This window comes from Cavia porcellus, unplaced genomic scaffold (assembly GCF_034190915.1).
Source record: "Cavia porcellus strain 051 isolate PalLab524CR breed Dunkin Hartley unplaced genomic scaffold, mCavPor4.1 scaffold_9, whole genome shotgun sequence".
NCBI lineage: Eukaryota > Metazoa > Chordata > Mammalia > Rodentia > Caviidae > Cavia > Cavia porcellus.
The window spans coordinates 10,475,996-10,547,478 of NW_026947492.1; the positions used below are offsets into that span (position 1 = coordinate 10,475,996).

At 40.6% G+C, this 71,483-nt stretch overlaps 2 protein-coding genes and 1 long non-coding RNA gene across 3 annotated transcripts; all 3 read left to right on the plus strand.

Annotated features, from left to right (window-relative positions):
- The first annotated feature begins 18,892 nt into the window (after window positions 1–18,892).
- Ube4a (ubiquitination factor E4A) lies at window positions 18,893–55,742 on the plus strand. Its single transcript, XM_003472798.5, has 20 exons — window positions 18,893–19,049; window positions 24,978–25,138; window positions 28,645–28,818; window positions 29,414–29,526; window positions 31,446–31,598; window positions 32,096–32,255; window positions 32,653–32,855; window positions 33,057–33,248; window positions 34,229–34,562; window positions 36,317–36,437; window positions 38,102–38,406; window positions 40,499–40,631; window positions 41,511–41,698; window positions 43,408–43,508; window positions 43,591–43,704; window positions 45,064–45,238; window positions 48,999–49,179; window positions 49,572–49,719; window positions 51,452–51,609; window positions 52,563–55,742. The coding sequence occupies exons 2-20, from the start codon at window positions 25,018–25,020 to the stop codon at window positions 52,687–52,689; spliced, it is 3,201 nt and encodes a 1,066-aa protein (XP_003472846.1). The 5' UTR covers window positions 18,893–19,049; window positions 24,978–25,017; the 3' UTR covers window positions 52,690–55,742.
- Window positions 55,743–57,725: 1,983 nt separating this feature from the next.
- Window positions 57,726–66,993, plus strand: Atp5mg (ATP synthase membrane subunit g). Its single transcript, XM_003472797.5, has 3 exons — window positions 57,726–57,921; window positions 64,586–64,746; window positions 66,835–66,993. The coding sequence occupies exons 1-3, from the start codon at window positions 57,870–57,872 to the stop codon at window positions 66,931–66,933; spliced, it is 312 nt and encodes a 103-aa protein (XP_003472845.1). The 5' UTR covers window positions 57,726–57,869; the 3' UTR covers window positions 66,934–66,993.
- LOC106028279 (uncharacterized) lies at window positions 57,928–63,556 on the plus strand. Its single transcript, XR_001201895.2, has 2 exons — window positions 57,928–58,461; window positions 63,363–63,556. It is a non-coding gene; the product is annotated as an uncharacterized LOC106028279 (long non-coding RNA).
- Window positions 66,994–71,483: the final 4,490 nt, after the last annotated feature.

Here is a 71,483-nt window from a genome sequence, read left to right on the forward strand (position 1 = left end):
CAAATCTTTCTCTTCAGTGAACTCAAAGAAATTAGTAGTATAACTATCTTAACTATTTTTATTATATGTGTATGTGTATATATATATATGTGTATATGTATATGTGTATATATACATACACATATACATATGTTGTTACTTTTGGATGGTCACATTAGTGAGACTATACAATATTTACATGTGTGTCATTTATTTCACTAATGAGTATGGTCTCAAGTTGCATCCATTTACCTATAAAAGTCTTCAGTTTATCTTTCCTTATAGCTGAGTAGTACTCACTGTATAGAAATATCACATCTTTTTTATCCATTCAAAAGTTGATAGGCATTTGGGTTGCTTCCAAGGTTTTGCTATGACAAATTGTGTACTATAAACATGGGTGCACATATATCTCTATCATATAATGTTTTCAATTCTTCTGGGAAAATACCCAAAAGGGGAACATCTGGGTCGAATGGGACTTCCAAACTTATTTTTTTGTTTGTTTGTTTTGTTTTGTTGTTTTTCTTTTTGTACCGAGAAACAAACTCACGACTTCACATTTGCCAAGCAGGCACTTACACCACTGACCTAAATCCCTGACCCAAAACCTAGTTTTTTGAGAAATCTCCACACTGAGTTCTACAGTGATTGTACCAGTCTACACTCCCACCAACAGTAGGAAAGAGTTTTTCCCCATAAACCCGCCAGCATTTGTTATTGGTTGATTTCTTGATGATAGCCATTTTTTCTGGGGTGAGATGGAATCTCAGTGTTGTTTTAATTTGCATCGCTCAGATGACCAGTGATGTTGAATATTTCTTCATGTATTTATTTCCCATTTGTATTTCTTCATCTGAGAAGTATGTGTTCATCTCAGATGCCTATTTTTGGATTCAGTCTTTGAATTTGGGGAGTGTCCAATTTTTTCAGTTCTTTGTATGTCTAGATAGAAGTCTTTTATCTGAAGGACAGTTGGCTAAAATTTTCCCATTCTGTGAACTGTCTTTTCACCCTGTGGGTGATTTCTTTCAATGTACAAAAACTTTTTAATGAGCTCCTTGTTGCTTATTCTTTGAAATATTTCTGTACAGTTTGGGTCTTGTCCAGGAACTCTCTACTTACCCCAACGTCTCCAAGACTTCTACCTACCTTGTCTTCCGGTAGATTTAGTGTTCCTGTTTTAATATTTAGATCTTTGATCCATTTTGACTTTATTTTAGTGCATGGTGACTGATGTGTCTAATTTTAGTCTTTGGCATGTGGAAATGCAATTTTTCCCAAGACCACTTATTAAAGAGGTTATCTTTTTTTTTTCAGTGAACATGTTTGGCTCTTTTGTCAAAGATAAGGTAGATGAATGTCTTTGTAGCTGTGTCTGAATCTTCTAATCTGTTCCACTGATCCTCAGGTCTGGTTTTTTGGGGTTTTTTGTTTGTTTGTTTTTGCCGGTACCATGCTGATTTTATTACAGTATCTTTGTAATATAATTTTAAGTCAGGGATTGTGATGAGACTCCTGCCTTGCCTTTGTTGTCCAGGATTTCCTTTGCTATTCTGTCTCTTCTGTTTCCAAATGAATTTTAGGAATGTTTTTGATAGATCTCTGAGGTGTCCTAAAGGTATTTTGACTGTGAATGCATTAAACCTGTATAACACTTTTGGGAGTATGGCCACTTTCACAATTTTGGTTCTTCCTATCCATGAGCAAGGGATATCTTTCCATTTTCTGATATCTTCTACCTCTTTTCTTAGAGTTCTGTAATTTTCAATGTATAGTTTTTTATATCCTTCATAACATTGATTTCATCACTTTTTGGATGCTATTGTGAAGGGTGTAATTTCCCTAATTTTTTTCAGTGAGCTTGTTGCTTGTGTTCAGGAATGCTATTGATTTTTTGAGTATTGACTTTGTATCCAGCTATGCTATTGAAATTGCTTATTAATTATTAATTTGGTGCGTTTGTGGGGTCTTCTATGTAGAGTATTATGTCATTTGCAACTAATGATAATTTAACTTTTTCCTTTCCTATTCTTATTCTTTTTTTCCCATCCTTATTTTGTTTTATTTCTCTTCCTTGTCTAATTATGCTGGCTAATGTTTCCAGAACTATATTGAAAAGGAGTGATAACAGTAGATATTCTTGTCTTGTTCTTGATTTTAGATTGAAAGCTTCCAGTTTTTGTCCATGTAGTATTACGTTGGCTGTTGGTTTGTCATAGATGTCATAGATGTCAATAGATATCAAGACCATCTATTCTGATTTTCTGTAGGGCTTTTATCATGAATGAGTGCTGGACTTTATCAAAAGCTCTTTCTGCATCTATTGAGATGATCAGGTGGTTTTTGTCTTTGGCTCTGTTTATATAATATATTATGTTTATTGATTTGCATATGATGAACCTTCCCTGCATTCGTGGGATGAATCCCACTTGGTCATGGTATATAATCTTCTTGATGATTTGCTGCATTCTGTTGAGGATTTTTGTGGTGATGTTCATTAGGGAGACTGGCCTGTAGTTCCCTTTTTTGGTTGGATCTTTGTCTGGTTTTGGTATCACTGTAAAACTCATCTCTAGGAATGAGTTAGGGAGACTTGCTTCCCTTTCAATTTTGTTAAAAAGTTTGAGGAGCATTGGTGTTAATTCTTCTCTAAATTTCTTATAGAATTCAGTCATGAATCCTGTATAGAATATCTTTTAGTACCCTTTGTAGTGTTGAATTTGTGGTCATGAATTTCTTTGTCACGGAAGTATCTTATTTCTCCATTAATTTTAAAAGATAGTTTTGCAGGGTACATCGATCTGGGTTGGAAATTGTTTTCTTTCAGAACTTGAAATGCTTCACTCCAAGATCTTCTTGCTTTGAGAGTTTTGTTGAGAAGTCTGCTCTGATTCTGACGGCTTTCCCTTATAGATGATTTGTTTCTTTTCTTAACAGCTTTTAGTATTCTGTCCTTGTGCTAAATTTCTGGGATCTTGATTATTATATTTCTAGGCATAGATTTATTTTGGTTATGTCTAATTGGGGTTCTATATTCCTCAGTTATCTATATGTCAGATTCTTTTTCCATGCTTAGGAAATTTTATTATTTCTGCAAATAGTTTTTTTTTTTAATTGTTAGTATTGGTTCCTGGTTGTTCATTGGCACCAATTATTCTTATATTTCTTTGCATCAACTTGTAGCTTAGAATTGGTGTCTCCTGATACTTTGTTATTTTCAAGAGTTTTTTGGGGTTGTTTGTTTGTTTGTTTTGTTTTGAGACAGGATCTCACTATCCAGTTCAGGCTGACCTTGAGCTCACTTTGTAGCCCAGGCTGGTCTCGAATTCACAAGGATCCTCCTGCCTCAGCCTCCTGCGTGCTGGGATTACAGGCATGAGCCACCACGCCCGGCTGCCATTTCTTTTTCAACCTGAGAAATTATTTCTGATCTGATTTCCTCTATAGCCTCATGGATTTATTTCTTTACTTCAGTTGCTATCATTTCAGAAATTTTAGGTTTGTGTCCTCCATTTTGTCCTCTTTCAGTGACTGCTGGACTTTTGCTGGGTGGGTTAGAGGTCTGAGGTTGCATTTTGCTTGGTTTTGTCATTTTCTGGGCTCCTGCTATGGTAGCAATCTCATTGTTGTTGTTTGGTTTTATTGGCAGGGGTTGTTGTTTTTTTTTTTGTTTTTTTTTTTTTTGTTTTTTTTTTTTGGTACCAGGATCACACTCATGACTTTGCGCTTGCCAGGCAGGCACTTACAACACTGAGCTCATTTTTGTGTTGATAGCCCCAAGTAAATGTTTCTTCTAGAAGGATAGACTATTAAAAGGTCACTTTAGCTGTTTCCAAGGGGCATACACAGGCCAGGTTTGGGTGCAGTAAAAAACTAGGCAGCACCCTTAGGAGCTCAGTGTGAATTTAAAACAGTGAGGGAAGAAAAACTGTCACGGCCTGAATCTGCTTTGCTGCACGAGCCTGACAGTTTTCACTTCGCCTGTGAATCGTGGGCCATACTTGCCATAGGCCTTCCTCATCTGAGAACAGTGGCCGGCCTGGCAAGATGTTTTGGAGAGAAATCATGACGGGAGAGCCAGTCCTCTGGGGGCTGGGGGTATGTCTATTTTCAAATATTGTTCTCATTTAAAACTGCTATTAAATGCTTAAGGTTCCAGGGAATGCTTTGGTCTATCAGTGAACTTATCTGTGTTATACAATCAGTCTATCTTGTGCTAGCAAAACCAGTCAGCGTCCTTCTTAAGGAGAGAGAGAAGAGTTCATCTCCAGCTCTGCCTAAGGACTAAAAGGCAGACAAAATGGGTCTGGGCCTTAGCTCAGGCACAAGCCCCTGCCTGGCAGGCATGAGGGCATGAGTTTGATCCCTAGTACCAAAAATAAATAAATAACTAAAAGGTAGCTAAAGTCAGACTAAAGCTTGTACATTTATTCTTTGAGAGTTTCAAGATTAAATCTAGACAAGTTTTTAAACATGATCCAGTGAACATCAGTTTCACTCTGGAAGGATCCCAGGGAGGAGGAACTCACCATTCAGGAAACCTGGTCCTGAAATTGATCACCACAGAGGAGAGAATTGTCTTAGACCAAACACTGTTGTAAACTATGTTATTTCTCAGGGGCAGGGCCCCGGAGAAGGGTGGAGAAGGGACTCCAAGTATGGCACACGAACTAAACCCTAACCATCTCATGGCAGAAAGACAATTAAGACCTTTTCCAGAGTGGAGCACTAATCCTTTTGTAAAACAGGCTCCAAAGACAAAAGCCATGATTGACTCCAACTGCACTGTCGAACAGAAAACTAAACTAATAATCAAAAGCCTGAATGTCTGCTTTAACCTTTCGAAAGACAGTAAGAGAGAAATCTAAGTGTTTTAACTATATTGTTTAGGGATTACTTTCTAATAAATGACTCTCAATCAAAAGTTCTAAAATCCTAGCCTACAAGACATTTGTCTCTTACAGCAACAGGTATTAGTCCAAAAGAAATCCCAGCCCCAGGACAGACAGTTTTTTCAAAACACTTTTGGCTCTCTATCTAGTCAGGTAGGTAACTTGCCTCCATCGCAGTGCTGAGAAGACTGTTTAAACCTTCTCTGGGCTGGGGATTTAGCTCAGCAGCATAAGCACCTGCCTGGCAGGCACAAGGTCACAAGTTCGGTCCCTGGTACCAAAAAAAATAATAAATAAATAAAATAAGCCCACTCTGAAAATATGTATCTCCAGGTATCTGTAAGATACTTAATAAACTCACAGATTAAATTTGGTACACACTGTCTCTTATTAGAAGTCAGTGCTTGGTTTAAATATAACATTATATCTTCCCAGTCTATTTCATAGATCTGAGTGAGTCCTTTAAAGACCTCAATGTACTCATTAGGGTCATCTGAAAACTTTTCTAGCTCTTGCCTGATCTATTTTAGGCCACTAAGAGAAAAGGACACAGGAACACAGGCAGCGCTGAACCCTCCGTTTACTTCCTGTAATGGATGTTGTCCTTGAGGGCCTTAAACAGAAGCAGCTAAGGAGGGTTACAGCCTCACGGAGGCTTTAACTATGACTGGCCTAAGCATTACTGCACGATCTAAAGGACAAATCGGGGAAGCCTCTGGCACAGTAAAAGTGGGCAAGGCTTTGATTAAAGTTGTCTTGGAAACCTAGTCCTGAGGTTCCAGATGTGGAGGAAGAGTAGTCTCAGGCTCATTGATACTGGTTGTCTTAAGGGGTACAGGTGTCTGGTTTTCCTGAGGCTCAGATTTACATTTTGAACACAAATAAAGATTATTTCTTACTGCAAAGAAAGTCTGAGCATAGGGCAATTTTGACCATTTTTTCTGCTTTTGAGAGTTCAATTCTAGCTGTGAACAAACATCATAATCAATTCTTCCCTCTGTATACCATGTTGGCTCTCGGGAGTAGGTAAGGCGTGTGCAGGTGCAGAAGAAAATATTAAACTGCTCCTTTTCAGTGTGTGAGGACTGACCATTTTCCAATGCTTAAGAATACATTCCAGGGCTGGGGATTTAGCTCAGCGGCGTAAGTGCCTGCCTTGTAAGCAGGTATTTGTGAGTTCGATCTCTGGTACCAATAAAAAAAAAAAAGAATACATTCCAAAGGAGTAAGAGATTTTGACATTGACTTTTGCTTCTTAAACACAAAAAGAAGGAATTGGGAGCCCCCTTCATTTTATTTGATTTATTATATCCTCAAGGCACCCTTCCAGTAGATTCCAGTCTGGGGCAAGTGTATACCATCTGGAGAAAGACCAGAAAATAAAATTCAACTGATCTGTGCACCTTCAAACTGGCGTATAATTTTATCTTCCAAGGAACTCATGTACTTACTCTCCCATTTTTTTTTTTGTCTTTTTCTTTTTGATCGGTGTCAGGGGTTGAACTCACGACCACACACTTGCAAGGCAGGTCCTTATGCCACTGAGCTAAATCCCCAGCCCCTACTCTCCAATTTTCAAGCACAGTTTACAAATTGATATCAGCTGTAACAACCTACTTTAAAAAGAAAACATTCCTTAGCGTTAAACCATTGGTTTCCAGTTCTTTGAAAGGGAGGGAGGCAAACAGATCAAAGGACATCACGTCTGATTCCACCTAAGAGATCACCTTTAGAGATAGAAGCAAACAAATAGCTTGAAGAAACCCCCAAGATACCTGTGTTACCTACTTAATCACCTGTACAAGCTTCCTTAGCAACAACACGAGGTCATATTTCATTTAAGGTTTAATCTAAAATTTCTGAAAAAAATAAAATGAAATAAAATTTCCTTGTCTCTTAAGTTCACAGGATAAATTTATACTCAGCACCTAGCAACCAAAATTCACATGTTAGTAAAGGTACATTTATAAGTTTCTTACCTGCAGGTGAGGGAAAAGAAAAATTGAGTAAAATCGTTTTCTTACTCTTAGCACATGCAAGGGACAAATGTAAATTCTTTCCCTGATAGCTGTTTTCCTCTGTGAAAGACAATTATTATAAGCTGCCTCTGTCTGGTTTCTGGAAGGTGGGTCAAAGTTAACCCCCCTTGCGCTGTAGGAAAGCTTAGGGGACATTCCCTACGTCCCCTAAGCAGAGAGAAACGTATGGTAAAGTGGAAAGTTTTTTGCTGGCTACCCAGCTAATGTGTCGGGACTCAGTTTCCACTGAGGAACCTTCAAGAAACTGCCAGAAAGTCGCCCTGGCCAAGACCCCTCAGTTGCTTTTTCAGTTTCTATGAGTTCATGCTACCAGAGATCTGTCTCCAGAAAGAAATCCAGATGTCAGCCTGGTCAGCATTCCGTCGGCCATTGGCTTCAGGGGGGATTCACCAGAGTGTGCTGGAGACACTCATCCTCTGCTTTAAGAGTGGTGGCTGCTCTAACAGCATTTAAGTGGCTGGCAGAGTGGCCACTCTTTGTTAAATTCTGTAAGGGACAGATAGAAATCCAAACTGTCTTAAAAACCAAACAATCATTACATAGCATTTTATAAGCTTACAGTAAAAGTTTCAAGGCCCACAACTTATTACCAAAATATTTTCCTCTCTTACGCACATAAATGATGAGAATCAGACCTGGGAGGGGACGGAAAAGGTTGGAGATTCTCCCTTAGGGCAAATGTGTTTTGGTACCCTAAGTATTGTGCTTGGGGGAAACAGCTCTGGTTTCACTCATGTAAGTTCTTTCTGTGGTGTCTCACGTTGAGCCTCCCAAGGAAAATCGTTTCTCCTAACACTAAACGAGGACATGGATTTTATGTGTTTTCTCCTTGACAGGCAAATTTCCAATGTCTCATCTGACCCAGAAAAGGAGGTATAAATCCCTCATCTAAGATGATTTTCCTGTCTTCAGGGTTAGCAAGTGCTTATTTTCTATGGGTTTAACTAAATTGTTGGATAAGAGAAAAAGATTGAAGCAGTTTATACTTCCTCTTTCTTTAAAAGGGAAGTACAAAGTGGTAGGTAAAAAACAAAAGATGGGGCCAGGGGTTGAGCTCAGGGCATAAGTGCCTGTCTGGCAAGCTCAAGATTGTGAGTTTGATCCCTGGTACCAAAAAAAAGAACAAAAAATCCCCTCCTCACCAGCAAAAGATCAGATCAGAAAGAAAACTGAGGCAAACCAGGCTTGACATTTTCTCTTGAGAAGGATCAAACCAGTTTGTCTCAGTGAAACCTGTCCCCCAAGTCTTAAGAACGGCAACTGACTGACCCAGTATCTTTAAACTGGTGGCAGGAGTCCCGCAGTGTATTAATGACATGTATATTTTCTAAAGAAGTACTAGATTTCATAGCAAGACCATTTTATAGCATTTCATATCAAATTCCACCAGGGGGCGCGCTAACACTACGTTTTCTTGGCACTGTGGTCTGTACTAACAAAACCACAACAGTCAAACAAGAAACACTAGTAAATTTAGCGACTAAGTTCACAGGCAACTGAAAATGTCCCATTGAAGAAGCAACATAACCTCCTCCTGTCCTCAACTTAAATTTATCATCATTTTAGCAAAACACTAATCAATGGACATAAAAGCAAAATAAAATTTAAAGCACAAAAATTGTGATCACCTAAGCAAGCCAGGATCTACGAACCAAAGCAAACTCTTACCTCCATCCGATTGTCTTGGTGGGACCTCCAAATGACGGAGGGATGACACTGGACAAAGAATCCAAAGATAATTCCCAACCTGCTACATGTCTGAAATACCAAGCTCCCTTTCTCTAAAATCAATCCATGAAGAAAGGCAGTTAAGAGTAGAAAGAACTTATTGAGAAAAAGAAAGCTTTTGTCTAAGAGAGACAGGAGGGTACCTGAAAGTGGGTTCCCTGCCGCCAACCATTTCTCAGATGAAACCACATCAGGATCTAAGAAGTCTTAGCCAAAACTACAGTCACAAAGACTTTTCCTTACATCTTTCTTTTATTGTTTTTAGCTGTTGTTGTTTGTTTTTAGCTAGCTCTAACAATAAATGTCACTTTGATGATTCTTGTGATATTTTGTAACAAATAAAAATAAATGCATTGTTGAGTCATGATGCATTTGCACTTGTAATTTTATTATATATTGCTAAGCTGCACTTTATAGGAGTTGTTCTAGAACATATTGCCAATAAAAATAAACAAAATTAAATAAATAAAGTTGGTTTTTTTGTGGTACTGGGGATCGAACTCATGACCTCAGGCTTGCCAGGCAGGCACTTATGCAACTGAGCTAAATAGCCAGCCCTATAAAATTTTAATAAATAAATAAAATTTTAAAATACACAAAATTGTCCATTACTCCATATATAGTTCAATAGTATTTTTCAAAAAATTACCCCCTAGGGGCTGGGGGTTTAGCTCAGAGGCATAAACGCCTGCCTTGCAAGTGTGTGGTCCTGAGTTCAATCCCCAGTACCGATAAAAAAAAGAAAAAGACAAAAAATAAATAAAAATTTCCCTCTGGTATTGTTGATATAGGGTATATGATAGAAGGATAAATCAGGACCTCCAAATAATATAAGGGAAATATAGCTCCCAACTATACATCCAAAATGCTGAGTTTATATTCTCTAAAATCAGGGAATGAATTTTAGGAACAATTGAGTTTAAGGAAAAATTTATTGAAAGATAGTATCTGTCTAATACATTCAGAAAGGGGCCCAGAAAGTGGGTTTCCCATCAGCCCACTTCTCGAGGGTATTTTATTGAGCAAAGCCACAGGGTGAGGGGTTCAAGGTGGGACAAAACTATAGTCAGCTAATAAGACTGCAAGTATAGTCACTTCAGCCAGGCGTGGTGGGGATTACTCCTGTAACCCCAGCACTTGGGAGGCTGAGACAGGCGGATTGTGGCAAGTTTGAGACCAGCCTGGGTTACAAAGTGAGCCCAAGACCAGCCTGAATTGCACAGCAAGACCCTGCTTCAAAACAACAAGAAAAAAAATAAGTATAGTCACTTCAGTAATGTTGATACAACGGGAAGTCACCAGGTGGGCATGAGATGGGACAAAACCATGGTGAGCCAATAAAATTACAAGTATGGTCACACAGGAAACATTGATTAAATGGGTATCAAATTGGGAAGCAAGCTCATAGCAACCAGGATTTTCCTGAAAAGAGGTTTTGCTCCTCCACCTACAGTGACTGATGGCTGTCTAGAATATTGATCACTGCTGCTCATCCCAGGGGAAGTGTGGGGTCCAGTCTTTCCTCTTTTCCCTGAATCCTGACCTTCAGTGACTATGCCTCCGGCCACTACTATCTTGTGCTCTGAGGGCCCAGCCCTGTCTGATGGCCCATAATATTTATATCAAACTTAGCTGTATGCAGTACTAGGGATGGGTCCAGGGGCCCACTGCAAGCTCATTTTTATCTTATTTTTAGAGAGGCTGGGTTTGAACTAGTGATCTCTTGCTTCAGTCTCCCAAGTAGTTGGGATTACAGGCAAGTGCCACTTCATTTACTCATGTATTCTTTTTGTTTGTGTTTGATAGGATTATTTCCAAAAGATGAAAAATATTTCCAAAAGATGAGAAGTATAAAACAAAAAGCGGCCTTTATTCTGAGAACACGGAGAGAGATGACCGGCATCCCCCACCGCTGGCATCCGATGATCTCTCTGGTGGACACATGGTGTGGGGGTATGTAAGTAGCCTCAATTTGGGGTGGAACCTAAGGCAGGCATTAGGGATGCACAGGTAGCCCATTGGCCCTAGGTTTTGAACCATAGTTAAATTCCCAGAGGCGGGAAGATGGTGTCACAGGTAAATTCCTAGGGGCAGGGGAGATAGGGGCTTCCTGCTTCCAGTTGAGGCTTTCCTCGCTACAGTGTCCTGTCTGGGCCAAAACCCTTTCATATCCCGTCTTATGATTATTATGAAAAGGGGCGAAGATTTCTCTCTTTAACTACTTCCTGCTGGCAGAGGGCGCTGCACTGGAGCCTAGGGGAGTCGACGGGATGACGGTTGATGCCCAGGTAGACACTGGTGCCAGGTGTTTTAGCCAGGACAACTTCACTGGTGAATGCACGTATGTTAGACTGGAAAAACAAAGAGACAAGATGTTATGAGGAGGCATGGCACTGTCATATTTAAGTACCCAGGTGAGGTAGAGGGAAAGGTGCCTTTGATTTAGACATATTCCACCGTAAGGCAGAATTCTGAAAATTAAACGTGGGGTTAGGAGAAGTGAAGTTATGAGAGGTGATTATTCCCTCATCTGAAAGCAGAAAAGTGAAGAGTTAGGTGTGTAAGGCTTGTCTCTGGTATGCATGCTGTTGGAGTCTGTAAGAGTCCTGCTGTAAAAATGATCATTAATAGAGCTACAAGGCCTTTGTGAGATGGAGACAGGTGGGCAACAGAAGATAGATGATCACTCAGAATGATCATATTTAGGGCTGGGAGGGCACCTGTTAGCCTGAGTGATGTGAAACCAGGATGGCAGTCTAGCAACTTTTTTTTTGTCTTTTTCATTTTTATCAGTACCAAAGATCCAACTCACAACCGCCTGCTTGCAAGGCAGGTGCTTATGCTGCTGAGCTAAATCCCCAGCCCCCAGTCTAGCAACTTTGATTACTGTTGAGGTTGCCAAGAATATCAGGTATGGGTTGCTGTAATATGGTTGTAGTCCTTGGAATGATTTGCTGCAACAGAACTTTAGCAAGTATATCAGCAGTTTCCCTGGTTGTGAGAAAGGCTTTTACATCTCCTGAAAAAGTATAAATAAAGTGAGAAGACAAAATGTATCTGTCAGCCTTGACCAGGGTTGTTTGACAAATTGGTGAATAAGAAAGGAAGGGGTGGTCTTATATCACTGAGGAGAGGTCCACCAGCGACAACAGGTGGAAGCTGTTGAGGCCTCAGTGTCTAAGTGAGCCTGCATAAACACAAGGGAGTGAAAGCATTTTAAGATTTATGACTGGGACCTGCATGAAATAGGCCGTTTGTAAATGGCATAGGTTGACCATCAAGATCCAGTCATAGAGATTGAGGACTTAATATAGCAGCCTGAAAACTCAGGAAGAACTCTGTATATATGGCCTCTATGTCCACAAATATACAGAATTGTCTTACCTGAGACTTTAGTCGAATTGGACTCTGAGACAGACACCTTTAAGGGGGCTGTTGTTGCCCTGAACCCCCTCAGTCTTCAGCAGCAATTTTTATCAGCAATGAATCTGGCAGTGTCAACATTTCCTGTGAGGGCTAGAAGTAAGGATGGCTTACCCACACTCTGGTGGCTAGGACAGCCCAGCAGCCCTGGAGTAAGGTCTCAAAGAATGCCAGGATGGGGCATTCTTGCCCAATGTCTTCTGCTGCATTTGAGCATGGTCCTTGGGGGGCCAGGCAGCTCCACCTTGTGTAGGTTTACCTGCCTCAGAACTCCAAGTGTTACAAGTGTCAAAAATATGAAAAACCATATTAAGATCTCTCTAAGGTTTGAAGGTCAAGTTTTGCCCTTTTGTTTGGGATTTGGACTACAGTAGAATTAAGTAAGTATGCAGGAGTTTAATATTGGCCTTAAGGATCAGAGAGCAGGCTTTATCTGGATGGCATATCACTTTTTTATAGGGTGACACATGGAATTAACAAAAAAAGGCTTTACTCTGTCTAAAAAGGCTTTAATGGAAACATTTTGCAGTAAAGGTTTAGAAATCTTATGAATAAATCTATCAAAACTGATCTAATACTGTCAAATTTTGAACACATTTACTTTTAAAGTTGTTATTTGCAGTAGTATTAACCAAGACAAATAAAACAAAACTTTGAAAAAAACCCTGTCTTGAAATAAAGATAGTAGTTCCCAGCAAAAAAGAATTTATAACCTTAGTTGTTAAACAAGAGATTGGTGAAGGCTTTGATTGATAAACAAGGCTGGTAAAATTATCAGGTGGCCAGTAACCTTGATTAAATGGTTTGAGAATTGTGATAAAAAAAAATAGCATCTCTTGAGCGGAGCCGAATTGTAAAAAAAAGCATAAAAGTATGCCTGAGCGGAGCCGCTGAGCTGCTGTTTTGCGGCACACCAGCAGAGCACGCCCAGCGTGGGGGTGGGGTAAGCGTCGGAACATAGCTCGCAGGGGCAGGCTGGGACTGCCCTGGAAAACGCATAAGGCTGCGGCGATGACAATGGCGCACAGGGGGAGGGAGGAGCTGGGAGGGCGCATGGGGGAGGGGCTGGGAGGTGGCCCAACACAGCGTGCGAAGCTGGAACTGCTCACGGGGCACAAGGATTAGAAAGCCAATTTAGGAACACAGCTGGGTTTTGATTAGCCTCCTGGGTCTGTTTTAAAAGTTTGTTATAGTTAGTATGCTTGTCTTGCTCTGGCACAGCTATGGGCCCAGGGTCATTATCAGCGGTGTTTACCTTATGTCTGTGATCAGCTTCTTCTTGTGCTGCTTGCCACAGCTGATTTTGTTCTTGTGAGCTGAGAGTGGTATTTAGAATCACATAAATATCCTTAAAATGTAAATCATAACAATTAGTAATAAATTTAAATTGCCTGATATAATTCTGTGGGTCGAAAGAGAAGCTACCTAATTTATGGGTAATCTGAGATAGATCAGAAAGGGAAAAAGGCACATGGATGTTAACAAGTCCCTCAGGGCCAGCTTGCTCCCGAAGTGGTAGTAGAGCCTGAGGAGAAGATTCCGGAGCAGAGGGCCATTGGGCAGCCATCCTCCAGTAGACACGTATGAGCAATCATCTGTAGAGGGCCTACAGAGCTGTTGCTGGTCACCCTGGGAAACACAGGGAGATGGCGTCTCACTGTGTGCCTTGCAGTGAGAGGATTGCTGTTGGCAGCACAATGAAGCGTCATGTGCATTGCAACAGGGCAGCTGTTACAGTTCACAAGAGGAGCCACAAGGGGGCGCTGGTTGACAGTGAGGGTCCTGGGAACATGGCAGCACCCTGTCACGTGGCCCCAAACATGGCGGCACCCTGTCATGTGGCCCCAAACATGGCGGCGCCCTGTCACCATGTGACCCTCCTGAACATGGTGGCACCATGCCACGTGGCAGAGTGTTGCAACATGGCGACTATTCCCAGTGCAAGCTGGAACAATCATGTGGTCTGCTAGAAGGACATGGCAACCGAGACCTATTATGGTGGGCAGGTGGTGAGAAAGCTGTAGCAGATAGAGAATTCTCAGGAGAACAAGAAGTTGGAGACTGCGAGGAAGCGCTAACAGAGGGATTAGAGTTGCTGGGAGAGTTATGGGTCCTGGAAGGTGGAGAGGGAGACGATTGCACAGCGGGAGGTATCTGCAATGCATTGGGACCAGGACTGCTGAGAGAATCAGGCATAGGGTGAGGGGAGAGTGGTCCGGCGGGAGGTAACGGCAGAGAACGATTTTGGGGGTAGGCAGGCAGCGGCCGGGAAAACACTGGAGGAACGTCCTCAAGCGAACCCTGAGGGCAGGATGGAAAAGTTTGCAGTGTGGTAGAGTTAGCTAAAAGTATCTCAGCAGGAGCACAAGACTTAATGAGAGACTGGCGTGTTCTCAGAACAAGAAAGGCCTGAATATAAGGGAGTTCTAATAACTTGTCGCTGGCCTGACAGAAATCATACAAATTCCTGAGAATGCAGGGGTCAAATGTTCCTTCTTTAGGCCAACGCTTGCTGATAAGAGGATAGGTTGGCCAGACCTCCTTGCAGTAAAAAGTTAATTGTTTAGTTTTTATGGTACTTTTAATTTTTAGAGTACATAAATTAGAAATTAGGCATTGTAAAGGCATATTTTGGGAGTTAGAAAATACGTTTCCCATGACTGATTCAGGCAAGAAATAAGCCAGTGGTCCAGAACAAGCCGTCACTCGTTTGTGGCACCACACAGCAGCTACGGTTCCAAAAACTCGTACATTCCAGTCGTCACTGAGAGATTTACGAGTGGAGCCCACATGGGGTCAGTAACAGTTTTGCCCGTGAAAGCACGAGGCTTTAAGTGAAGTGAGGCAGTCCTTTCAGTGTGGGCAGTCCAAAAATCTCTGCTTTGGGCTATCCGAACCCAAAGAATGTGAGAGATTTTATAGAGTGCGGACACAGGTTAGCCCAGAAAGAACCCTGCCCTGGGCTGTCCTAAGGACGTGAAAATGCACAGACCCATGCGAACGGGGAGAACAGTCGACTGGAGCTGCCCAGTACCAAAAGTTCCCCAGGGAATGCCCACCTGAAATCTATCTGGCTGATGGTGAGTGCAGGCGGCTGGCAACAAGGACGTCTCGGGAGAGGAAAAAGCACGGAATTAATCCAGGATGTTATCAGCCAGGGACTCAACTGGGTGTGTTCCAGGAGTCAATCACCTGCTGACCGAGTCACTGCACCAAATGATAGGATTATTTCTAAAAGATGAAAAATATTTCCAAAAGATGAGAAGTATCAAACAAAAAGCAGCCTTTATTCTGAGAACACGGAGAGAGATGACCAGCACCCCCACTGCTGGCATCCAGCGAACTCTCTGGCAGACACATGGCATGCGGGTATGTAAGTAGCCTCGGTTTGGGGTGGAACCTAAGGCGGGCATTAGGGATGCACAGGTAGCCCATTGGCCCTAGGTTTTGCACCATAGGTAAATTCCCAGGGGCGGAAAGATGGCGTCACAGGTAAATTCCTAGGGGCGGGGGAGATAGGGGCTTCCTGCTTCCGGTTGAGGCTTTCCTGGCTACAGTGTCCTGTCTGGGCCAAAACCCTTTCAATGTTGTTTTTACTTTGTTTTTAAGACAGAGTCTCACTATAAAGACCCTGGCCTCAAACTCACTGTGGAGTCTCAGCTGTCCTCACCTCAACCTCCCAAATGCTAGGATTACAGGCATGTACCCCCAAGCCCAGGCTGTGTTCTTAAATTTTAAAGCTGAAACAATCTTGGGCTGAGGATTTAGTTTAGTGGTATAAGCACCTGCCTGACAAGCGTGAGGTCATGTGTTTGATCCCTGGTACCAAAATAAAATAAAAATGTTTTTAAATAGAATTTTTAAAAATCTGTACCAATCTATGGGACTGGAGATTTAGCTCAGCGGCATAAGCGCCTGCCTTGCAAGCAGGCAGTCATGAGTTTGATCCCTGGTACCGATAAAAACGAAAAAGACAAAAAAAAATAAGCAAAAAGTCTGTACCAATCTAAGTGGGTGTTTTGTTTTTTCAGTGCCAGGTATCAAACTCATGACCTCATACTCACCATGCAGGTGCTTATGCCACTGAGCTAAATCTCTAGCCCGCCAACCTAAGTTAAAATGGCATCCCAGTGTGTTTTTTATATTTTTCTTTTTAAATCTTGCAGTGGACCATTTGTTTTAGCTTCTCATGAAATGCAGGTATGTTGGGGAATTTGTTTGTTTTGTTTTTCCTTATTGACTTGCTCTAGCCCCTTACATATTTGAGCAACTAGATGTATTTTTCTGATTTTTTTATGTTTGGTTTTTCATTTTGTTCATGGTTGATTTTGCATGCATATTTTTCAAATATATGCCTGTAGCAGAATTTACTGGTCTTATCTGTTTCACATTTAGAAACACCCTCCCTAATTTAAAGATTAATCTCTTTTTAATGATTAATCTTTTTTTAAAAATTTCTCTCATTAACCATTAGCATTCTCTTGATTTCATTTTATACATTTCAGTCTTTGATCTTTCATGAATTAATTTTAATGTAAGGTCTAACAGACTAATTGGGGGGGGAACGGTACTGGGAATTGAACTCGGGACCTCACACTTGCCAAGCAGATGCTGCACCACTGAGCTATATCCCCCACCTTTGACCAGCTTTCTAAACAAGATGGTCTGCTGAGTGTAGCGGTGCACTCCTGTAATCCCAGCACTTGGGAGGCTGAGGCAGGAGAACTGTTTGTAAGTTTGAGACCAGCCTGGGCTACAAAGTGAGCCCAAGGTCAGCATGGACTGCTTAGAGAGATCCTGTCTCAAAAATAAAAATAAAATGAAATAAACAAGATGGTTGCCCAGCTATTCCAGAAATATTTATTGAATGATGTGTGTGTGTGTGTGTGTGTGTGTGTGTGTGTACACGCATGTACACGCACTGAGTACTGAAGCCAGTGTGACAGGCAGCTGAGTTAGTAAGAAATATTACAGGAAGTCAGACTGGGCTGGGACCTCAAAGAGGCCAATACAGAAGGCCAGATATCTTGCAACATTGGAAGAGACAGACACGTCCTGCTGTGGGCCAGGTCTCAAGACAAGATACAAAACAAATGCAACCACACCCTAAAAATAAACATCAGGGATTGATATTCTAAATAGTTATGGATCACCTTGAGGAAGCCAGAAGTCACCATCCCAACGCCCTACAGAAAGCCACTGCTCTTTAAGCATGCCCGCTTGCTAAATGACTGGATTCCCCATTTGTCCCTGATGTGGTCAATTTTACCTGAACAATTAATCATATTGATTGACTATATTTCCGTCCCCCCTCACGCTCACTTGCCTTATGAGTTCCCAGTTTTCCTCACCTTGGACCCATCTCACCTCATGGTTTTGCTCTAATAAAAGTCCCTAGAAAAGACAGAGTCTTTGGCAACCCCCTCAGGACCTCTTCTGTCTCTCTCCCAGACAGAAGCTTTCTTTCTCTCAACAAATATACTCTGTTCCTAAAATTCATTCTTTGATTTTAGGGAACACAAAATTGTACCAGACATGGGGTTGGGAGTTTATCCCATATATCACCAGGACCAAATGCACGTTAGGCAAATTCTCAGCCACCAAGCTACACCCTCAACCACTCTGTTAATCTTCAATGCTGTCATCACTCCACTCTAAACAGATTATGTTTCAGGAAAATTTTATGGTTTGTGTCTAGATGTTTTCCCAAAGCCTCATGAAGTCATAGGGCTTTTTGGAGGTAGCTGGATCTAGAGTGATTGATTCATAGAGCAATTTTGGGATTAAGCACGCTGGGATTAAGGGTGTGGTGAGCGCTACACCTGCCCTAAGGGTGGTAGCCTGCATACAACATAAGGGACAGAAAGGCACTCTTTCTGTGTGTTATCTGTCTCTCTCTTGAGACCTTGTTCAGTGAAATAAATCAGACACACAATTTAAATATTACATGGTTTCTTTCATATGAGAAACCCAGAGTAAAAAGAGAGCAAAATAAAAGATAGGTAATTGGAAGTAGGATGATCATTCTCAAAAAGGAAGAAGACTAAGATGGAAGGAGAAAAAGGGAGGGATAGGGGTTGAAAACAAAGGAATTGGGTCTGTTGTGTACATGCATTGCCTGTACAGAAGGAATGTAAACATTATGTATTGCAAACTACAAAGCAAAGGGAAAGGAATCAAGACAAGGGGACGATGGAGGAGTTAAGATATGTTATGGAAAGGCACCAACTTCCCACAGGAATGTAAACGTGAACTACACATATGTACTGATAAACTAGCACACTGCCTGGCACATAACAGGTACTCAAAACTTTTACTTGTTACCACTGGTTTTGTTACTGCTTAGAAATAGTTTTGTGTGTGTGTTTTGTCTGGTTTTTTTTTTTTTTTTCAGAAATATTTCTTAAAAATCTTATGAAAAGAGGCTGCGTGTAGTGGTACACGCCTGTAATTTCGACACTTGGGAAGCTGAGGCATAATTCAAGGCCAGGTCTACAAAATGATATTCAAGGCCTGCCCACACATTGAAACTGTCTCAAAAAGATGAAAATTTAAAAATAAAATCTATAAAAAGTAACAGAAACAGCTTCAGAAATGGACAGACCTGCAAAAAAGTTAAAACTCAGAAGGCCACAGAGGTCGCTAGCGGAGCTGGGGCTCAAAAAGTTGTACCTCCACTCCAAACATATTTCCAACGTCCAAACCACTCTAGCCTCCCACCCAATCGCCTACCGCTATCTGGATCCCAAAGCCACTTCCGCTCCGCCCCCAGCCGACTGCTGCTAACTTGCGCATGCGCCTTGCCGGTGTTTGCCTGCTATTTGCTCCTCAGGTTGCTCACAGCCTGCTTCCGGCGCAGAGGTGAGAGTCTACCAGCCCTGCCGCTGAGTGATGACGTCAGCTCCGGTTGCCGTGCTGAGTCGGAAGTGGGAACCCTTTGGCCCCTGAGACTGTCGTGTCGTCGCTGCTGGCCCTTCAGGCCCTGGTAAGAGAGGAGGTAGTCTGAGGAAAGAGGATTGTTGAGTCGGAAGTGGGGATTTTTCTCCTAATCGAATGTCAGTCCAGTCCTCTGCACACTTGCCTCCTCCGAATTCGTTCTCCTGTGCTTTCCTGACAGAGACCCTCTCCTTCACGAATTTCGACCCTGCCTGATTTGGAAACCCTTACAAGTACTCCAGTTTCTCGTGTCTACATTTGTCTTCCCCGCTTGCCTGTGTTCCTTCAGAAAAAGGCTAGAATACTGACCTTACCTTTTGACTTCCTTGCTTTTAACTTGAATCGAGGAGGTGCGTCTCCCTCCTTCCCACGGATCCTTATGGAATCTGGGCGCACTGAAATATACAGAGTAGACGACAGGTAGCTAGGTGCCAGGAAGTTAAATTATGCATAGTAATCAAACCAGTTGAGTGTATATGGCAAGATGTTGACATTTCTTGAGCCAAGTAATGGGCTCATCACTCATAACTCTTGGCTGTCTGCATCATGTTCTTAAATTTATAAGACACTTTTAAAATTCAGTGACTGCAATTCAAGAGCTTAAATTTAATGAGTGTTTCCCTAGGGGTCCGTTTCTTGCTCCCAGAGCAAGAGTGTCTGTTGTCACTGACCTTGACCATTTTGATCCCCCAGGGGCACCCATCTGAGATAAAATGAGACACAAGAAAGAATGCTGCCTGCTTTTTTAACTTGATGAAGTCCTAGATGTATTGAAAGGATTTGTTGCTGCCTTTGCATGGCCTGAACGTGTTACTGGGTGAAATATGTTACACTGAAAGCATTTTTAAAATGCCTGTCTTAATTTGATGCATGTATTACCAGGACAGACACCTTATAGAGTGTGATTGAATACAGCTTGGTATACTTTATTTATTTATTTACATGTATGTGTGTGTAATACTGGAGACTGAGCACAAAATCTTACGTGTGCTAGTGCTGTTACTGAGATACGCACAGAGCTTGATTTTAACAATGCCAGTTTTACAGGTTTTCAAAAAAATTTTTTTTTCAGATGGGGTCTTTCTATGTAGTTCAGGCAAGCCATTAACTCAGGCTGGCCTTGAATTTGTTGGCAATCCTGTTGCCTAGGCCTCTTGAGTTCTGGAATCACAGGTGTGCACTACCTCACACAGCTAACATTTCTATCTTAAAACACTGACAGGTCTGATGTTAAAATATTTGCTCGAAAAAGCTGACAGTGGCCTTTAAAAATTAGCAGTATTATTCATAGGCAAAAACTTACATCAGGAAACAATGAGAGAATTTTGTAGGGCCAGATATAGACAGCGCTTTACAGACATTTGCCCTGGCAGTGGGTATACAGTTGTTTTGAAGGAGGACTTTTTTTTTTTAATCCAACCCAAAAAAGTCTTAAGGATTGGTGGTTGTACCATCCCAAAGACTGTTAAAAGGATAGGGTTATATCTGCATTACAGTTGAAATGAAGAAGCTTTTTTGTTTTTTGAGACAAGTTTTCACTATGTAGTTCAGGCTGGCTTTGAACTCACTATGTAGCCCAAACTGGCTTGAAATTGACAATGATCATCTTGCCTGAGTTCCCTGAATGCTGGGATTACAGTTGTGCACTACCACACCCAGCTGAAGAGATTTAAAATAAGACATTGTGCTCTTGCAGTGCACAATCATTTATCTATGTTTGCCAGGGGCCAGGGTTCAGGGTAGGGGAGGGCTTGTTTTATTGACATACAGCACAGCATGCTAATGGGGTACACCACTGACTTCATTTGTACTTAGTTATGTTGGTCAGTATAAGAGGATGCGTTTGGAGTTCACCTTTCTTCAGTGGAATATTGGTTTTAAGTAAAGTTAAATGTTTCATCTGCTAATTGGTTGCCTATGAAATCACATTCAATGTTATTAAAAGCTTTTACCATTTAAAAAAAAAAAAGACATCGTGCTGGACATGGTGGCACATGCCTGTAATCCTAGCTCAAAAGAGGATCACTGCAAGTTCAGGACCATCTGGGCAGCATAGCACATTCAAAGCCAACCTGAATTACATAGTATGGCCCTGTCTCCAAAAAGAAAAAGGAAAAAAAAAAAAAGAACACTGCTAGCCAGGTTTGATGGTTATACCTGTAATTCTAGCATTGCATGTGTGCCTCCATATAATCGTAGCATATGAGTGACTAAGATAGGAATATCGCCTTGAGTTTGAGAACAACATAGGCTATACTAGTGAGTTCAGGGCCAGCCTGACCTACATATCAAAACCCTGGCTTTAAACAAAACAAAACATGTAATCTTAGTACTCTGAGAAGCTGCAACAGGAGAATCACAAGTTCAAGTTCAACATGGACAATTTAGTGAGACCCTGTCTCAGGATTTAAAAAGGACTGGAATTAGCACAGTGCAATGGCCCTGGTTCAGTACTCAGTACTAAAAATAAATAATGAAAAGGACATTGCTGAATACTAAACAAAATATCAAAGTTCCATTTTCTTCTTCTTATTTTGTACCAAGGGATCAGACTCACCACATAGTGTTTGCCAGGCAGGCACTTAAAGCACTGAGCCTGCTTAAACCCTGGCCCCATTTTATTATTTCTTTTAAGAATAGGTGATATCTAGGTACTCTTACTTATATATGTAACTTAATTGAATAAACCTAAGCTGGCATCTCTGTATATGTTCTCATTAAGTGATCAGTCCTCGTATTATTACATAGTTGAGGTTTAGGTTTGTTTGTTTGTTTGAGACAGGGTCTCACTTTGTAGTATAAGCTGTCCTTAAACTCACTTTGTAGCATCAGTTGATCTCAAATTCAGGGCAGTCCTCCTGCCTCAGCCTCCCAAGTACTAGAATTACACAGATGCCTCACCGCACCTGGCCTGAGCCTTTTATTTTTCATGAAGAGTTTGTGTGTGTATTTTTTTTTAATCGGTACCGGGGATCAAACTCACAGTGGCGCACTTACAAGGCAGATGCTTATGCTGCTGAGCTAAATCTCCAGCCACTGTGTATTGAGTTTAGTAAAGTCTTTGTGTTTTTAACAGACATTTGAGATGACAACAGATTGAATTCCATTCTATAGTCAACACACACTTTAGATTCCAAGGAACAGTGGTGTCTCACCTGGTGGTCTTACCTTTAACTACATCCCAAGGCATGTGGGATGTAGCCCCTACCTTCGAGTAAGATCATGGATAATGCTACTGGTTATAAGAGAGGGGTAATATATATATATATATATATATTATAGAAAATTGTAAACCCCAGTAAAAATACAGATAAAATATAATAAGTTAGCTTCTTTGCCTAGTGGTATAATAACAATATTACAGAAGAAAGAAATAATATCACCTATGATAATAAATCTTATGTCTCTTGATAATCTTAAGAGTCTGTCAAGTATACTATATACATGAGTTTCATCTTTCTCTGCGTATGTGGTGCAGGTGATGTATTTCTTGGTAATCATCTGGACTCTTCAGTTGTGTTTTTAAAAATTCAAACTGATTTATGCAATTGAAGGGGGTACTTACTGACTTCTATAACTGAAAAGTCTGAAAGACTTTTTCTATCCCATCTTTCACTCTTTTTTTTTTTCCCCTGTGTGTTAGCTTAGTGTCAAGGTAGACTTTTTCTAGATGGTGCAGAACTCGAGCTTTATAGCTTACCAACCTACCAAACCAATTAGACAAAAAGAATTCCCTTTTCTGTAAGCTCAGCTAAAATCCTGAAGCTAGTGTTCACTGACTCCGGTAGGCCATGCTAGTATCTTGTGTCCAATCTTGAGTTGGCCAGAAAATACTATTTTCTTGCAAAAGACCCGATTCATATGCCTATTCCTGGACCTGGTGGGTGAGCTGAACCCTTTCTGAATACATAGAATTAATTTATGAAACTAATACCCAGAAGAAAAATTGAGCATGTCATGCTGAAAAAAGAGGATGGCATTTTGGAGACAAAAAATAAGAGCTCATTACACTTTTTGCATTCCTCTGGAATTCATGGTACCTCAGGATTAGAGAAATGGTGGTAATCAAGTAACAGACAATTCAGGGTGTCTCCAAATGAATTAGAGATGATGATTAAGCTTGCATAATGATTACAGTCTTCTTAAGGTTCCTCGTCAGTTCCAAAACTAACTCTGATATTTTTTCTGCAATTAAGCTTGACTAAATTAGACATAGCAAAAAATAAAATAGAGCAAGATCTAACAGTTCAGTCTGTTGAAGCCCCTTCCGTGCTGAGAAGGATACCAGGCTTTGTACCTAAGTTGTTACAGTTAATTAGCCCTTAGCTCTTATGCAGAAAAACGGCACACGTGGAGCAGCTGGTGGAGATGCCTGAAAATTATTAAGCATTATAAACTCTTCATGCTGTGAAGATGAACTTTTTTATTAAGGGTAATTTTTTTATTTGCATTAGTTTTTAAAATACAATTCCATAAAGAATCTTACCTTATAAACTAAATGTAGGCCACATGGTCTTTTTCTTTTCTTTTTTAAACCCCTGTTCATACTCTTTCTAAGGCCCTATAGCAGTTCAGGATCCTCCTAAGCAGAATGTTCTTGCTCTGTGTCTCTGCAGACCCTTTTCAGGGTTGAATTTTTATCCTGTAGCCTTAGTCTTTTACAAAGGGAAGAAAGCCTTTCCAGGAGCTTTTCTCATCCCATTGTACCACTGAGTTCACTGGACTTTGAATGAAGTGTAAGAGTCAAATGCAGGCTCTGACAGCTTCTAAATATCTTTCAAGTATGTATCTGTCACTGGGTTACACATTATGCTTAACAGTTGGAATTGATATTCTTTGGGGTTATGTTAAATCAAGAAATGGGGTTATTCTTTGGGGTTATGTTAAATGAAGAAATTTTTATTTCTTCAGTATTGTAAGAAATCAGAAATTTACATGTAAAATTAAGTAAAGACTTCAGATTTTAGTTGAACAAATGTCAATAGTTTTAAGTCTATAAATATAGATTGCCGGGTGTAATGGCACACTCCTGTAATCCCAGCACTTGGGAGGTTGAGGCAGGTGGATCATTCCTTTTCGAGACCAGCCTGGGCTACAAAGTGAGCCCAAGGCCAGCCTGAACCACACAGTGAGACCCTGCCTCAAAAAGACAAGAGAGAGAGAGAGAGAATGAAAGAGTTTGCTTAATATACATTAAAGATCCAGAATATACAGCTGATCAGGTTCCAGCTCTGATTTACCATTCCAAATCTGTGCGTTTCTATATGGTGAGGAATTCCTAGCTTCAACCCTAAGTCATAGGAGTCTTGAGTCAGTACCACTTTGTCCTCCCCACAGTGAATGAGAACTAGGTTGGCAGCTTGGAGACTTATGTGAAATCCATAGTTCTTGGCTTATTTCCTAAGTGCCTTGTCATCCTTATAATTATTAAGGAATTCTCTCTTTGTCAGTAATTTCTTTTCTTTGTTTTCTTTCTTGCTTGCTTTCTTTTTTTGAGACAGGGTCTTACTCTGTCATTCAGGTTGGCCTTGGTCTCACTGTGTGGCCTAGTGTGTTCTTGAACTTGTGGCAGTCCTCTGACTGCTGGGATGACAGGCATGCGCTATCACACCCAGTATTAGTAATTCTGTTTACCCTGTTTTCTTTTTCTCTTTTCTCTCTCTCTCTCTCTCTCTCTCTCTCTTTTTTTTTTTTTTTTTTTTTTTGTACCGGGGATAGGAACATAGCAACAGATAAATGCATTCAGTTTGAGCATGATTTAGGTATTTTGGTTTTAGCTGTCCCCAAGTCAGGCCATCATGGCCAGTTGGTAGGTTTGTAACCATCTTGCCAAAAATCTTTGAGTTTTGAAACTGGATTTGGCAAATGTTAACCCAAAGTCTCAAATGTGTTGTGTTAAGTGGTGGGAAAAGAAACAAGCGTGGGTACATTACAGCTGTTGTGTTACCTGCTCTTCTAATACCTGCCCTTTGCACAGCCCCACCCCTAGGTCTGGATGGAGGATACCTTAAAGTGAAATGACAGACCAGGAAAATAACAACAACATCTCAAGTAACCCCTTTGCTGCTCTTTTTGGCTCCCTGGCTGATGCCAAACAGTTTGCAGCAATCCAAAAAGAGCAGCTGAAGCAGCAATCTGGTAAGTAGGGGAGCCAGGAGCAGCAGATGACATGGCCTTGGCATGGGGTCTTTCCCAAGTAAGTATTGTTCAGGTACCTAATTACAATTGGAATTTAAGTATGGAGCCGAATTTGGTTTTTGTTTGTTTGGGCCAAGAGCCTTTTTGTTTGCTTGGTGGTGGCAGTAGTTTCTGTTTGCGGGCCTTCCCCCTCCCGTCTTCTCACTTGCATGAAAAGAAGCCAGATAACAGGTGGTTCCATAGGAACAGATGTCCATTGCGATCCCAAAGCTGTCGTCACATGATCACCCAGTAAAGCTTTTAAAACGAATCTTTAACCTAGGAAACCAAGGTAGTGAGTGAAGGTGTGGAAACAAGTTATACGCACATGTAAAAGAAAGAGCTATAAACATTTTTTGAGCTGTAGAAAAAAGACATTCGTCTTAAATTTAGCCCTTAAGAAGGCTCGCAAGTGGAGTGCTGCTTCCATTCTGTTGAGTGACCTCAACTGTAGCTTACTGCTGCTAGGACAGACTTCTAAGAAAAATCTACTATTTAGCTTTGAAGTGAAAAAAAATCAAAACCATCTCTCAGCTAACCAGAAAACAAGGTTTTTCTCAGTCAGGACCAGATTTAAGATCTAGCCCAACTTCTTCTAGCAGAAGGCATAGACCACAAGACTGACGATATTTTTCTAATGTATTAACATTTGCATTCTTTCAAAGAAGAATGTGTTCTCCTTTTTCCTCCTTCCCAAAAAGAACAAGTGTTTTTCTTTTAAGAAAAGGAGACATAAGCACCTGCCTGGCAAATGTGAGTTCATGATTCAATCCTTGGAACCCCAAAAAGAAAGGAAGAAATGTATAAATTTTCCCTTTATTTAAAAAAAATAAAAGTTAAGGTACATAGGTGAATTGTGGTTTTTCTTTGTGATTAGGATTGAATACAAATTGTTAAAGTCAAAACAGATTAAAGAAAAAAGAAAAATCAAGGCAGATGAGCAGGAGGCAGAGTAACAGATAGAGCATGGCACGGATTAAGTGCAGTGCTGACTTTTCAACACGCTGTAAACAGGCCGACTGGAGCAGCAGGTCACGGGCACCAGGCAGTGGGAACGAGGCTGGCACATGCCCTTCTGTTGCTCCTTTGGCACCTCATCATCGTACTTTGTTGACACTGAGTTTGTCATGCTACAAGTCCAACCTGTCTGCCGCCAGAATTACTCTGCCAAAACCTTTGCCTCCTGTATTGAGCTTCACTTTCATGAAACTCCCTATACTGAAGCAACTCTCACTTCTGAGAGTTTTTCCAGGACTTTAAGAAGAACCAGTCTGATAAGAAAAGCAGTTTTAGGCTCATGCAAGATTTTCAATCAATAATATTGCTTTTGTTTATGGTACTGGAAATTGGATCCAGGGCCTCATACATGCTAAATAAGGGCTCTACCCCTGAATTACAATTATAGCATGTGGCATGCCTTTTTTTTTGTGGGGTTTTTGTTTTGTTTTTTGTTTTTGCAGTACTAGAGATTGAACCTAGGGCCTTTGCACTGAGCTACAATCCCAGCTTTTTTGTTCCTTTTTAGAGACAGCATTACATTAATCTCTAAACTACCCTAGTTGGGTTAGAACTTGAAATCCTGACCTGGCCTCCCCATGTGTTGGAATTATAGGCATGCACCATCATTCCAGGTCATAGCACTATATTTATAGCCTTTTACATTCTGAGAGGCACTCTTAAGTTGTTTTATAGAAAATTAAAGGGATTCAGCTAATGAGAAAGCAGGGGGGGAAGATATGACAAACAATTTGTATATAATCAAATGATGAAAAAAAATCTGTTTTGACTAATCATTAGAGAAATGGCAATCAAAACAATAAACCAGTCAGTTTTGTGTTTGTTTGGTACCAGGAATCAATCTCAGAACCTTCTGCTTTCCAGGCAGACACTGTGCTGCTAAGCTATATCCCTGGCCCCAACCAGTCATTTTTTTACCTGTGAAATTTTTGAAAATTTAAACACATACTCTCATATACTAGTGGGTAGGCATGTTAGAGCAATTTGTCTCAAAGGCAAATTGTTAGTACGTTAACTTTTTTAGTGTTCAAGCTCTGAACCAGTAACTCTACACCTGTGAATTAATCCTAGAAAAATGCTCTTGCAAACAAAGACACAAGAAATGTATCATGTTATTTTTTGTTGTTGCTGGTACTAGGAATCGAATTCACGACCTGGTGCTTGCCAGGCATGTGCAGTGTTATTTAAAATCACAAAAAGTTGGAAACATCCCTGATATTCATCAGTTGACTAAACTTGGAGTTTAAGTAACTACATAAATGGTAGTGCATGCAGAACGTGCGACGAAATGCAGCTCTTCAGAGGAATGAAATAGGCTTCTGTGACCTACTAGGGAAAGGTATTGGTGCCGAGGAAGTCTTTGGTCCTCCAAGCAAATTAAACAAAGCTGAGATCCCATCTCACCCCAGTAAGAATGGCTGTCATCCAGAAATCAACCACTAACAAAGCTGCAGGCCCTATAGGGAAAAAGTCACCCTTCACCCTATAGGCTGGTGCAACCACTGTAGAAATCACTGTGGAGATTCCTCAAAAACCCATTTCACCCATTCTACCTCTGGGTATTTTCCCAGAAAAGTTAAAAGCATCATACCACAGTGATATATGTGCACCCATGTTTACAGCAGCACAATTTGTAACAGAAGGAAACAACCCAAATGCCATCAGTCAAGGAATGAATTTTTAAAAAAGTGGTTGGGGCTGGAGATTTAGCTCAGCGGCATAAGTGCCTGCCTTGCAAGCAGGCAGTCGTGAGTTCGATCCCCGGTATCGATAAAAAGGAAAAAGACAAAGACAAAAAAAAAAAAAAAAATAGGAAAAAAAGCCAGCAATTGAAAGGTGTTGTGTATAATATGATCCTCTCTCCTTTTTAATGAAAAATTGTGGTAATGAACATTGGTACCAGAACTTAGGGCAGTGGAGATCTGGAGCATTGTCTGGTTCTCTGTAGGAAATTAGTTCAAAGGAGACTTTCTATGTTTTCCTTTACAGTTTGGAATTATGAAGATAAATGTGTTCCCAGGAAAAAGCCATACATTTAAAATGATTATAGGCATTTTGACCTATTAAGCAATTCCTCATTCACTAGGATTTGGTAGGCAAAGTAACGTAGTAAAATCACAGGTATAAATAATGACGCTTTGCTTAATGCAGTGTGGTAAGATTTATGGCAAGGGGGCTGGGGATGTGGCTCAGTGGTAGAGTTCTTGCCCTGCATGCACAAGGTCCTCGGTTCAATCCCCAGCATCACCAAAGCAAAAAAGAAAGGAAAGATTTATAGCGAGGGATTTCAGAACCTATACTTACCTTGCCTTACTTGAGATGTTTACTAATTAGGTGATTAACTTGTTTCACATCCAAAATTATCTTCGTCTTAGTTACATATATCACTCTTGGTAGTATACTTGTTTCTCTTTAGGGTACAATGTTTAATAGCATACATGTCCCAACAGATGAACTCCCAGCAAGCCCAGATGACTCCGATAATAGTGTGTCAGAGAGCCTGGACGAATTTGATTACTCTGTGGCTGAGATCAGCCGTTCATTCCGGTCACAGCAAGAAATATGTGAGCAACTCAACATCAATCACATGATCCAAAGAATCTTCCTCATCACACTGGACAACAGTGAGTTATAGACTCAAACAATTGTTATTCTGCCTTCCTACTTGGGCTTGGGCTAGAAAGTCCTTTGGCTGGTAGAAACTTCTTGCATCTAATGACTAAACAAATGCACAATACTCCCCAGAACACAGGTTTTCTGTTTTAGAAAGCTTTTGTTGTGACCTAAAGAACAGTGTTTAAACTGATCTTTCTTTCCTGTTTCGCTACTGTCCAGGCCAGATAGCTACTTGTCTTTACTACCTTGAAAAGGAAATAAGAATGATAGCCAGGTCCATTTTCTTCCAATATAGAATCCCTGAGAGGAGCCCATGTTTTGTCGGAAGAGTAAAAGAGAGGGATTTCAATCTGTAGATAAATATATTGTCTATCAAGATCATTCTGGTATTACTCAGGATAATCTTAGAGGTCAAAACAAATGATGTAAAGGTTAATTGTAAAACAAGGAGCATTATTCTTTTTTTTTTTTTTTTGTCTTTTTGTCGGTACCGGGGATCAAACTCACAACCACACACTTGCAAGGCAGGTGCTTACACCACTGAGCTAAATCCCCAGCCCCAAAGAGCATTATCTTAACCTGCCAGATTAAAACCTTTCCCAGGTGATCCAAGCATGAAAAGTGGGAATGGCATCCCAAGTCGCTGTGTGTATTTGGAAGAGATGGCAGTAGAGTTGGAAGATCAGGACTGGCTGGATATGAGCAATGTTGAGCAGGTACCATTCTCCGTTCCTAACATGTGCCTTTAGCGAAAATTAGCGTGTAACCAAATGCTGCTCACAGTTCTCTGCGAGTTTGCTTGCCTCTATCTCTTACATTGCTATGGAGTTCCTTTTTTGGAATCTTCTCATTGTCCATCAGCATATGTCCAAATCTGCATATCTTTAAGAACACATTAAAGCTGGACATAGTAGCACATGCCTGTAATTCTAGGAGGCTTAGGCAAGAGACTCACAAGTTCAAGCCCAGCCTATGGAATTTAGCAATTTATCAAGACCTTGTCAAAATAAAAAAATACAAAGGCTGGGCTGTGGATGTGGCTGGATGTGATTGCCTTGAGTTGAATCCACAGCACTGCCAAAAAAAAAAAAAAATTAGCACTTAAAATGCCATCTTATTTACAAAGCTTGCCAGACAGGAGTTGTTACTTCCTGCTATGGGTACCTAGAGTAATCTGTGTATATCTCTAATGGGAATACTATGGTCATTTTCTGACTCATGGGGCTTTTTTATGTACCTGACTTATTTTCTCTATTAGTTTCTTTCTTTCTTTATTTTGTTTTAGGCAGAGTAAAGAGCCTTTGAACTGAGCTGCATCCCCAGTCCCTTTTTAGTTTTCATCTTGAGACAGGGTCTCACCAAGTTACCCAGGGTGGGCTCAAGCTTGTGACCCTCTTGCCTGAGATCACAGGCGAAACCACCAAGTCCAGTTTAAAACAGTGCTGTGTTAGCTTTATGTTACTGTAGCGGCTCACAGTATTGTAGTGGTTTAACTTGTCTCTGATCAGTTGTCCCATTGTTTTGGGCTATGTCAAAGCGCACGGTGGGCACAGGCATGCACATCATGTGCCACAGAGTGACAAAGAGGAGAAAATGACCCAGGTCTCACATCCCCTTCAAGGGCACCCCAGTGACCTGAGTACCTTCTACCAGGCCTCTCCTGACTTCTCTACCATCATGCAGTAGTACCATCCTGGGGACCCAGCCTTTAATTCCTGGCCTTTGGGAGACACTGAAGATCCATTGTACAAGTGCACTGTACCATACAGGTGTTGGATTGACGTTGGTAGGGCAGACGCTTGACAAAGCATAGTTTCACTTTACACATTTAAATTTTTATATTGCCAGGAATGTAATCCTAGCCCTTGGGAGGCTGAGGCAGGAAGATTGCCATAAGTTCAAGGCCACTATGAACTACATATCAGGATACTGTCTCAAAAAAATTATGTAAGTCTGATTGAGAGCAACAGTCACATAAAATAATAAATTTCACATACAAATATAATCACTGATGCTGAGCACTATTCAATATTCCTGTGCTGGGATTTTTAAGACACTTAAATTTTGATTTAGGGTAATTATAAATATACAATTATTGTCTAACACTTTGTGGTGTTTTTGGTTTCGTTTTTGTTTTTTTGAAACAAAGTCTTGCTATGTAGGTTAGGCTGGCTTTAAATTCTGTGTAGCCCAGGATGGCCTCAAATTCACAGTGATCCTCTTGGCTCAGCCTCCCAAGTGCTAGAATTACAGGAAAGTGCCTCTATGTCCAGCTTTGTCTAACATTTTCTGAATATACTGGGTCATTTTTTTTCCCTTCACTCTAAACCAAGCCCATAATTCTTACTATTCCTATATTTTGCTTGGCTTTGCTTATCTTTTCCCTCCTCTTCCCTTTCTTTCTTTCTTTCTTTTTTTTTAAGTGGGGCCTCACTATGTAGTTTAGGCTGACTTTAAACTCACTGTATTGCCCAGGCTGTCCTCAAACTTAGGGTGATCCTCCAGCCTCTGCCCTTTGAGTGCTGGGATTACGGGTGTACACTACCATGCCTAACTCCAAATTACTTTTTACATTTTAATGTCCTAAGATTATATCAGTATTGGTTTAGTGTTTTTTGTGTGTTTTTCTTAATAGGCTATCTTTGCTCGCTTGTTACTTCAAGATCCAGGAAACCATTTGATTAACATGACTTCTTCTACAACATTAAACCTCTCTGCTGATAGAGATGCAGGAGAGAGACACATTTTTTGTTACCTTTACTTCTGCTTCCAAAGAGCCAAGGAGGAGGTAAAGGAATAATCCCCACTGAATACTCTATCGTCTTCTTGGGTATGAGTTTAGCACAGAAGTGAGAGTTGGATCAGTAACTTTAATCAGTTTATCCCCATCATAAGATATCTGGAACTTAATATCAGAAGCACTGTGAGTTTATCCAACCTTATTCTGTTTTCTATGACTTGGAGTTTACCTCTTTTCCTAGTTAACCAGTGCCCTCTATCTGTGTCCAACCCTGTTAGAACCACACCCTCAAAAATAGGTCTGAAAAATTCATTGCCCTTGAAGTGTAAATGTTAAAAACTAGGCTAAACTTGTCATTTCCAAGATTGAGATTTTAGCAGGTAGGTATTTTCTTAAGACAAATAGTTAATCTGTTATAAATTTTCAAGAATACCCGAGAGGTACTTGAAATATTGGACCTAATGTCTATTCTAAACCTTTACTGTGTCTACCCTTATTCCACTATACAGCTGTATTCTTCCTTCTCTTTTTCGTGCTGTTTCCAGATTACCAAAGTCCCAGAGAACCTGCTGCCCTTTGCAGTACAGTGCAGGAACCTCACTGTGTCCAATACCCGAACAGTTCTCCTCACCCCAGAGATCTATGTTGACCAAAACATCCATGAGCAACTGGTAGATTTGATGTTGGAAGCCATCCAAGGAGCTCGTAAGTACATAAGCAAGATTAGTGACCTGTGTTTTATTTAGGAAGTCTCAGAGTCATTATGGTTCTGGTATAAATTAAGGAAGAGAGCTCACACCTTGATACTTGGGATTGAATATCAATGCAAATATCAGAAGATTCACTAGACGTAAAGAGCCTGCAGTAAAAATTCCTGCTGGGTTGGTGGTGTACACCTGTAAAGCCCAGCACTATGGGAGGCTGAGACAGAAAGATCACAACTTTGAGGCCAGCTTGGACAACTCAGCAACTTAGCAAGACCCTGTCTCAAAATTTTAAAAAAGGCTGGGGGCGTAGCTTAGTGGAAAAGCCCTCAGTTCAGTCCCCACAAAGGGGGGGAAAAAACTTCTGATGGCATCCTTTCTCATTTGTTTTCTGTTAGATTTTGAAGATGTAACTGAGTTTCTAGAAGGGGTCATTGAAGCCTTGGTATTGGATGAGGAAGTTCGAACATTTCCTGAAGTTATGATTCCAGTGTTTGATATTTTGTTGGGCCGAATTAAAGATCTGGAGCTCTGCCAGATCCTATTGTATGCATATCTGGATATTCTTCTCTATTTCACTAGGCAAAAGGATATGGCAAAGGTAGGTTTAAAAGGTGGTATATATTTGAGAAGCTGGAGATCTAACAATTTGTGTTTTCTTGTCCTAAGAACACTCTAATGTTACCTTTAGAATAAGAGAAAGATGGATTGTTGATGTACAGGTGTAACTCTTTTGAGGCCCTGTCACTCCATCACCTGTATCTCACCATGCAGAGAAATAAGTAGGCTTTATCTCCTACAGGTTTTTGTAGAATACATCCAGCCCAAAGACCCTAGCAATGGGCAGATGTACCAGAAGACCTTGCTTGGAGTCATTCTGAACATCTCCTGCTTATTAAAGACTCCAGGTGTGGTGGAAAATCATGGCTACTTCCTAAATCCCTCTCGTTCCAGTCCTCAGGAGATCAAAGTACAGGAAGCCAACATCCATCAGGTAGAGCTATTTCCTGGGGTACCCTACCCCCCTGCTCAAGGACTAAATAGAATTTCCTCAGGAACCATCTGCAGATAAGGCTGCTTAAGCTTCTTTGGAAAAGCAAATTGGTCTGGTTGGCTTTTGCCACACTAGTGTAAAGAAACTGCCTTGTATGTAGCCTGCACTAAGAGAGGGAATAAACCTTCCGGGAGAGTGCGAGTGAGCTGCTGCAGCTCTTGCCCCATGCAGGAGCTCTGCCTCTTTCCTCAGCCTTTGCCCTCCTTATCAAGCTATTTCTTTCTTCTTTTTCTTTTCTCATCAAGCTATTTCTTGTCACTTAATTCCTAAAATCTTTTGACTTAACTCCAGCTTAAATCAATTTTTTTCCATTTCCTTTTACCACTTGTACCTTATCTACTTGGACCTTATAGTGTAAGCTGTGGTAGAGGTCTGTCCAACACGAGGCATGTAAATGGTTGGATTAGGGATAATTGAAGTCTCCCATTCACCATTTATTCCTCACAGCTCTGTTGGTAAGCAAGTATTGGCAAATGGTAGCAGTGGCCAAATCCAGTCTGTTTTTGTAAAGTTTTACTAAACATAACCATGTCCATTCATAGTAATTTTTATATCTTTGTTTTATGCTGCAGTGTCCAAACTATGTACTTGCCCCCAGAGACCACAAGGCCAATAAGTTTTATCATGTGGTTTGTAAAAAACAAAAAAAAAAGTTTACCATCCCCCTCTCCCACTATAAAACTAAGTCCTGCTGTCTGTAATTTGGCAGGTGAGTAGAAAATCTCCTGCTGTCTGTAATTTGGCAGGCAAGCAGAAAATCTCTTATTAAGTGCCTGGTAATCTCCTTTTTAAAAGTCAGAACCAGGGGATAAAATACAAAGAGAGTAAGGGAAGACATTTAAGTTACTAAGGTTTAGCAGTAAAATACTATCAGGATTGTGAAACTGGAATGTTCTGTGCTTGTGTTTTCTGGGTAACAGTTCATGGCCCAGTTCCATGAAAAGATCTACCAGATGCTGAAGAACTTGCTCCAGCTTTCTCCAGAAACCAAACACTGTATCTTGTCCTGGCTTGGAAACTGTTTGCATGCAAATGCAGGCCGCACCAAGATTTGGGCGAATCAAATGCCAGAAATCTTCTTCCAGATGTATGCCTCAGATGCCTTCTTTCTGAATCTGGGTGCTGCTCTCCTGAAGCTGTGCCAGCCATTTTGTAAACCTAGATCCTCTCGGCTTCTCACCTTTAATCCCACTTACTGTGCCCTGAAAGAGTTGAATGATGAAGAACGAAAAATTAAAAATGTGCATATGCGAGGTAGGGGAAATTGGGCTTCTCAAAAGTGTGTGCGTGTGCGTGCGTGTGATATCTAAGGCAGTTACCGCCTTACCTCTTTTAAAAAGATGCCTCTGTAAGGCCGGGGATTTAGCTCAGTGGCATAAGCACCTGCCTGGCAAGCATGAGGTTGCAAGTTCAATCCCCAGTACCAAAAAAAAAAAGCCTCTCAGTAAGATGAAGTGGAAGCTGAGCCAACTGGAACATAGCTATAATCTGAGCACTTAGGAGACCAGGGCAAGAAGATCACAGATTGGAGGCCAGCCTGAGCCACGTAGCAAGTTCAAGGCCATCCTAAGCAACATAGCAAGTTTTAGACCAACCTGGGCAACTTTGTGTGTTTGAGCCAAACTTGCTACATGGCAAGATCCTATTTTCAAAAACCAAAATAACAATTTAAAAAAAGGATAAGCTACTTAAAAAAAATTTGTTTTTGGTACCAAAGATCAAACTCAAGACCTTGCACTTGCCAAGCAGGTGCTTATGCCACTGAGCTAAATCCCTGGCCCAATTTAAAGACAATTTAAAAAAAAAATAGATAGATAGATAGATATAGATATAGCTTTTAATATTGTACTTTAGTGAGACTTTGTTTGGATTCAGCTGCCTTGAGTATATATTCATTGATTTGTTATAAAAGTAAATAAGACACAGTTGCCATTCCTCAGAGGTACCAAGAGGAGGTTATCTTAATAGATGATTATAATATAACAGGGCTAAGTTACAGGAGCACAGAGGAGGGAGGGAGTAATCAGTTGTGCAGAAGTTGGAGGTACTTATAGGTGAGTCTTAAAAGATAACTTCAAATTTATCAGGCAAAGGAGCAAGACTGTCTCTTTGTACAAAAGGAATAACAAAAGAAGAGGCACAAAGCTTGGAACAGTTTGGACTGAAGAATAATTTAAAAGTTCAGTGTGCCCAGAGCAAGAGGGCATGAGGAGCAAGGGGTGGGAAATAAAGGAAACGGGCCTGGGAAAAAGAATGTTAGGGCCAGGCTGGAGAAAAGTCGAGCAATTACAGAAAATTGAAAGGAAGAGAAATGACTCATGATACTGTCAGAATGAATCACTTAATTTTAAATATTTCCTTTCAGTTTTGTAATTGTAAAAGTAATGCCTGCCTGGTAAGGCATGGTGACACATACCTATAATCCCAGCATTTGGGAGGCTCAGGCAGTAGGATCACCACAAGTTTGAGCCCAGTCTGGCTACGTCAAGACCACACTGGAGTACGCAGCAAGAGCCTGTCTTTAAAACAAAAGAGTGACACCTGCTCTAAACCTAGGCTTCATATATACCAGGCAGACTCTCTTATCACTGAACAACACAGCCACATCCCCAGCCCTTTTTATTTTGAAACAGGTTCTTGCTCAGTTGGTCTCAGGTTTGCAATCCACCTGCCTCCCAAGTTGCAAGGATTACAGGCAGACACTACCATGCCCAGGTTTAAAAGCAAGTCTAAATACAGAAAAGCACAGAATAGAAATAGGTGGTCCATTGTCTCTTACTTTGAAAAATCTACAGCATTATTGTTCTTTTTAATTTTTCATAATTGATCAAGCCAAAGCATTAAACTATTTCAGTGGATGGCAGGAAGCCAAAAGATGCTCTTAGACAAGAAATTAATGTAGTGAGATTTGTTTTGAGGAGTATGGAAGCTGAACAAATGAAGGAGAGAGAGGTGACCAAGATGGATGTGCATGACAATCCATTTACTGCTCATTTTTTTTCTTTGAGGTTTGGACAAAGAAACCTGTCTGATCCCAGCTGTGCAGGAGCCGAAATTTCCCCAGAACTACAACCTTGTAACAGAGAACCTTGCCCTGACAGAGTACACATTGTACTTAGGATTTCACAGGTAACTCCTTTGATGTCATTGGAAAAGAACTGTTTAGTTGTTTGAAAAGCAGGAGGTTAAATAAGAGTCTTAAGAGATTTGTTCTAAAGGCACCCATTAGAATCTAGTGAGGAAAGAGCATAGTATATATTTATTTGTGTTTACGTAAGTCAGCTTAGCCCAAGTTACTTAATTTTCTTTTTGATTTTCACCTATTAACTTTTAAAATTAAGATAACATTTTTCTGCTCGGTGTGGTGGTGCCTCCAGTCCCAGCACTCAGGCTGAAACAGGAGAACAGCTGCAGTCTACAGGTTCCAGGCCAGTCTCGCTACATAGTTCCAGACCAGCCTGTTATGTAGTAAGACCTTGTTTCAAAACACAAAACCAAAAAATACTTTCTTAAATTTTTCTTTACATTTTACAAATCTTTAAATCACTACTTTCCTATTGCATCTAGGAAAATAGTTGTTTTCATTTTATGTTTCACCTTGTAGTCTAAAGTTTTCATTATTTCTTGGTATCGGGATCAAACTCATGATTTCGTGCTTGCCAGGTAGGCCCTTATGCCGCTGAGCCAAATCCCTGGCTCAGTTTTCATTATTTCTGATGAAAAAAGACCAAGCTCTGCTCTGTAGTATAGAGAAAAATTTGGCAAAAATTAAGAAAATATTGACAAGGAATTCCAGTGAGACCAATACAACCACAGAGGTTCTGTATGTCTAAGATAAAGAAAATGCTAGAATGTGAAAATTTGAGAACTAAAGCATAGAGCTTCCAAAAAAGAGTTTAATTCCAACTAGCCAAACATCATTCTACGATTTTTTTGTTGTTGTTACTTAGCTGAGTACGGCTATAAATAAGGGAGAATAAATAGCAACTCATAGGTTAAGCTTACAGCAAAAGTTACTTGGAATTAGCCATTCTTGAAGCTTGCTCAGGATACTTGAATTAACACAGGGCATTTTTCAAAACTCAGCAAATTACTAGAAAAATGAAAACAAGTTGAGCATGTGTGTAATCTACCTGATGATACAGCCAGCATCAGACAGAGTAATGAATGTCATTTCTTTGCCAGCAGCCAGCCCTAGCATTATCTATAGGACCAACGGAGATTATGTTGAACTGTGTACATAGAATCAATCATCCATAGCTTTAAATTATAGGCCTTCCTTTTAGTCTGGGTGAACTTTTGTTCACTCAAACTGAAGAATTTTACATTTAACAGCAGAGTACTAGAGCTGCAGTTAGGTTGCATCCCAGCTGGTACTAACTATAAAAAGACCAAAGATCAACCTGTATATAACCCCATGCATGCATACTCATTACACTTGTGTCCTGTAAAGCCATACCACTCACTTCTTATACTTTCCTATTTATTTATTTTACATGATAACAGCCCATTCTGCTTCCTCTTAACAAAGCAATGGTGCATTTCAGCTGCAGGCTTAGAACTATTTGTAATTCTCTTCAGTTTTCTTTGAACACTTGGCCTACACTTGTTGCCTGTGTCTTGTCAGTAACTTTCATGAGTGCCTTCTGGGTCACTGAGATTGCAACTCTTTATATCCTCATAAGAGAATTCTAGAGTATATACACAAGGGATTGTTTTTCTGGAACGGGCTTTCCTAGGTTATCCCCATATGAGCCTCCCTAACCCAGTCTCTTCTGCTTTCTTGGGGGCAGGTTGCATGATCAGATGGTAAAAATCAATCAAAATCTGCATCGGCTGCAGGTTGCCTGGCGGGATGCTCAGCAGAGTTCTAGCCCTGCTGCTGACAATCTCCGTGAGCAGTTTGAACGACTGATGACCATCTATCTTTCCACCAAGACTGCCATGACTGAGCCGCAGATGCTACAAAACTGCCTAAATTTGCAGGTGTCCATGGCTGTTCTTCTGGTTCAGCTGGCCATAGGCAATGAGGGCTCACAGCCAGTAGAGCTAACTTTTCCTTTGCCAGATGGCTACAGCTCTTTGGCTTACGTGCCAGGTAAGCAGGCTGTCCCTTGGGAACTTCCTATTTATAGCCAGCTAAGTTTAACTGGGTCACTTTGGAAGTTTAATCTTCCTTAGTTATCAGTAAAGTGCTTTTGGACAAAGAGTTCCAACTTGTAAATACCTGTTAGTCAAAGTATGAAGGAGCTAACAGTGTGTTCCTCGGCCTTGTGCCCCTCCTGCCCTGCACATCAGAAAACCTAAGTGCTGACAGTGTTTTCATAGCTACTAGTTTCTGTCACTAATATTGTTTATTATTCAATTTATAAATTTTTCTAACCTCTCCTTGTGCTTTTTCTAGAAAAAAATCGTCTGTCAGTTAATACAGAAGGGAAATTATGTGTACATAATTGTGAGGGGTCAGTAGGTATTCAAGTCAGGTTAATTTTCTTTTTCTTTTTCTTTTTCTTTTTTTCTCTTTTTCTTGCTAGGTAGCTCAGGCTGGTTTTTAACTCACTGTATAATCCCAGATGGTCTCAAACTTGTGGCAATTCACCTGCCTCAGCCTCCTGAATGCTGGGATTATAGGCATGCACCACCACACCTGGCAGGTTAAATGTACTTGATCACTGTATTGGTCAAATATAGCTGTTAAGAAAGAAACAAGCTGTATTATACATGCACCAATTCCCCAAGATGACTGTAAAGATGCATGTACTAATAAAAGAATAATGTATTGCTATTGAACAAATTACTCCCAAATACAGCACATTAACACAACAAACATGGCCAGGGTGGTGACACATGCCTGTAATCTCAGCAGTCTGGAAGGCTAAGATGGAGGGTCATAAATTTAAGCCCAGTCTCAGAATAAAAAGTTGAAAAGAGAGCTAGTGATGTAGCCCAATATGAAAGCCCCACATTCACTCCCCATTACTGAAGAAAAAAATCTTACACAGTGTCCAGGGTTAGGGGTCCAGGTGCACTCAGCTGCATGGTTCTGACTTAGAAGACCTCACATGGTCGCAGCTGTTGATGAAGGGCACCTGGGCCTGGGGCCTCAACTAGGGCTGAAGGATCCCTGAGTAAACCCAGTCATATGGTCGTTGACAGGCTGCAGCTTTGGCAAGTGGCCTTTCTTCCAGGCCCCATGCATCCTTCTTAGCACTGCTCCTGATATGGCAGGGGCTTCCTCCTGAGCAAGAACCCAACAAGTTGTAAGCTTTTATACCTAAGCTTAGAAATGACACACGTCTTTTCTGCTGTGTACTTCAGGGTGTCTGTCCCAGCCTACAAGAATCTAGGAAGGGCCAGCACAAGGGCAAAGAGACCAGGAGGTGAGGGGTCATTGTAGGACAACCCCAGAGGCCGGCTGCCATAGTCATCAGATGCCAAAACCATGATTAGCTGGGGATATAGCTCAGCGGCACAGGCACTTCCTGTCAAGTGTGAGTCATAAGTTCAATCCCTGGTACCAAAGAAAAAAAACAGACCATGATTAGTGATTCTTTAGACACCTAAAGGGTTTAAATTTACATGATAGCTGAAAGTAGAAATCAGTATACATTATTATGGTTCATATATTTACTTGGATAAATATAAAACTACAAGGCAGATATGGTAATTGCAGCACTGTAGGAGGTTAAGGCAAGAGGACTGCAACTTTGAGCCCAGTGTAGGGAATTTAGCAATTTAATGAGACCCTATCTCAAATAAAAAATTAAAATAGGGCTGGGAATGGAGCTCAGGATGAAGACCCTAACTTCAAGAAGTAAAAATAAACAAAACTTCAAAGACATTACATTTAAGGGAGAGCCTACATTCATTAACTTATCACTATCCCAAGTCTTTTACAATGTTTGCTTTTTTTTTTTTTTTTTTTTTGACCTTCATTAAGTAGCATGAAAGAAAGGTATTTAAATGTGAGGTACCAAGCCGGGCATGGTGGCTCATGCCTATAATCCCAGTATGCAGAGGCTGAGGCAGGAGGATCACTGTTAAATTTGAGGCCAACCTGGGCTACAAAGTAAGGTCAAGCCCAACCTAAACTGCATAGTTAGACCCTGTCTGAAAACCGATCAGTCGATCAGTGGTTAGTACCAATAGATAGGTATTTGACTGACTCCAATGACCATTTTATTTTTCAGAATTTTTTGCAGACAACCTGGGTGATTTTCTCATTTTTCTCCGCCGCTTTGCTGATGACATCTTGGAGACATCAGCAGATTCCCTGGAGCATGTCCTTCACTTTATCACCATTTTCACTGGCAGCATAGAAAGGTGAAGTGCTGAAAAGCTGGTTTCCATCACTGTTTAGAATTGCAAAAGTTCAGAAGACTTCTAAACCAAGAAATAAACAAGCCTGACTCATAAAGGTTGTCTTGGGAAGTTCTGTTAACATTGATGAATCACTTGAGCATCCTACGCATAGCCAAAAATCTCACTGTTGAGAGGCGTCTGAACCTACGTGAGGTGCCTCATGGGATTCCCAGCTAGGAAGCCGTATCAGAGGGAGCCAGGCTCTGCTGCTTTTCTGCTAACTCTGTGGTGACAGCGCTTGCTCTTGCTGCTCTGAGTTGGATTATTAGTAAACTGAATCAAATCTTTCTCATCTTTCTAGCCCTCTTTCCAAAAAAAAAAGTACCGTGGCTTTTAGGATTGCCTCCCTGATTTTTTTGTCGCGTAAGCCTAAAGGAAACAATTCTGTGTACAAAAGTGAATATTTACTGCACGGTAATAAGAATGCCCTACAATTCCTCGAGCCGTATTAATGAAAAGTAGGTAGAAGTCAGCCCTGCAGTGAGCAGAGCAGACCTAGTAAGAGATGTACGCATTTGTGGGTAATGTAAAGTAATTGTGACCTAATCTTTATCCCCAGAAAGCTTGGAAAGGCAGATTTATCTAAAGTGAAAACTGAGAGAATAGTATGCAGTAAACAATGAATTATAAAAAAAAACCAGAATGGCTCAGCATTAAATAAAAACTTGAGTGTTCACCCTTGTACTGGGTAAGCTGTCATTTCAAGTGTTAAATGATGTACCCTGCATCACCTTTGTACTGGTAATCACAGGGGCGGATTGGCTCCTTCGGTAGAAAGAACAGAACCATAAATTGGAGAATTAAGTTTCCCCCTCATCCTGCTTTCTGCTGTCTTTGCAGAATGAAGAATCCACACCTAAGGGCCAAGCTAGCTGAGGTATTGGAAGCAGTGATGCCTCACCTGGATCAGACGCCGAATCCCTTGGTGTCCAGTGTGTTCCACCGGAAACGTGTATTCTGTAACTTTCCATATGCACCTCAGCTTGCAGAAGCCCTAATCAAAGTTTTTGTGGACATTGAGTTTACAGGTAAAGCAGTCATCCAGCCAGGTCCAGGACGGAGAAGCTAGTATCACTGAGTTTCATAGCTTGATCACTTTTTGAATGCCGAAGCCATCATTTATTGAGTATCTACGATGTACCACATTGGTGGTGTTTTGCTTTATTTTGGGTTTGGAGTATTTTGTTTTATTTTGTTTCCAATACTGAAGATTGAACCCAGGCCTTCCCTAGCCCTTTTTTTATTTTTCATTTTGAGACAAGATCTCACTTAAGCTGCTAAATCACCCAGACTGGACTCAAACTTTTAATTCTCCTATCTCAACCTCCCAGAATACTGTGATTATAGGCATACAGCACCATGCCCAGCCTCTGCTTTTAAAAAATATTATATCATTTACTTGTTACCATCTTAAATGTATAACTTTATTATTCCCAATTTATATATTAAGAGGTGAATGTTCAAGAATAAAATGAGCCTTGGTACCGATAAAAATGAAAAAGACAAAAAAAGAGTAAAATGAGGATGGAGGTATAGCTCAGTGGCACAGAGCTTGCCAGCATCCGTGAGGCTCTGGGTTCAATGCCTAGCCCTGCAAAAAAAGATTAGCTGTTTGTCCATGTCATACACCTACTAAGTAGTCGAACCAGCTCTTTCACCAAAAACCCTACATAGTCTTACCAACCACATTATGTTTTTTGATGAAGTCATATTTAGTGAAGTTAGGCTGTTTAATGGAAACCTAGGTCTTTTCTCTGCCTCCAAATATTAGAATAGAGGGTAATGAGATGGCATAGTGATTGATCATATAACTATGGTTAACATAGTGTTAACCATATAACTGAACTTTCTAACATCAGCGGGCAGCATTCCCCTTTTCTTTAGACCCGAGTCTTTGTGTTTGATTAAACAGTATCCCTTCTCAACTACAAGGCAAGATATATTAAGGAGTTGCATAAGACAACTTTAAAGAGGATGTTGACCCTCTAGTGATACATACATTTAACATTTAAAGAGGTATTTACCATTTTATTGGCTGCTCTTTCCATATCTGGTTCCTGATTGTGTTACTTACCTCTAAGTCTTAATTTCCTCATCTGTGAAATGGTCAAAGCAGTGTTTCAGTGAAATAGTACATATAAATCTTCATCCTACTTGAGAAGTTGCACAATATATCACTGCCGTTACCTCATCATGTGACCATATAACCAAAGAGTTGTAATGTGGTGCAATTTTGGTTTTATTTCTGCAGAAGAGAAAGAGGTTGTGTTAAATGGAGGCAGAATGAAAACCTAGGTCTTCTGACTCTAAATCCTATACTCTTTTTTATATGACTCAGCTGTAGGGAAAGAATAAGCCTGTGATTTTTAGGTGCAGGCCTGATTTTTTAAAAAAACAAGAACCAAATGGGTACACAGTTGGGACATAGTCTGTGAAGAACGTGGGGATTACTTAGCGTCCTGCTCTGCACACGCCTGTCCCCGTCTAACACCAGCCCGGAAGCCTGACTCAAGTAGTGCATATTTGCATGTGGAAACACCAGTTTCCCTGGCTTTCCTTGTTTGGTCAATAAGAGGATTAACATCCATCTGGCCCAACTCTATCCAGGCCTTTAGAAACTCCTGGGAAGATTTTGCCAGCAACCTTGATACATTCAGAAAAAATGGCTGGACATAGATAGAAGCTCCCAGTCACTGTCTGGAGACTGTTTGCTGATCTCACTCTTCCCTTACTCCAGGAGACCCCCATCAATTTGAACAGAAGTTTAATTACCGCCGCCCCATGTATCCCATCCTGAGATATATGTGGGGGACAGACTCCTATCGGGAGAGCATTAAGGTAAGAGACTTTTTGGTGAAACGTTACTTCAGAGAAGTCCCAGCACTTGTGATTCAGTACTGAAAGTTTTCTCTTCTTTCAGGATTTGGCTGACTATGCCTCTAAGAATTTAGAAGCTATGAATCCTCCACTTTTTCTCCGCTTTCTTAACCTGCTAATGAACGATGCCATCTTCCTTTTGGATGAAGCCATACAGGTTTAAAACAAAACAAATTTAACTGCTTGTATATAGCAAATTATCATCGGTACATATTTTTGACCTTAGAGCAGTTATTATGCCCCTAATACCAGCCTAAACCAACACTCTGAGTAGTAGTATAAGTGCAAGCTTGCACCACAGAGCTCTCTAGGTTAGTGTTCTGTTACACACCAGAGGTTGCATAAGTCTCACAGGTGAGGATGGGTACTTTGTGAAAATTAAAAAGGTAATGTGAAGGAGGCAAACTGAGGTGAACTGGCAGGCATCATCAGACCAGTGTTAGATAAAAAGATGAAAAGATCTTATTTTTGGTCATTGTCACCTGTTTTCTACACATCATTAATGGCGGTTCACAGAAATGGTGATCTTTAGTCTTCCCTCCTAGAAGATTCTGATTTTTTGCATTGATAACTCAAAAAACCTCTGGTTTTCTGTTTTATGTAAAGACTAAGTCATCATTGTTGTTCGTCTATCTACTGCCCCCTAACCCTAGTTGTATTGTAGAACATGGAACTTACAAAGCATAAAATACAGCTGAGTATCAGTTAGCTCCTGCAGTGTTTTCCTTAAACAAGCTTTATGGAGCTGCTTTTATGTTCCTATAAAAACTTACGAGTGCCTACCGTGTACCATAAAACTTCCTGTGATGGGTTTACGCTAGAGCAGCAAGGGTGCCGAAGCAAAGCAGGCCTCAGAGCAGCCCCTGGGCATTGAGGGGCTCCTCTTGCCGATGGGCAGTGCCCAAGCAACTTGTGCTTAGAGTGTGACAAAGGTTTGGCCTTCTGCCCTGTTAATAATCCTACACTATAGAAAATTTGACCAGGTCCTATTAAAAACAGGCCCTTTTAAACAGGAGCAGTGTGGCATCAGAATGAAACAGGTGGCATTTTTATTAGACTGTTTAATTTCTTTGCTATAATAGTAAGGACAATAAAAGGTAGCAAGTTTTAAATAATTACAATTCACCTTTCAGATGTCTTACACATTTGATGGAGCTTTCAATTTTGGTAGGCAGAGTTTTTTCATCTTTCATTAAGGATTTATTTTTTCACCGTATCTTGGTTTTTGGCCTAGGTTTCATATATTATACCATTATTGCTCTATTTCCTAATATTATACTGTTTCTTGGAGAATTACTTGTGAATCTAACAAGATCGAACTAAATCTGTATGAAGATATAGTTTCTTTCTTTCCAAAAGTTCTGTTTAAGAGTTAGTCCTATGCCGACACAAAAAATTTCACATCTCTGTAATTATCCCTGGTTTTCCAGCTTAGTCAACTGGATCTTAAAACCTCTTAAATGTCATGTTCCTTCAGCTACACTTTTCTGATACATCTCACATATGGTTTCTGCAGTATTTGAGCAAAATAAAAATTCAGCAAATCGAGAAGGACCGAGGTGAATGGGACAATCTGAGCCCTGAAGCCCGCCGAGAGAAAGAGGCTGGCTTACAGATGTTTGGGCAGCTGGCACGATTCCATAACATCATGTCCAATGAAACAATTGGTACCCTCACCTTCCTGACATCAGGTGAGGAAAGAATGCCCCCGATAACCCAACAAATGTAATAAGAAAGATCTGCTGTGCTGGGAGATCAACCCCGCTGAAAGTAAGAATTCAGACCCAGGTAACAATTTCCTCCACATCAAAGAGGCAAGTCAGTCATGAGAGAAGTTTGAAAGACGTTCATGAGAATGTTAGCCATATACATGGTATATACCACCTATGCAGTGTATGTGTGTATATATACACACTTGTGACCCTCTTCCCTCAGTCTCCCGAGTGCTGGGATTACAGGAGTCCATCACCATGCCTGGCTCTTCTAGTGAACATGTAAAAATTTTTAAGGTAAATTTTCAATATCCAAAGTTCTTTCTTGTTCTGTAAGTACTTTTTTCTTTTTTTTTTTTTAAGCATTTTTGTTCTTGTTTTGTGGCTGCTGTATCTTCTTTTGTCCCCATGAGAACATAAATTTTTAAACAAACTTAAAATGTTTTCATCTATCCTCTGTTTCACAGCAGAGGATTTCCTGAAATGTCTGAATAGTTTAGATTCTTTTTAATGGTAAGCCTATAAGTGTAGATTTTATACTTGTAGCACATCTTAGCTGTGAATGCTTAACAGCTTATGGCACACTCCTATAATCCTACAACTCTGGGCCAAGGATTTAGCTCAGCAGCTTAAGTGCCTGCCTGGCAAGCACAAGGTTGTGAGTTTGATACCTGGTACCAAAGAAAAATGAAAATCCTGGGACTCTGGGAGCCTTAGGCAGGAGGGTCAGGGAAGAGGGTCACAAGTTCAGGCCTAGCTTGGTAATATGACTTGATAAAACTTTGTGGAAAAAAAAATTTTTTTTTTTGTACCAAGGATCGAACTCATAACAGCACACTTGCAAGGCAGGAGCTTATGCCACTGTGCTAAATCCCCAGCCCTTGTTAAAAATTTTTAAAAGTTCAGTACAAAGGACAGGGGTTCAATCTCCAGTACTAGAAATTTTTTAAAAAGATACTAAATGGTTCTGCTGTGAATGATATTTATATAATCAATGATATAAACTCTTAAGTTGTTTAGCCAAAAATTTGGGTATATACTGGGGATTTGTATTTGGAGAAGCAGAGTGGGACAGGAAGTAAGAGCTGACTCTTCATCTGTAGTGGAGTCAACAGATAATGGCTGAAATGTCAAAAGACAAGAGCAAGCGTCATCATACTGTCTGGCTTACTAAACTTCACATGTGTTAGTTTATTTATTTTTAATTTTTAGAGTTCATGCCTTATGACCTAGCAGTGCTCACAAATTTGTTGTGAAGAAGTAATACACCTGCAGGGTATAAACAGGAGTCTGTCTTTATCTTTACGAGATACGCTCTAAGAATCCCTGTGGATGTCTGAAACTACTGATAGTACTAAGCCTGTATGTACTGTTTCCTCCCTTATATACATACCTATGATACAATCTAAATTATAAATTAGGCACAGTGCTGGGTGTGGTGGCACTCACTGGTAACCCTAGCACTCAAGGCCGTGGTAGGACAACTGCCACAAGTTCCAGGTCAGCCTGAGCTGTATAGTGAGTTCAAGGCCATTCTCAACTACATAGTCAGGCATGGTGGCGCATGCCTGTGATCCCAGCACTCAGGACGCTGAGACTGGAGGGTTGTTGCAAGTTCCGGACCAGGCTGGGCTACAACGTGAGTTAAAGGCCAGCCTGAAATGCATAGCCAGACCTTGTCTGAAACAAGACAAAAATAAATAAATACTGTTTTTAAAAGGCATAATAAGAGATGAACAATAATAACTTATGTAGATTTTAGCAACTTACCATGTGATTTTTTTTCTTTCCTTATTAAAGACGTTTGCATTTTTTCACTTAAAAGAAGTACTTCTTGACTTCTCTTTGGCGTATGCGAATTGACAGAATCAATACTTTTGCAGTTCAGAGCCATCACTAAATAGAATACAAGCCACCATTGACCACAGCAGTTCATCTCATAACCAGAAACCTACTAATTGACAACGGGCAGGTTCTGTGTGCAGCCTGCACATGTGAACAAAGGGATGACTCAACATGCAAGGGGAAATGAAGCTGGACAGCTCAAGAGCTCATCATGCTATTGAGGACATGATGCAGTTTAAGCCTTAGCAGTTCTTTATTTAGAATTTTCCTTTCAACCAGGTGCAGTGATATGTGCCTATAATTCTACCTACTCAGGAGGATAGAATTTTCCACTCAGTGTTCTCCAACTGTGATTAGCCATGCGTATCTGAAACTGGAAGGAAGTAGTGGATGAGGGGAGATGGCTACACGCATAAAACTCATGAATAAGTAAGGCTTTTATAGTAGGAAAAAGTGAACATGTTCAAAATATACACTAGTAAAGACATGCTACATGACTCATGGTGTAGTCATCAGCTGGAAAGCTATGTGGTCATAAGAAAGGCATCAGTCAGCTTATCCCATGAACTTTCTGTGGTAGTAGAAATGTTCTATAGATCTGGGCTCTCCAGTACTATACATACCCTCCACATGTCATTGATGAAACACTTTTAAGTACGGCTAGTGCAGTGTTCACCAACCTTGCAGAGATTTCAGTGGTAACAAATAGCCTGCTGTGGTACATGTCCCATAGGTTTGCCACCACTAGGCTCGTGCAGCTAAACAACTGAATTCTTAGGATCGCTGTGAATTTGAGCTCAGCCTCGACTCCCTAGTGAGTTCAAGGCCAGCCCAAACTGCTTAGGGACCCTATCTAATTAATTAATATGCCAGGTGCACTCCTGAAATCTTAGCACTCAGAAAGCTGAGGCAGGAGGATAGCCACAAGTTCAAGACCAGTCTGAACTATAAAATGAGACTGTCACCAAAAAAAAAATTTTTTTTTGTCTTTTTCCTTTTTTATTGGTACCAGGAATCGAACTCACGACTGCCTGCTTGCAAGGCAGGCGCTGATGCCGCTGAGCCAAATCCCCAGCCCCTCCCAAAATTTTTTTTTAAAGCACATGTGGTCAGTGGCTACTATGTTGGACAGCACAGAAACTTATACTTACTAAAGTGGTAAGGCATTTATTTATGATACAGCTACTGAAAATAGTTACTGGATATTTACAATATAATAATCATTTTTGTTTTTAAGATGCATGTATATACTACTACCTACCAAACTGTTAACAATGTTTATCTCTGAGCCAGAGTTTTTATTTCTTCCATGCAAGCCAGGGACCTAGCTCACTGGCACAGGAGGTGCCTGCTTGGCAAGCATGAGGTTGTGAGTTTGATCCCTGGTACCAAAAAATAAATAAGTGCAGCTTGGGCCAGGGCCAGGGATTTAGTTCAGTGGCATAAGTGCCTGCCTTGCAAGCACACAGCTAGGAGTTTGATCCCTGGTACCAAAAAAAAGAAAAAAGAAAAATATAAGTGAGTACAGCTTATTTTTTCCATACAATACTGGGAATGGAACCTCAGGCCTGCACTCTGAAGTACATCTCCAGTTCCCTGCCCTTGCCTTTTTTTTTTTTTAAGCAAGGTCTCATTAAATTGCCCAGGTTGGGCTCAAACTTGTAATCCTCCTGCCTCAGCCTCCCAGAGTGCTGGGATTATAGGTATGCAGCCATCATGCCTAGTTGTTGTTTTCTTTTTGTTTCTTTTTTAGTTTTGTTCATCTATGCTTTCTTCAATGAAAAATATATTACTTATGTAATTGAAAAAAAGTAGTCCCAAGAGCTCTAAGTAAACTAGATAAAAATAAAATATTACAGTGGACTGAGTTTTCAGAGACTTTATTTTTTTCTAGAGATCAAATCCCTCTTCGTGCATCCATTCCTAGCTGAGCGCATCATCTCCATGCTGAACTACTTCCTGCAACATCTGGTTGGCCCCAAGATGGGTGCCTTAAAAGTGAAGGACTTCAGTGAATTTGACTTCAAACCCCAGCAGCTTGTATCAGATATCTGTACTATCTACCTGAATCTTGGGTAGGTGACATCAGAACTGGCCAAATCACAGAATAACTGCTTGGCTATTGTGTGGAAACAAAAGAAATAGTCATTTCCAGTTGATTGATGAAGGAATCTTCTGTAGTTCTGAACAGGCAGATTTCGTATAATCTGTGGGCATTCTTCAGGATTTCTAGCATTCTCCTTGACCTGTGCAAAGATAAACTTTACTGCTTATACTGTTGTTTGGGAAAGAAGTAGTCTTTTACAGCCAAGAGGTGGACTCCTTCCTAGATAATCAGAAGTCTTTCTAGATCAAAAGGACACTCATAGCTTATAAATGATGAGAATAATTGTTCTCAGACCCATCTCCTATCTCTCCATTGATCTACTCTCAGGTACTCAGTTTCTTTCTCTTGCTGACCTTCCAGGGATGAGGAGAATTTCTGTGCCACTGTGCCCAAGGATGGACGTTCCTATTCCCCAACTCTCTTTGCACAGACAGTACGAGTCCTGAAAAAAATAAATAAGCCCGGAAATATGATAGTGGCTTTCAGCAACTTGGCAGAGAGAATAAAGGTGAGGGGGAAGAAAATTTGTTCGCTCCCGTGTCCAATTTTTAAAAAATAAATAAATAAGGGCTGGGGATTTAGCTCAGTGGCATAAGCGCCTACCTAGCAAGTGTAAGATGGTAAGTTCAATCCCCAGTACCAAAAAGAAAATCATTGTCAACTTTGCTGTGCTGCTTTTCTGCCATTTCAGGGAGATTAAGAGCACTGCCTTAAGAAACTAAAAACAAATGATTTTTTCCTTGTCAGTCAATAATTGGAACTTCTTTTATTGAACATTACTCTCTTTTTTTGTCTTTTTTGTTTTTATCGGTACCAGGGATCGAACTCACAACCACACACTTGCAAGGCAGACGCTTATGCCACTGAGCTAAATCCCCAGCCTGAACATTACTCTTGTACACGTAACAGCAAGACTAGAATTTGAAGATGTTTCTATCAGAAGCAGTGTACACATCTGGAAGAGCTGTTGTTAGGAGAACTTTTATGCCCACAGTTACCAGTATATTTAAAAGCCTGGAATATTAATACAGAACTTTTTAGAATAAAATTCCAGGATGAGTAGTTTTTAGTCAGTGATTTGTATCGATTTCCTCTGTTCTCTACTTTTGCAGCTGGTAGTTGACATACATTTTAGAGGTTAAACTGGGTACATGCCTATAATCCCCACATTTGGGAGGCTGAGGCCGAAGGATCACCATGAGTTCAAGGCCAACCTGGGCTACAAAAAGCAGTTGAAGACCAACTTGCACTGCCTAGTGAGACCCTGCCTTAAAATAAAAAATAAATAGTGGACCATCTTAGAGGTTAATGCACTATATTGTATTTAGCTAACCCCTTTGGTGGGAGTGTGACAGAGCTCCATTAGAAGTGGTGCAGAAAACTGACATGGGACACATGCTTTTGAATTCTATACTTTGGGAGGCTGAAATAGGAGATTACCAGTTTAAGTCCTTGTCTCAAAATGAAAACTAAACAGGAGTGGGGATGTAGCTCAGTACAAATGTCCTGGCTTCAGTCCCTAGTACTGCCAAAATAAAAGGTGATACAGAAAAATCATAGTACAGAAGTCTAATAGAAAACCTCCTTATTGGTATCAGTCTTCTCGCACTGACTTGTTTGCTTTTTTTTCCTGAGGATTTTGTTTTGGAGACAGGATCTGATTGTGTCACCCACACTGGCCTCAAACTCGTGATCCTCCTGCCTCAGCCTCCCAGGTGCTAGGATTACAGTCATGCACCACTACACCTGACCAGTTTCTTTTTTGTTAGGCTTCATCTTGGCCTAGAGCTTAACAAGATGAATCCCTAGGAACTAGATTTGTATAGGAATCACATGTTGAGGCCACTTTTAAATTTCTATATCTGTTTTTACCAAAACTGAAAAAGTACTTTCATACACAAACTGCATGAATGAATTATGCAAATAATAACCCTCCTGGCCCATCCCCTTTGGAATTACAATAGCTAACAGTACTGTTGCCAAAGAGACACGGGGCCCTGTTTTTCTGCTAATACTTAAACCCATTTCTAGTTGTAACTGCCAGCTGAGCCAATTTGAGATTCAGGATTAGGTGGGATAAAATGCTAAATTTGCTTCTAAAATTTGTTGTTGAAAAAATAACAGCTAAAACTTCTCATGACTGCCAAGAGCTGTTAACAAAGTTAAAGGGAGAATCATTGTACATTCTAGGTTCAGCTGCACAGTGAACTCACTGTAACTGCCAGATGCTGTATTCTCAGTCTCTTGCAGATCTCCAGCAGCAAGAAGAGGAGACCTATGCGGATGCCTGTGATGAGTTCCTGGATCCCATCATGAGCACACTGATGTCTGACCCTGTGGTGCTGCCATCTTCCAGAGTCACTGTGGATAGGTCCACCATTGCCAGACATTTGCTCAGGTACGCCAGTCCCCAAATGAGGGGCATGGTGGTGCACTCCTGCAATCCCAGCACTCAGGAGGCTAAGGCAGGAGGATCCTTGCAGGTTCAAGACCACAAAGTGAGTTCAAGTCCAGCCTGAACTACATAACAAAGCCCTGTCTCAAAAAGACAAAAAATAAAAAGGGCTGGAGATGGAGCTCAGCTTCAGAGGTCTTGGGTTTGATTCCTAGTACTACACAAAAAAAGAGAGAAAAAAAGGAAACAGAAAAATTCTATCAGTATATGTTATAAGATATATTAACATGGTGCTTGCTTCAGCAGCAAATACTGCTAGAATTGGAACGAGATGTTAATGTGAAGTAGAAGCTGACCTGAAATTGTTTGGGGTTCCATTTTCTTTCTCTTTTTTTTTTTTCCTTCCTATGGTATTGGGAATTGAACCTTAGGTCCTGGCTTCTAATACTTAGGTACTGACCCTGTCTCAAAATAAAAAACAACAAAAGACTTGCTCGGTATGAAGGCCCTGGTTCAATCCCCAGTACAAAAAAAGAAAGAAAAATTTATTTACAGTGACTGGACTATATAGGATCTCTGCCTTACAAAAATCTAAAAGCGGGCCGGGGCCTTAGCTCAGTGGCATAAGCACCTGCCTGGCAAGCACCAGGTCATGAGCTCAATCCCCAATACCCCCCCAAAAAAAGAAATCTGATGCCATTTTTTAAGCCACTGAAATCAAATATTTGAACAGCAGTGTTAAGATAAAGTTCTTCAGAGAAAGAGACAAAGTGGCTGGAAAACTCCTGAATCTCTTTGTCATCTCATCCTTCACACACTCAAGTCAGCTTTTGACTGAGTTACAGTGCACTTATCGAGCGTCCTTTGCAGTTGAGGTGAGATGCCTAGGTGTTTCTTTTAAGATTACGGTGATTAGAACCTACAGAAATAACATCCATTCCTTTCTTTGTTGCCAGTGACCAAACAGATCCTTTTAACCGTAGTCCCCTCACCATGGACCAGATCCGGCCAAACACTGAACTGAAAGAAAAAATTCAACGGTGGCTTGCAGAAAGGAAACAACAAAAGGAGCAACTTGAATAAACACTGTGAACTAAACCAACCAAAAGGCAACCCCAAGTGTAGATAAACAATTGTTTGTGGTCTCCCTCTTTCTGGTTCTGTTCCTTTTTTTTTTCCTCCCCTTCACCAAATTAGAGAACTACTATTGCTCAAATTATGATAATTAAGATTCCTAAGAACAGCCTAGGCCATGGTAGTACCACCTGAGGCTGAGGCAGAAGGATCATTGTGAGTTGGCCTACAGAGTGAGTTCAAGGCCAGCCTAAACTGCATAGTGAGACCTTGTCTCAGAAAGACCAAAAAAAAAAGATTTCTAAGAACTTGTCAGTGCTCCCCTGGCTTGTAGGAAATTACACTTTCTTATAGTGTCACCAACTTTAGAAACCACCATGATTTTCAGCTTTTTTCTTTCCCTGCCTTAAATTATATTTTTAAGTCTAGTGTCATAATCTAATGACAGTTGATATCCAGAAAATCTTTTGTCATTCTACGTATTTACGAGTCCTCATATTTTGGACTTAAGTCCCTTGTTACAGTTCTAAAATGTTACGGGATAACCTTTAACATAAAAGCAAATGTGTTCATGTTTGTGTTGATTTTTGAATGATAGGTTGTTTGTTTGTGTGTTTGTTTTAAAGAAAAAAGGAATCTCTTGCCACTTCTGTTGGTAGCTCTTAATTTTGTGTTATAACTTAAAAATATCACAAACACGGGGCTGGGGATTTAGTTCAGTGCATAAGCACCTGCCTTGCAAGCAGGCGGTCGTGAGTTCAATCCCCGGTACCGATAAAAATGAAAAAGACAAAAAATATATATATATATATCACAAACACTTTCTCATGAGGTTGTCACCACCAAAAATGTAGCCCTGCAGTCTTTTCAGGATGATTCGTAATTTTGCGAATTTCATGACAAATTTGCAATCATGACTTGAGTCAGAAAAACTCTGGAGTGAATGAATAAATAGGCAGCTGCTGGACATTTTCTTATGGAAAAAAATCTGTTGCTTTAAGGAGTAGGCCTGAGCAGAAAACTTAAGCAACAATACTACAACACGAGAAATGTCATTTTGGCACTAATATCAGTAGTATATCTCAGTGTGTATTATGTATATACACATATGCACACTCACCATGTGCTTTTTTATATTGGTCTAGTGTAAACTAAGTACCACTTTCTCTCTTCGTAGTAAGAATATAAACTGTGTGGCTATGCTTACAGACTCATTCTAGACAATAAAATTCTGAGACTATAAAATGTAAATAATTAATGTTTGTGACCTGACTTGTAAGAGTTGCTTCTAACTAGCCCTAGGTCATCAATTAACAAAGTAGGAATGTGAGCAAAACTTTATCCACAAGCCACTTTAAATATCCACTTATCCTTAAATAGAGCTCTCCACTAATAGTGCAGTTTAACCTGCTGAATGAGGCACATTCTCCAGTGGACCATCTTTGTATCAGTGTCCATGTAAGCCCAGAGATACCATAAGGGACAGGAAAAGTAATTTAGAAATAAGGGTGAAATAATATATTTTTAAAAATATTCCAACATACATTGCTATAAATGATGTGTTTTAATGTTATCAGCTGGGAAACTTCAAATCTAAGAGGGCTTCCTATCCTGGATATAAAATAGACATCACTTATGGCTGCGCTTATAAATGAAAGATTGAGACACTTGTAAGTGCCAGAATGTAAGAGTGATTCATTGTGCTCCCTGGGCTTTAAAGGATGTGTTGACAGGATTTATTTTCTTAAAATGAGCTTGATTCATATTTGTTCTCCTTTCCCTCTTTGAGAATGAAATGTGTATAAAATAAGCTTCCACCTACTTACACTTATCTTCTGATCCAATCTAACAGTGTCATTCTAAAAAGAAAGTAAAAGACCAGAATTTTGCAGGAGAAAATTGCAAGAAAATGGGCACAAAACCTCAGAAAGCAGCTGCTCCAGCAGCTTTCTAGCTAACAACCTCTATGCTGCCTCTAGCGTCTGTATTGTACTTCTGTGATTAGCCTTCGGATTGTAAGCCTATTGTGGCAGGCATTTTTGTTTTGTTTTTTATAAAGCTCTTTTCCTGAGACTTTTTGTGAATGGCTATGGTAACATACATGCTGCTGAATATCTTTAAATGCATCACAAAGCAAGTGTGAAGCTTAAGGCCACTTTTGGTAAAGAAACCAAGTGTCCTCTGTGCCTTCTTTCTGTGAAATAGTCTAGGAACATTATTAAGACTTTAAAAGAAATCCCATCTCAATACATGGTGCATATATGCATTTAGAAGTATTAGGAGGTATTCTGTCTGGAACTCAGCAGCAACTCTAAATCTCTTTTTTAAGAGTAGACTTTCTGGGGCTGGTGATTTAGGTCAGTGGCATAAGCGCCTGCCTTGTAAGCAGGCAGTCATGAGTTCGATCCCTGGTACCGATAAAAAGGAAAAAGACAAAAAAAAAAAAAAAGAGTAGACTTTCTGACATACCTGGTGTGATGTGATGGCTTTGCTGGAGTATGTTAGGAAAATGAAGACTCTAATCAGCTTACAACTTACAAAGAGGCTAGCAGTAAACAGGGAAATTATTTAAGTGGGTTTTGCCAAACAGTCAAGAGTTTTGTGATTTTTTTTTTTAACTAGTTTTTAGTGAATATATAAAATCCTAGGACCGGGGATAATAGCTCAGTGGCATAAGTGCCTGCCTGGCAAGTTCAATCCCCGGTACCAAAAAACAAAAATCTGAAGGAAGCTTTAGAGGTATTTAAATGGTGCATGTGAAAGTGCCAGTTGCTGTTCAATATCACACTCTACAAAAGCTTCATCACTTGATTTGATGCTGGTTGCTAAGCAGCCATTGAAGGGTATAAATCTACTGGGGGCCTTTAAGGAATTAATGCATATGCTCTAACTGCTAAATAGGAAAAGAACCTAAAAATGAAGAGCAAAACAAGGTTGACCGAAATAAAACTTGATCTACATAATTGTATTTTGAGACATTCCAGGAAGGTTACTTTTTGTCTGACTTGCCTGGGGGTGTTTGTTCAAAACTTGTACTTAATAAATGAACACCTGACTTACAACCGTTGTTATCGCTTTTATTACACATTAAAAGCTAGTAGTTTTAGAAATCTCTGAGGGGCTGGGGATATAGTTCAGTGGGACAGTGCCTGCCTGGCAAGCATAAAGTCCTGAGTTTGATTTCTGGTACCCAAAAAAAAGAAATCTCTCTGAAAACCTAGAGGATTGTGCCAGGGATTTAGCTTAATAGTATACCTCCCTGGCAAGTGCAAGGTTTTCCCCAGTACAAAAAAAAAAAAATAGAGGACTGAGGTTTTTTGGAGGTAGGTAGTATCAAATGTGTGTAACTTGCCTACTTGCCTGACCTGCTTACCAAGTCTCTTGAAGGGGAGTTATCCTCAGTTGAGTCTCAAGCCTACATATTTTTCCTAATTAGCTCCCTTTGACTTCACTTTTCTTTATCTGGCCTAAACTCCAGGCCTTTTATTTTAACCACTTGCTACCATGTTCCCCTTTCTTGCCCATTGTTCTTATATCCCTACCATGCAAAATTTCAGCCTAGATTAATCTAGCCATACCCTCAGCTCCCATAGCAAGCTTCAGACTTGGATAAAAACAAAAATCATTGGAATGATGCAACCACAAACCTGGTCTCTAACACTGCCTTACAATCCTGTGTATGCCCTTAACCTCCGACTATTCCAAACTTTAAACTTTTCTCATGACCCACTTGAGGGAAAGACACCACCATTCCGAGGCTAATTTCTTCCTCTTTCTTGCCTCAAAGCTCCTGGCAATATCCCTTTTCTGTCAATTTCTCTCTGAATTCCACATACCCCTTTTGTTCTCTGACTTGCATTCCTTTAAAACCGTATTTCTTCACATTCATTCTAGCTTCTATCCTAATTTTTCAGGACTGCTCTAGTTAATATATTACTAAATTAACTTTCCTGTCCTTAATTTGCCTACTGTGCAGTATTTAAGGCATTAAATCACTCCGTTGTTGAAATGCTCTTTGCACCTTTGATGTCACTTCTAATTTTTCCATTCTGCCTCACTAACCATCCCATCAGTTTTCCTTCTGCTCAGGGTTCTCCAAAATATATTACTTATAGTTCTGTTTCCATCAAATGTTAGTTCCTCACATCTTCTGTTCCAGTCACACGACAAAGTTTCAGCTTTCTGTAGTATATAGCTGTTCTCTTAGACATCACCTCACGGATCTCTAGATTTTTCCAGATCAGCATCATGCTTTATCTGAACTGATGTTTCCCTCTGTGTCTAAGCTGCAACTTCTTCAGAGCCTAACTCTTCCGCCCCATAGCTACGTGGCCACTTACAGGTCTCGAGGACAATACCCAATACACAGGCTTTTGTTAATTTCCAAAATACCTGGCATATCAGAGGCCCATTGTAAATGTTTTTACATCTGCATCGCTCCCTGTGGCTACGTTATAAAATTATGTGAATTGGATTGAAATACTTAGGATGCAGGGGAGAATGCGATCACAAAAAAATCAGCCTAAGGAAGGAATTGAGGCCGGGCATGGTGCTTGTAATCCCAGCACTCGGAAGGCTGAGGCAAGAGAATTATCGCGAGTTCGAGGCCAACCTGGGGTATAAAGTGCCTTCAAGCCCAGCTGGAATTGCACAGACACCCTGCCTCAAAGAAAGTAAGAAAGGAGAGCGAAACTGGGCTGAGTCTGATAACTTGTGTAATGCCTGCTTCGTACGTAACTTCACATATTAGGCCTCGGGCTCCTCCCTCTACAAGGCATGTGTAGGTTTAGGCGTATCTCACCGATAAATCCTCTACACATTTCTGCAGAAACCGTGAAGGTCTCCACTCCGAAGAGCGGAGATCTGTGCCCAGAAAAGCAAGCGCGCATGCGCACTTCCTACCTCGTCGGCCTTCCGGGCTGTCCCAATACATGCCTGTTTCAATATAGAATCCCATTGCTTTCCACCAGTTCTCTGATTACATCTTTTCCCATTTCCCTTCTCCTTATGGACTAAATAAAATAGACTACTGAGCTAGATTCCTCAAGGATACCAAAACACCTGAATATTTTGGACCGGCGTAGAAAAGGACGACCTGACTTTAGAAGTGGGACTGTGTCTTACAGCGGGTCCTTCCCGGGGGTGACATTCAACCGGCCGTAGTTGCGGCGGCCCTTCACCTTAGAGTCATGGCCCAGTTTGTCCGTAACCTCGCGGAGAAGGCCCCGGCGCTGCTGAATGGTGAGCACTGGGAGACTGGCGAGGCGGATATACGAGCGACGGGGAAACTGGCTAGGGTCCGAAGGTTTAGCAAGCTTCGGTGACTTGAGGAAACAGCAGGAGCGGGGGCCGGACGGCCTGAAGGTGTAGAAAGCAGGGAGCAGGTTTAAGATCTTCTTCTGGCCCTCCTCTTGCCTGGCCTGCACCTTAGGGTCTCTTTACAATTTAGAAGTTGCTGAATTATAACCTCAACCGAAAAGAGGCAGCGTGAAGGAAACCCGAAATTGCCGGGTAGCTGCGGCTATAACACCCACTTGGATCTCTTGAGATCAGAAATACCAAAATGCTGGCTCGTTAGGGGAGCTGGGAAAAGAAGGGACAAAGTACCAGGTGATGTGTTTCCTGGTGGACAATTTGGAAGTCAAAGAAATGTTTAAGAATACATGTGCTTTGAACATTGGCTTTGCTTTCTATCCTGGCCAGATACTGACAGCCTTCACTTCAATCCGAGGAAAATTATAGGTGGAATTGGGTTTTCTGGATGAATATTCCAGACCTCTAGTAAGTATGAAGAGATATTCGTGAGCTGGGCGTGGCGATGCATGCCTATAAACCCCAGCACTCAGGCAGCTGAGGCAGGAGGAGCTCTTAAGAGTTAGAGACAAAAAAAAAAAAAAGTTAGACCAGCCTGAACAGCGAGACCCTCTATCCAAAAAAAAAAAAAAAAAAAAAAAAAAAATCAGATAAACTGAAATCTTAGCATAGCTTAACATACACGAATTTTTTTTTTCCAGTTTGAAGACTCTCACTGGTAGGCACTCTATTTTAGAATAGCCCCGAAGGGCCAGAGATTTAGCTCAGCACTACACACCTGCCTGGCAAGTATGAGGTCGTTGAGTTCAATGATTGCAGAACAGTCCTGAATAGTCAGGCCTGTGCAATGATCTGTTCTGTCAATAAATATTTGCCTTCTGAATAGTAAGTTACCAATTTTCTTTTTGAAAGAAGATAAATTGATATGTTTCATCACTGGATGGGGTTTTGTGATCAGTAGGTTTGTTTGTTTGATTTTTGAGAAATCCTCCCTACATAGCTCAGGCTAGCCTCAAACACAATGATCCTCCTGCCTCAGCCTCCAGAATGCTGGGATCACAGGCATGTGCTCCCACATCTGGCCAGATGTGGTATATTATACTAAATGCTTAAAGGTCAGATCTCTAAATTGCTTTCATTCAGATTTGATTGTGAAATATGAATAGAAAGCTAAGTTTCAAAAAGTACATGTGATGTTTTTGAGCATATTTTACTGTATTTGATATTTTTAAAATTAATTCCCTCCTCTTTTCCTCCATCATCAGGCAAACAAAATATTGAAGACCTTACATGTCATATACTCTTGATGCTTGATTCCCTCCTCTTATGGAAGGTCGGGTCTCTCGGCCCTCTAGATCTAGTAAAGAGACAGTTTACCCATTAACTCATGACAGTCTAGTATACAGACAGTCCCACAAGGGATCTCACATTTGGAACTTTCACCTTGCTAAGGTTATTGAATCAAGGAGAAGGCTTGATCATCAAGCTGGATGATTTGAGGCAGTTTTGAGTATTTCAAGTGGATTTTTGTTCTACCATAGTTTTCACATCTTCTAAGTTGGTGGCAAACCTATGGCACGTGTGCCACAGCAGGCTATTTGTATTCCAGAAAGCTCTAAAAGGTTTGCCATCACTATTCTTGTTAGGGAACTGAAAACTAGTTTGTGATAAAATCCAGAAAGGAAAATAATGTCAAAGTAATTTTTTTTTACCCATCCAGAAGTACCCAGAAAAGAAGACTCAGATGGGACCAGAATATTAAAACAGAAACATACTTTCCTTTGTATCATATACCTGTGTATTAAATGTGAATATTAAATGTTTGATAAATTACCAGTTATGTCTGTCCATTCCCTGGAGGACAAAACACTTATAGAAACAAGTAATTTTATCAAATTATGACAGAGTCTGATTTTCCCCCTTACCTAAACTGTACAATTTTTTTTTTTTTTTTTTGTCTTTTTCCTTGTTCCTTTTTATCGGTACCGGGGATCGAACTCACGACTGCCTGCTTTTAAGGCAGGCGCTTATGCCGCTGAGCTAAATCTCCAGCCCCTCTAAACTGTACAATTTACTTCAATTTCACCAATTTTTTTCTTTAATCACTTTCAATCCCAGGATACAACGGATGACATCACATTTCATTACGTTGTCATATCTCTCAGTCTCCTCTGATTAGTGATGATTTCAATTCTTTTTTTTTTTTTTTTTTTTTTGTACCAGGAATCCTGAGTTGGATACTGTGCATACTGTGCCGCTGAGCTATATCGCTGGCCAATTCTTTATCTTTTATGACTTTAACTTTCTTGAGATATCTTTCTAGATATTCTGAAAAATATTCTTCAATCTGAATTTATCTGTTTCTCTTGTGATTAGTCTGGAACAATTAGATTTTGAGAACATTCCACAGAGATGAGGTGCCCTAGAGGCATATCAGGAGGTAAATGATATCCATTTAACATTACTGATGATACAAGTTTCATTGCTTGGTTAAGACAGTGTTTAATAGGTTTTTCCACAGTAAAATCATCTTTTCCCCATTCCATATCTGTTCTTCTTTTTAAAAAGAATAAAGCCTAATAAAATAAAATAGAATAAAACCAATCAAAACAAACAGCAAGAGTGATACGGGACGATGGGGAATCAACAGTCGCTACCACAATGCCTCCTGCCATGTTTAGAATTGCTGCCCGGGGCCAGGGATTTAGCTCAGTGGAGTAAGTACCTGCCTGGCAGTATGAGATCATGATACCCAGTACCAAAAAAAAAAAAAAAAAAAAAATACTACCCATACTACCCAGCATAGTACTACCAGCCCATACTACCAGCATAGTAAGATCAAATAAATAGAACAGAATAAAAGCAGTCAAAACAGAACAATAGTGTATTTCAGAAACAAGACAGAAGGAAACACCCCATCTATGCTGTGTTGCATACTGTTAATCCTCTCAATAGATGCTCAGACTACCAGCCTTAGGCCTGCAAAGTCAATCAAACAATACAGATATTAAGTTGTTCTTGTACCTCAGTTGCTGTCAGCTCCAACTCAGCAATTGCTTGTGATGCTGGGGGTGTTCTTGATTCTCAGCACCAGTTAGCTCACGGGAAGAGTGAACTGGCTTGTGTCTCCTCCTGGGCCCCGTGTGGACTTTGTGGCTCACGGGAAGCATGAATTGGCTTCTGGTTATACTCCTCCCAGACCCAGCATGGCTTCTGCCCACTTCCTTGAGTTTTATTGAATACTCAGCTTGACACTTAGGCCAGACCCTCTCTTGCTGGTTTCACTTTCCACATCCGTCCCTGAACCCTTCTCCGGGAAGTCTGCTATTCCCCCAGTGACTTTCCTGACTCAGGCCTCCTCCGTGTATCTTTTGTTTGTTTTTGTTTCGGGGATCAGACTCAGGACCTCGCACCTGCCCAGCAGGCGCTTGTGCTGCTGAGCTAAACCCCGGGCCCTCCATATCTTTTCTTTAGAAGCAGGTAACTATGTGTAGTCCATAGGCATGTAGGCAGCCCAAGTGGAAGCAGATCCATCTGTATAAAGGGATTTCTAGCTGATCATAGTGATGCATACGGGAGGCTGAGGCAAGAGGATTGGGAAGCAGGGGCAGACTACCCTGAACTGCATATTGAGACCTTGTCTGGAAGGAAGAAAGGAGGTTCTGTGTATGATAAATAGAGTTCTGTAAGAAAGACTTGCTTCTTCATCCATGTATTCAGTCATTTATTATAATGACTCATTTACATTTATTCCAAACTTTGAATAGCAGTGCTCTGTTCTTCATTGCTCAAATTGTTACAGACTCGGCCGTAAGGAACAGTTTTTGGTTGACACTCTGTCCCTTTGACGTGACCCATTACTTTCTGGTAGTATATGCAGATTCATGTTTTTTCTGCCCAGCTAAAGCAGGCCTTGTCTTCAAAGAAGACTCGCTCCTTTTACTGGACAGTGGAAGTTAGAAACAATAATCTAGATCATTTGTTTTCTGCTACTCAAATATCATTGCTTCTAGGTCTTCTCCATGAGCAAGGAATACAGATAAACATTGGCGGGGGGAGAGCATACACATATACCCATGCATAACCCATGTTACGCATGATCATTTCCAGTGTATTTGTCTGTGTATATGTTAAGCTAAGCATGAGTTCATATCAATGTCTCTAACTGTAGTCCAGGTTTATTTTTTTGGTGCTGGAGCTTGAACACAGGATCTTGCATGGGCTAAGCACATAATATACCACTGAGACAGCAGATGCCCCAAATAACCTCTAAATGGATTTTCTTTTTACATGGAGATGCAGTCTTACTGTGTTACCGAGGCTGCCCCTGAACTGAGCTCATGATATTCCCCTGACTCTGCCTCCAGTTAGCTAGGCCTACACACATATGACCCACAGCTACTATTGCTAGTTTATCTCTAACTTCCCTCTCAAAATGAGAAACTCGGCACCCACCATCCACCATTTATGTTTTGTTCATCCCTCTTACATGTAAGCAATTTCAAACTTACTAACCTGTGCCCCTAAAAACAATTCAACAAATAAAGTAGAAATAGTATTGGGTTTTGGGGGTCTTTGTTTTTTTTAAGATGATAGGACTCAAACTCAGAGGATTGTGCATGGTAGGCAAACACTACACCCTGGTTGGTTTTGAGGGGTTTTTGATGCTGGGGTTTGAACTCGAGACCTTTGGACAAAGCTGCGTTCTTACCCTTTTCATTTTGAAATGAGGCCTCACTGTCACCAACTTGCCCAGGCTAGGCTTGAACTTAGCAGTCCTCCTGCCTAGACCTTCAGAGTGCTAGCATTACAGGTATGCACCACCCTGCCCGGCTTCTTTCTTGCTTTTAGGATGACATCTGTGTTGAAGATGATTTTTAAGACAGTTGTTCTTACAAACGTAGTATTTTTACCTGCATCACCGATTGTATTTAGAATAATCACCTAAGGTTTTGTATCTATTTAGAATTTTGCACCATTGCCCCAAATACAAAAGATGAAGAAGATGGTGATCTGAGAATAGTGAGGTATCCAAGTATGGACAGTTAACAGCAAAAGCACCAAAAGCCTTGGCTAATCCACCTCTGAACAGTACACACTTGGTGAATATTCATGCAGCTACATTTCTTTTTTTGTTTGTTTTGTGTCTTTTTGAGACAGGGTCTTGCTATGCAGTTCAGGCTGGCCTTGAGCTCACTTTGTAGCCCAGGCTGGTCTCGAACTCACAACAATCCTCCTGCCTCAGCCTCCAGAGTGCTGGGATTACAGGTGTGAGCCACCATGCCCGGCCTTCATGCAGTTACTTTTTTTGTCTTTCCCAGTGTTGAAGTCAAGCCAATACTTTCTTTTTTTTTTTTTTTTTTTTAAAGGACTGGAGAGCGCCCGTGGGTCTCGAACCAGCGGGCCAATCGGCCTGGGCGGTTGGGAAGCCAGACTCGAAGGAACTGCTGGGCTAAAGCCAGCCCAAGCCAATACTTTCAAGCTTGTAGCTTTTTCCTAGCCTTTAAGCTATTATTATTGTCTGTTTTGTGTTTTTTATAATAAATTTCTTCCTCTTGCTGAAGTCATTACCATAGTGTCATATCTATTATGGTTATTAGGGATCTCTTCTTGAAATAGTAAATATCTTGAAATATTTCAGTTTAACAGTATTCGAATTTTATTTTGTGATGTTTTAATTTGTTTTTGTGAGGTTTTGGGGGGGTTGGGTTTTTTTGTTGTTGTTGGGGGCTTGCTTGTTTTGTTTTGAGCAGCTGTGCTTTTGTTAGAGAAACAGCACATGTTGATGACAGTACCAGAAGTGGACACTAATTGTAGTTCTATCTGGATTTGTGGCTGGTGTTCTAATAAGTTTTGTTGGGGTTTTTTGGGTTTTTTGGGTTTTTTTTTTTTTTTTTTTTTTTTTTGGTGCTGGGGATCTAACTCACAACCTTGCACTTGCCAGGCAGGTGCGTATGCCACTGAACTAAATCCCCAGTCCTCTAATAAGTTTTAATATTATTCTTTCTTTCTTTCTTTCTTTCTTTCTTTCTTTCTTTTTTTTTTTTTTTTTTTTTTTGTGTGTGTACTGGGGATTGAACTCAAAACGTTGCACTTGCCAGGCAGGAGCTTGTACCACTGAGCTAAATCCCCAGCCCCTTAATCTTATACTTAAGGGTGCCATTCTGCATAGCTCTTTCCTTCTTTTAGACTTATTTCCATATTTTCTCATCTCTGTACTAAGAAAATGTGAATAAATTGCTGGTTTTCTTGCTTTTGACTCTGATGGCTGGTAACTTTACAGTTAATTAAATTTACCATTCATAAGTGGAGTAACAGCACTAGCTGGCCACTGGTAAAATCCTAGCATAATTGAATGTGCTTATAGCTTCCTGCCTGATTGAACTTCCCTGTGACACAGGTGTTCTGCATCTTTAAAAGCCTCTTGTTACCCAGGCGCAGCTTTGACTTTTCACACCGGGTGCACATTTGGTACAAGCAGTGAATGAATGTGATGCATGAATAAATATTTGCGTCCAGCCCACACATCTGCTTCTTTCTGTCTCTAGTGAGTTCATCCTGGTATTTTGTTTTGTTTTGTTTTGTTTTCCAGCTGCTGTGACTTACTCGAAGCCTCGATTGGCCACATTTTGGTACTATGCCAAGGTTGAGCTGGTTCCTCCAACCCCTGCTGAGATCCCTGCAGCTATGCAGAGCCTGAAAAAAATAGTCAATAGTGCTAAAACTGGTAGCTTCAAACAGCTCACAGTTAAGGTAACTATGGGCTAAATGAAAACGTGTGTGCATAACAGAAAAGGTCTTCCTTAGGTTCTTCTGATTATTTTGATTAATGTGTTTTTCCAACGAGACTGAATCCAAAATAACGAGAGATATCTTTTTTACTATAAAGGAAAATAGTTACCTACTTTTCTAATTTTGTCTTCTGGATACAAGTACTTCAGCTATTGTATGTCTCAGTTTCCTAGTAGTTTTGTTTTCAGCTTTTTGTTGCTTGAGTTGGGTTGGGATGGTTTAGAGATGGTCTCACAGTGTAGAATGGGCTGGCCTTGAACTCCCTTGTGTGGCCCAGGCTGGCCTCAGCTCACAGCAGTCCTTCTGCTTCAGCCACCCCAGGGATTGCAGGTATGCGCCTCCAAGCACAGCCTGTTTTCAGTTTTTTGAGACAGGGTCTCGTTGTGTATTCAGGATGGCCTTGAACTCCCTGTGTAGCCCAGGCTGGCTTTGAACTCAGGACAATCCTCCTCCCTTATCCTCTTGTATGCGGGGATTATAGGCATGTACTACAGGACCCAGCCCTAGTAGTTGTATACAATAGCAAGAAAACATTTTATTATTATTATTATTATTTGCTTGTTTTTTGGCTTTTCGAGGCCACTGTGAGGCCGAGGGTCTCACTGTACAGTTCAGGCTGGCTGTGGGCTCACTTTGTAGCCGGCCTGGTCTTGAATTTGCAATGATCTGTCCTGCCTCAGCCTCCTAAGGGCTAGGATTACAGGAGTGTGCCACCACGTCCCGATGAAAGCACTCTTAAAAAGTAGAAAACTTTTGTCTTTTTCCCCAGTTTTGGCTACGATAGAAAAATACATGCTAGGTGTGGCGGCACGCACCTATAATCCCAGCACTGAGGAAACTGAGGCAGGAGGATCGCTGCAAGTTGAAGCCTGGACTACATTCAGCCAAAAGAACTCTGAAATATTTTTTTCTTTTTCTTTTTTTTTTTTTTTTTTTTGAGACAGAGTCTCTCTATGCAGTTCAGACTGTCCTTAATCTGCTTTGTAACCCAGGCTGGTCTTGAATTCTCAACAGTCTTCCTGCCTCAGCCTCCCAAGTGCTAGGATTACAGGCATGAGCCACCACGCCCAGTTTTATTTCTTCTTTTTGTAATCAGATTTTATTGGTACATTTTAGATATACATAATGATCACATACACCATAGAGAATTTTTATCTGTACATGATAAACTTGGGGAGGTTTTGTTGTTTGTTTGGAACTGTCAAACTATACTAGGACACTAACACATTGAGGATAAAAATGAAAGCTGGGTTGTCAGGTTAATTAAAGCTTAAAGAACATAAGAATGAACTTCAGTTTTATATTTACTTGATTTAAGCAGAGGATACAAAAAGCCTAAGTAACTAGTATTTGCTGATTATAGAACCTTTGTCCTGGGAAATACAGTTATTTTTCAGGAAAAAATAACTTGTGGTCTGATTTGAAGGGGAAAATTCACTTCCAGCAGTGCTGAAAGGAAAAGGTCCCGTTTTGCTTTAGAATGATGTTTCTTCAGAGTTTTAAGGTCCATATTTGTGCTTTGATGAAACTGTGTTTTCTGTAACTGTTTGTTTTTCCTTGGGGGAATAAAATTCATGCAGTTATGAAACTGAGTACTGAGTACTTAGAATTAAGCCAAATGATGTAACTAAAACTGAAGTGTAAAGAAGAGCCCTCATCTTGAAGCAGATTGTCTATGGCCAGACAGCATTGTCTGTTCAGATTCTTGGCCTTCCTCTAGCCATCCTTTTGTGTGAATGCGCTGTCTAAAAGTGTCAGCTATTTCCAGGATGTGGGTTGGTTTAGGACCTATAAAGAGAGTGTCTCATAAGCTAGTAATGAAAGGGTTAAGACCGTTCAGGCCGATAAAGAATGCTTTAAAAAACTTTATAAGCTCTAGACTACTTACCTTACAAAATTGAAAGTTCAAGGATTCTCATAATTTAAAATATAGTGAGGCTGGGGATATAGCTCAGTGCATAGTGCCTGCCTGGCAAATGCAAGGTTCTGAGTTCAATTCCCAGTACAAAAAAAAGTTACCTTAAAGTTTGTACTTTTTTTTTTTTCCAGGAAGCTGTGCTGAATGGTTTGGTGGCCACTGAAGTGTGGATGTGGTTTTATATCGGAGAGATCATAGGCAAGCGTGGCATCGTTGGCTATGATGTTTGAGTGTCTTTAATATCTGATCAGAGTTATCTGCTATTTGAATAAAATAAGATGTGTCAACTATCAGTGTTTTCTCTGTGAAATGCTACATGTATGGTCACAGTTCTGGGTACCAAAGTGGATTCTCTTTGGCTTTGATAACTTTAATACAACTCTAAATGCAAGTTTGTTTTGTCTGAAATTGGAAGATATATGTAAATATACCAATCTGATATGTAAATATGTGAAGATAACATGTTGATTGGAAGATTTAAAGTGTATTTCTGAAAAATTGGGGGAAAGGCCTTAAGCAACATGCCAGGAGCTGGGAGTGATGGTGCACCCCTATGATCCTAGCACAGGGGAGGCTGAAACAGAAGAGTCCCTTTGAGTTCAAAGCCAAGCTAATCTACATAGTGAGGCCCTCTCTAAAGAACAAAAATGCAAAGAGAATGATAACTAAAACGTGTATAAGAAGTAGTAATAACACAGGCTAGAGTAATATAATTAAATCATATTGGTGAGGCTAGGGATTTAGCTCAGTGGCATAAGCGCCTGCCTTGCTAGCAGGAGGCTGTGAGTTCAATCCCCATCCTCCCCAACCCCAATCATACTGGTAAAATTTGAGCATGGTGGCAGATACTCAAAGTACCAGGAGTTTGTAACCTATCTCAGCAACATGAGACCATGAGACACTGTCTTAAAAAATTATGTTAGTAGTCACAAAAATAAAATCAGATTGTTTCTCTTTGCAGTAATCAGAGAAAGACCCAGTAATCACAGAAAGCTGCTGTGTCTATATATTGTGAAGTTACTTGTCTTGGTTTCATTTGGTTGTTTTTTTTTTTGTTTTTTTTTTTTTTTTTGTACTTGTCAACTAAAGTATTTTTCTGCCCCTCAAAAGACGAAAGAAGAGGGTACGAAGGTGGTTTTATTACATAACTTTTTTTCCTTTTTTTTTTTTTTTTCCTTTGGTGGCTTTGTGGTGGTACTAGGGATTGAATCGAGGGTCACTGAGTCATACCCGCAGCAGGTTTGGTTTGGTTTGGTTTGAGAGGAGGTCTCACTAAAGTTGCCCAGGCTGTGCTTGAACTTTGAGTTCTTCAGTGTCAGCCTGCTAGAGTGCTGTGATTAGAGATGTGCACCACCAGACCCAGCAAATCAGGCAATACCAGTTGATAACCAAAAGATGGTTGCATATTTATTACAAAAACATGGCTCAGGGCTGAGGATTTAGCTCAGTGGCATGGGCATCTGCCTGGCAAGTGCAAGGTAATTAAGTTCGATCCCGGTACCAAAAAAAAAAAGATACAAGGCTTACCTCATGTTATTAATTCTGTAATAGTTTTGATTCTTTATCCCGTGAACCCTAAATTTAGTCACTGCATTTTTGGAGGGAGTTGGGATTTGTTTTTGGTTTTTTAAGACAGGGTCTCACTGTATATTCTAGCTGGCCTTGAACTCAATACTACTGCCTCAATCCCTTGAGTCCTGGGATTACAGGTGTGTATTATAACTAGCTACTCTACTGAAACGTGACATAATGCTCAACTTACTATTTCTGTAACAAACTCAGGTGCTCAAAATTGAAACTTTAAAACATATTCAGTAACCTAAAATGTGCAGAGCAAAAGATTGCAAAGAGCTTTAGTACCGTGATGATGATCTGCGAGTTTCTCTGTTTCAGTGTCTGAGTACTGCAGTTAGTCAGGAAAAAGCCAAGAAAATCAGCTGGTTAAAATGTCCAAAGGCTGCCAGACATGGTAACGCACACCTGTGATCCCAGAGGGGAGGCTGAGGCAGGAAGATCTTTGCAAGTTCGAGACCAGCCTGAGCTACAAAGTGAGCTCGAGACCGGCCTGAATTGTATAGCGAGACCCTGCCTAAAAAAAAAAATGTCTAAAGGCCTAAATGACTTACTCATATGAAATGTTACTTTTTTGAACCCTACAATCACCGGAAAAGTCTTCATAGTAAATATTTACTACTCACTTCATTGCAACTTCCTCCTCTGCCCAACAGCACACCTCTGATCTCCCCTGAGATTAATAATACGTGTAGAGAATTTCCTTAGGTTAAAATAGCAATGGACTCCTTGAAGTGGCCACTTGACTTCTCTGGGCTCATTTCTTTTGCCCTCCAGTCCACATGCCTTGTGTCCTGGTAGAGAACTACTTAGGCCTTCCCTGAACTTGTGGTTGCCAAGTATTGCCATTGGCATCTTCAGTATCACTCACATGTTAATTGTGCACCTCAGTTTCTAGGCACTGCTTAAATTGCTAAAATATGAACAAAACTGCTGTTTAGAATTTAGTATGGTGTGGTAATGGAGTGGGGGGAGAGAAGGAAGATAATGCTCCAAAAAGCTACCCAAGTTGGAGAATGAAGTTCAAGAGGAATTATCAGAGGAGAGAGTATTTACAGTAAGTGAGGGGAATAGAGCCAAGAAGAATAGAATAAGGTTCATTGGGCAGGTGAAACCGCCTTTGCAAAATCTGTTAAATCTGTCCTGCCTACTGGAGGCTCTGAAAGAACAGAAGTGTAACTGAACCCCTGGGTGCAGGAGGTAGTTACCATGCGGTCCCTTTCATGCCATATTAAAAATTAAATTATTAGGGCTGGGGATTTAGCTCAGCGGCATAAGCACCTGCCTTGCAAGCAGGCGGTCGTGAGTTCGATCCCCGGTACTGATAAAAAAAAAAAACGAAAAAGACAACAACAAAAAAAAACAGATTAGCAAAAATTAAATTATTGGGCTGGGGATGTGTCTCAGTAGTAGAGGACTTACCTAATATGCACATGGCCCTGGATTTGATTCCCAGCACTGCAAGACAAAACAGGGACATTAAAAGTGCATATGGTCCTGCATTTTTTTTCAGTACTAGGCATCATGAAGAGAAGAAAATTCAGCATAAATATCGACAAAGGCTTTTTGTTGAGGCTGTCATCATTTCAAGACATGTGAAACTGTTCTCATTACATATATAACCATTTGCTCTGTGTGTATCAGCATTGTTTGTGTTTTTTGGGGGGGGGCTGCTTTTGTTTTCGAGGCAGCGTCCCACTGTGTATTTCAGGCTGGACTTGAACTTAACAGCATTCCTCCCACCTCCGTCTCCTGAGTACATACACCACCACAACTGGCTCAGCATTATTCTTGAATAAGTTTCTCTTTTCTTTCCCAATCATCACTATATGTAAGTATTTCTGCCCTAGTTTTCTCCCAGGATTTCTAGATCAAGCTATTTTATCTCCAATATTTCATATTTGTATAGCTCTTTACACTTTCAAAGCGCTTGCACTATCTCATTTACCCCCCAGCTTTCTTCTGAGGTGCGTGGCATAAACGCATACCCAAACAAGTCATTAACTGAGAGGACAAACACTGAATGATTTGGCCCCGTAGGCGGTAGAAGCACAAGCTGGGCCAGCCAGTGATCCCCTTTTGTAGTCCGTGCCCTCACTTTACTCACAGCCACCTTGGGATTTCATCAGTTCATTCTGTATTATTTTTCTTATATTCTCAGTCTTACTAGTTTTATTATCAGTTTATTAAGATTTATTGTCCCTTTAGATGTCAAGTTCCTTAATCTTATGTAAGATAGTATATAGCTTTGTGGGGCATCTTTCTATTTCCTAACTAGTGTGATTTTTATTTCAGCCAGGACATGAATTAGTAACAATTGTGATCACTCATGTGATGAGTACAGTATCTGTTCTACCAGAGATAATACCTTCACAGGGAATTTGCTAAACCAGCTCACAAAATATAATAAAGGATCCCACACTAATAGGCACTAACATGCTTGCCCTTGACCGTCTGCCTGGGCCTTGCCTTAGTCTCATTTTTTAACCAAACATTGTTTGATCCACACAATTTCTAACCAGTCCCCATAAAAACCCAGCTTTCAATGTTTTGTCACTGTGTGTTATACCCACGCCCCAGCTGTTGCACTTCTCTGTTTCTTGACAGTTTTGTTTCACTGTCCGCCTACAGCACTATTTCCTTTGTTTGCTTGTTTGTTTTTGTGGTACTGGGGATTGAACTCTGGGCCTTCCCATGAGCTGTATCCAACATCCACGGCCTTTTGTTTCCCTTGAGATAGGGTCTTACGAAGGTCCCTGTCTGAGTTTGAACTTGAGATCTTCCTGCCTTTTCCTACAAGCGTACAAGAATTAGAGGCCTATGACTGGCTAACACTGTTTCTATCTTAATGCTTACATACACATAATAGTTTTTAAGGGTGGTTCCCGGACTACAGTAACAACAGAGATCTTATAAATGAAAATTCTCAGACTACCCCCAAAACTGAGAATGGGACCTTGAGATCTGTTTTAACTGTTTCCTTGTAAGCTTAAATTTGAAAAACATTTGTATTAATAATCCTTCCAGCCAGGCTTGGTGGCTCATGCCTGTGATTCCCAACTCCAGGAAGCTAGGACAGGAGGATTGCCATGGGTTTGGGGTCAGCCTGGGCTACATCACAAGTCCCTATCTAAAAAGTAAAAAGCTAAATAATCCTGCCAACAGCTTGACCTCTCAGTTCCCCTAATAAATCCAACAATTATGTCTT

Excerpts from the sequence above, each read along its gene's own strand:
- Ube4a (XM_003472798.5), top strand. The coding sequence starts at position 25,018 with ATGACAGACCAGGAAAATAACAACAACATCTCAAGTAACCCCTTTGCT. Across the intron at positions 29,527-31,445 it reads ATATGAGCAATGTTGAGCAG|GCTATCTTTGCTCGCTTGTT; the intron begins GTACCATTCTCC and ends TTTTCTTAATAG. Across the intron at positions 33,249-34,228 it reads AGGAAGCCAACATCCATCAG|TTCATGGCCCAGTTCCATGA; the intron begins GTAGAGCTATTT and ends TCTGGGTAACAG.
- Atp5mg (XM_003472797.5), top strand. The coding sequence starts at position 57,870 with ATGGCCCAGTTTGTCCGTAACCTCGCGGAGAAGGCCCCGGCGCTGCTG. Across the intron at positions 57,922-64,585 it reads GGCCCCGGCGCTGCTGAATG|CTGCTGTGACTTACTCGAAG; the intron begins GTGAGCACTGGG and ends TTTGTTTTCCAG. Across the intron at positions 64,747-66,834 it reads TCAAACAGCTCACAGTTAAG|GAAGCTGTGCTGAATGGTTT; the intron begins GTAACTATGGGC and ends TTTTTTTTCCAG.